The sequence below is a fragment of the Pelophylax lessonae genome (genome assembly GCF_965119305.1).
Source record: "Pelophylax lessonae genome assembly, chromosome: 3".
Taxonomy (NCBI): Eukaryota; Metazoa; Chordata; class Amphibia; order Anura; family Ranidae; genus Pelophylax; species Pelophylax lessonae.
The window spans coordinates 667,950,811-668,022,899 of record NC_138770.1 but is presented as its reverse complement, the minus strand read 5'-3'; the positions used below and the strand labels follow the sequence as shown (position 1 = coordinate 668,022,899).

General features: G+C 45.3%; 1 protein-coding gene across 1 annotated transcript; it reads right to left on the bottom strand.

Moving 5' to 3' along the window:
• Positions 1 to 14,549: 14,549 nt before the first annotated feature.
• On the bottom strand, positions 14,550 to 57,780 carry LOC309551365 (epoxide hydrolase 1-like). Its single transcript, XM_082251932.1, has 9 exons — positions 57,683 to 57,780; positions 55,467 to 55,671; positions 41,676 to 41,856; positions 39,613 to 39,840; positions 39,268 to 39,397; positions 28,479 to 28,693; positions 23,158 to 23,266; positions 22,219 to 22,344; positions 14,550 to 14,783 (listed from the first exon to the last, which is right to left on the bottom strand). Exons 1-9 carry the CDS (start codon positions 57,709 to 57,711, stop codon positions 14,567 to 14,569), a joined length of 1,440 nt encoding a protein of 479 aa, XP_082108058.1. The 5' UTR covers positions 57,712 to 57,780; the 3' UTR covers positions 14,550 to 14,566.
• Positions 57,781 to 72,089: the final 14,309 nt, after the last annotated feature.

Genomic DNA, 72,089 nt, shown 5'->3' with positions numbered 1-72,089 from the left:
CACCTTTCCAAGTTGTTGGGGTTCATCTCATACTTCTGAAGGTTTGAGGGTGCTGCCTGTTCCATACTCCCCCTACTCCTAGCCTTTTAGGGGTACAAACAATAGTAATTGGGGCCTAGTGTGGTTGTGTACGTGTGATATACATACACTTTTTTGGGATCATATTTTCTATTCCGCTATTTAATCAAAAACCTTTGGGGATCAGTTAAATTGGGGGATAGTCTGTGTTGGTACGTGTGAGAGAGATCCACCTTTCCAAGTTGTTGGGGTTCATCTCATACTTCTGAAGGTTTGAGGGTGCTGCCTGTTCCATACTCCCCCTACTCCTAGCCTTTTAGGGGTACAAACAATAGTAATTGGGGCCTAGTGTGGTTGTGTACGTGTGATATACATACACTTTTTTGGGATCATATTTTCTATTCCGCTATTTAATCAAAAACCTTTGGGGATCAGTTAAATTGGGGGATAGTCTGTGTTGGTACGTGTGAGAGAGATCCACCTTTCCAAGTTGTTGGGGTTCATCTCATACTTCTGAAGGTTTGAGGGTGCTGCCTGTTCCATACTCCCCCTACTCCTAGCCTTTTAGGGGTACAAACAATAGTAATTGGGGCCTAGTGTGGTTGTGTACGTGTGATATACATACACTTTTTTGGGATCATATTTTCTATTCCGCTATTTAATCAAAAACCTTTGGGGATCAGTTAAATTGGGGGATAGTCTGTGTTGGTACGTGTGAGAGAGATCCACCTTTCCAAGTTGTTGGGGTTCATCTCATACTTCTGAAGGTTTGAGGGTGCTGCCTGTTCCATACTCCCCCTACTCCTAGCCTTTTAGGGGTACAAACAATAGTAATTGGGGCCTAGTGTGGTTGTGTACGTGTGATATACATACACTTTTTTGGGATCATATTTTCTATTCCGCTATTTAATCAAAAACCTTTGGGGATCAGTTAAATTGGGGGATAGTCTGTGTTGGTACGTGTGAGAGAGATCCACCTTTCCAAGTTGTTGGGGTTCATCTCATACTTCTGAAGGTTTGAGGGTGCTGCCTGTTCCATACTCCCCCTACTCCTAGCCTTTTAGGGGTACAAACAATAGTAATTGGGGCCTAGTGTGGTTGTGTACGTGTGATATACATACACTTTTTTGGGATCATATTTTCTATTCCGCTATTTAATCAAAAACCTTTGGGGATCAGTTAAATTGGGGGATAGTCTGTGTTGGTACGTGTGAGAGAGATCCACCTTTCCAAGTTGTTGGGGTTCATCTCATACTTCTGAAGGTTTGAGGGTGCTGCCTGTTCCATACTCCCCCTACTCCTAGCCTTTTAGGGGTACAAACAATAGTAATTGGGGCCTAGTGTGGTTGTGTACGTGTGATATACATACACTTTTTTGGGATCATATTTTCTATTCCGCTATTTAATCAAAAACCTTTGGGGATCAGTTAAATTGGGGGATAGTCTGTGTTGGTACGTGTGAGAGAGATCCACCTTTCCAAGTTGTTGGGGTTCATCTCATACTTCTGAAGGTTTGAGGGTGCTGCCTGTTCCATACTCCCCCTACTCCTAGCCTTTTAGGGGTACAAACAATAGTAATTGGGGCCTAGTGTGGTTGTGTACGTGTGATATACATACACTTTTTTGGGATCATATTTTCTATTCCGCTATTTAATCAAAAACCTCTGGGGATCAGTTAAATTGGGGGATAGTCTGTGTTGGTACGTGTGAGAGAGATCCACCTTTCCAAGTTGTTGGGGTTCATCTCATACTTCTGAAGGTTTGAGGGTGCTGCCTGTTCCATACTCCCCCTACTCCTAGCCTTTTAGGGGTACAAACAATAGTAATTGGGGCCTAGTGTGGTTGTGTACGTGTGATATACATACACTTTTTTGGGATCATATTTTCTATTCCGCTATTTAATCAAAAACCTTTGGGGATCAGTTAAATTGGGGGATAGTCTGTGTTGGTACGTGTGAGAGAGATCCACCTTTCCAAGTTGTTGGGGTTCATCTCATACTTCTGAAGGTTTGAGGGTGCTGCCTGTTCCATACTCCCCCTACTCCTAGCCTTTTAGGGGTACAAACAATAGTAATTGGGGCCTAGTGTGGTTGTGTACGTGTGATATACATACACTTTTTTGGGATCATATTTTCTATTCCGCTATTTAATCAAAAACCTTTGGGGATCAGTTAAATTGGGGGATAGTCTGTGTTGGTACGTGTGAGAGAGATCCACCTTTCCAAGTTGTTGGGGTTCATCTCATACTTCTGAAGGTTTGAGGGTGCTGCCTGTTCCATACTCCCCCTACTCCTAGCCTTTTAGGGGTACAAACAATAGTAATTGGGGCCTAGTGTGGTTGTGTACGTGTGATATACATACACTTTTTTGGGATCATATTTTCTATTCCGCTATTTAATCAAAAACCTTTGGGGATCAGTTAAATTGGGGGATAGTCTGTGTTGGTACGTGTGAGAGAGATCCACCTTTCCAAGTTGTTGGGGTTCATCTCATACTTCTGAAGGTTTGAGGGTGCTGCCTGTTCCATACTCCCCCTACTCCTAGCCTTTTAGGGGTACAAACAATAGTAATTGGGGCCTAGTGTGGTTGTGTACGTGTGATATACATACACTTTTTTGGGATCATATTTTCTATTCCGCTATTTAATCAAAAACCTCTGGGGATCAGTTAAATTGGGGGATAGTCTGTGTTGGTACGTGTGAGAGAGATCCACCTTTCCAAGTTGTTGGGGTTCATCTCATACTTCTGAAGGTTTGAGGGTGCTGCCTGTTCCATACTCCCCCTACTCCTAGCCTTTTAGGGGTACAAACAATAGTAATTGGGGCCTAGTGTGGTTGTGTACGTGTGATATACATACACTTTTTTGGGATCATATTTTCTATTCCGCTATTTAATCAAAAACCTTTGGGGATCAGTTAAATTGGGGGATAGTCTGTGTTGGTACGTGTGAGAGAGATCCACCTTTCCAAGTTGTTGGGGTTCATCTCATACTTCTGAAGGTTTGAGGGTGCTGCCTGTTCCATACTCCCCCTACTCCTAGCCTTTTAGGGGTACAAACAATAGTAATTGGGGCCTAGTGTGGTTGTGTACGTGTGATATACATACACTTTTTTGGGATCATATTTTCTATTCCGCTATTTAATCAAAAACCTCTGGGGATCAGTTAAATTGGGGGATAGTCTGTGTTGGTACGTGTGAGAGAGATCCACCTTTCCAAGTTGTTGGGGTTCATCTCATACTTCTGAAGGTTTGAGGGTGCTGCCTGTTCCATACTCCCCCTACTCCTAGCCTTTTAGGGGTACAAACAATAGTAATTGGGGCCTAGTGTGGTTGTGTACGTGTGATATACATACACTTTTTTGGGATCATATTTTCTATTCCGCTATTTAATCAAAAACCTTTGGGGATCAGTTAAATTGGGGGATAGTCTGTGTTGGTACGTGTGAGAGAGATCCACCTTTCCAAGTTGTTGGGGTTCATCTCATACTTCTGAAGGTTTGAGGGTGCTGCCTGTTCCATACTCCCCCTACTCCTAGCCTTTTAGGGGTACAAACAATAGTAATTGGGGCCTAGTGTGGTTGTGTACGTGTGATATACATACACTTTTTTGGGATCATATTTTCTATTCCGCTATTTAATCAAAAACCTTTGGGGATCAGTTAAATTGGGGGATAGTCTGTGTTGGTACGTGTGAGAGAGATCCACCTTTCCAAGTTGTTGGGGTTCATCTCATACTTCTGAAGGTTTGAGGGTGCTGCCTGTTCCATACTCCCCCTACTCCTAGCCTTTTAGGGGTACAAACAATAGTAATTGGGGCCTAGTGTGGTTGTGTACGTGTGATATACATACACTTTTTTGGGATCATATTTTCTATTCCGCTATTTAATCAAAAACCTTTGGGGATCAGTTAAATTGGGGGATAGTCTGTGTTGGTACGTGTGAGAGAGATCCACCTTTCCAAGTTGTTGGGGTTCATCTCATACTTCTGAAGGTTTGAGGGTGCTGCCTGTTCCATACTCCCCCTACTCCTAGCCTTTTAGGGGTACAAACAATAGTAATTGGGGCCTAGTGTGGTTGTGTACGTGTGATATACATACACTTTTTTGGGATCATATTTTCTATTCCGCTATTTAATCAAAAACCTTTGGGGATCAGTTAAATTGGGGGATAGTCTGTGTTGGTACGTGTGAGAGAGATCCACCTTTCCAAGTTGTTGGGGTTCATCTCATACTTCTGAAGGTTTGAGGGTGCTGCCTGTTCCATACTCCCCCTACTCCTAGCCTTTTAGGGGTACAAACAATAGTAATTGGGGCCTAGTGTGGTTGTGTACGTGTGATATACATACACTTTTTTGGGATCATATTTTCTATTCCGCTATTTAATCAAAAACCTTTGGGGATCAGTTAAATTGGGGGATAGTCTGTGTTGGTACGTGTGAGAGAGATCCACCTTTCCAAGTTGTTGGGGTTCATCTCATACTTCTGAAGGTTTGAGGGTGCTGCCTGTTCCATACCCCCCCTACTCCTCATCTAGCCTTTTAGGGGTACAAACAATAGTAATTGGGGCCTAGTGTGGTTGTGTACGTGCGAGATACATACACTTTTTTTGATCATATTTCCTATTCCGCTATTCAATAAAAACCTTTGAGGATCAATTGAATTGCGGGATAGTCTGTGTCGGTACGTGTGAGAGAGATCCACCTTTCCAAGTTGTTGGGGTTCATCTCATACTTCTGAAGGTTTGAGGGTGCTGCCTGTTCCATACCCCCCCTACTCCTCATCTAGCCTTTTAGGGGTACAAACAATAGTAATTGGGGCCTAGTGTGGTTGTGTACGTGCGAGATACATACACTTTTTTTGATCATATTTCCTATTCCGCTATTCAATAAAAACCTTTGAGGATCAATTGAATTGCGGGATAGTCTGTGTCGGTACGTGTGAGAGAGATCCACCTTTCCAAGTTGTTGGGGTTCATCTCATACTTCTGAAGGTTTGAGGGTGCTGCCTGTTCCATACCCCCCCTACTCCTCATCTAGCCTTTTAGGGGTACAAACAATAGTAATTGGGGCCTAGTGTGGTTGTGTACGTGCGAGATACATACACTTTTTTTGATCATATTTCCTATTCCGCTATTCAATAAAAACCTTTGAGGATCAATTGAATTGCGGGATAGTCTGTGTCGGTACGTGTGAGAGAGATCCACCTTTCCAAGTTGTTGGGGTTCATCTCATACTTCTGAAGGTTTGAGGGTGCTGCCTGTTCCATACCCCCCCTACTCCTCATCTAGCCTTTTAGGGGTACAAACAATAGTAATTGGGGCCTAGTGTGGTTGTGTACGTGCGAGATACATACACTTTTTTTGATCATATTTCCTATTCCGCTATTCAATAAAAACCTTTGAGGATCAATTGAATTGCGGGATAGTCTGTGTTGGTACGTGTGAGAGAGATCCACCTTTCCAAGTTGTTGGGGTTCATCTCATACTTCTGAAGGTTTGAGGGTGCTGCCTGTTCCATACTCCCCCTACTCCTCATCTAGCCTTTTAGGGGTACAAACAATAGTAATTGGGGCCTAGTGTGGTTGTGTACGTGTGATATACATACACTTTTTTTGGATCATATTTTCTATTCCGCTATTCAATAAAAACCTTTCTAGGGCAAGATCTTAAATTACAGAAATATGAGGAGACCGTCAAATAAGGGCCGTGGCCTGGGTCGTGGTGCTGCTGGTAGAGCTCCTGTTGCAAGGAGAGGACATGGTCGATCTGTGCCAGCTACACGCACAAGTGAAACACCTTCCTCAAGTGTGAGTAGGCGACAGAACCTGCATCAGTATTTGGTAGGGCATCAAACGCCCCTAGAAGTGATGAGGCCAGAACAAGTTGAGGCGATAGTAGATTGGTTTGCTGCTGACAGTGCCTCCAGTTCCTTCACATTGTCTCCCACCCAGTCTACTGCAGAAAGGTCAGAGTTGGCACCTGCAGCCAATGTCCAACCGTCTTTCACCTCACCCCCTTGCAAATCAGGCCAGCAGTCTGAGCCCCAAGCCATACAGCAGTCTCTTATTCTTTTTGAGGACTCTGTCAGCAGGGTTTCCCAGGGCCATCCACCTAGCCCTGCCCCAGAAGTGGAAGAGATTGAGTGCAGCGATGCCCAACCACTTATTTCTCAAGATGAGTACATGCAAGGATCATCGCAGCACGTCTCCGATGATGACGAAACGCAGGTGCCAACTGCTGCGGCGTTCAGCATTGTGGAGACCGACAAGGAGGGCAGGGGTGAAGACTGGGTGGAAGATGATGTGGAGGACGATGAGGTCCTCGACCCCACATGGAATGAACGTCATGCAGGTGACCTGAGTAGTTTGGAGGAAGAGGCGGTGGTCGCACAGAGCCACCAGCACAGCAGAAGAGGGAGCAGGGTGCAGAAGCGGAGCGGCCGTGCCCTAGACACTACGCCCGCTACTGCCCAACGCAGCAAGGGAACGAGCGCACCAAAGTCAGCTCAAAGGAGTTCTCTAGCGTGGAAGTTCTTTAGAAAATGTGCTGATGACAGGACACGAGTGGTTTGCACCCTGTGCAATCAGAGCTTGAAGCGAGGCATGAACCTTCTCAACCTGAGCACAACCTGCATGATCAGGCATCTAAGTGCAAAGCACGAGCTGCAGTGGAGTACACACCTTCAAAACCAAGAAACGTCTCTGGCTCATCCTGCTTCCTCTTCTGCTGCAGTCTCGGCCGCTCCAGCCACATCTGTAGTGATACCGGCACCTGCCACCCCGCAAACAGACGATCTGTCAGCAACACCACCACCTGGGTCACCAACAACCATCTCCACAATGTCCCGTGGAAGCGTTCAGCTTTCCATCTCCCAAACACTTGAGAGGAAGAGGAAGTACCCCCCTACCCACCCGCGATCCCTGGCCCTGAATGCCAGCATTTCAAAATTATTGGCCTTTGAAATGCTGTCATTCCGTCTGGTGGAGACGCACAGTTTTAAAAACCTTATGTCGGTGGCTGTCCCACAGTACGTCGTGCCCAGCCGCCACCACTTTTCCAGGCAAGCCATCCCTTCCCTGCACAACCAAGTGGGGGAAAATATCAGGTGTGCACTGCGCAACGCCATCTGTGCCAAGGTCCACCTAACTACGGATACGTGGACCAGTAAGCACGGTCAGGGGCGTTATATCTCCCTAACGGCACACTGGGTAAATGCAGTGGCGGATGGGCCTGAGGCGGATAGCAATTTGGCGCATGTCCTTCCACCACCGAGGATTGCAGGGCGCTTCAGTTTGCCTCCTGTTCGTAACTCCTCCTACTCCGCTTCCTCATCCTCTACCGCCTCCTCATCCGGACAGCGTAACACCTTCACCACCAACTTCAGCACGGCCAGGGGTAAACGACAGCAGGCAGTTTTACAACTTGCCTGTTTGGGGGACAAACCACACACCGCGCAGGAGTTGTGGAGGAGCATGGAACAGCAGACAAATGAGTGGTTGCTGCCAGCGAGCCTCAAGCCCGGCCTGGTGGTGTGTGATAACGGGCGAAATCTCATAGCAGCTCTGGGCCTAGCCGGTTTGACGCACATCCCTTGCCTGGCGCATGTGCTGAATTTGGTGGTGCAGAGGTTCCTTAAAAACTACCCCGATATGTCAGAGCTGCTGCAGAAAGTGCGGGCCGTTTGTGCGCACTTTCGGCGTTCTCACCCTGCTGCTGCTCGCCTGGCAGCGCTGCAGCGTAACTTCGGCCTTCCCGCTCACCGCCTCATATGTGACGTGCCCACAAGGTGGAACTCCACCTTGCACATGCTGGAAAGACTGTGCGAGCAGCAGCAGGCCATAGTGGAGTTTCAGCTGCAGCACGCACGCGTGAGTCGCTCTGCGGAACAGCACCACTTCACCACCAATAACTGGGCCTCCATGCGAGACCTGTGTGCCTTGTTGCGCTGTTTTGAGTACTCCACCAACATGGCCAGTGGCAATGACGCCGTTCTCAGCTTAACTATCCCACTTCTATGCCTCCTTGAAAAAACAATTCGGGCGATGATGGAAGAGGATGTGGCACAGGATGAGGAGGAGGAGGAGGATGAAGAGGTAACATTTCCAAGGCTTTCAGGGCAGTCATTCGCAAGGGGCTCCGAGGGTGGGTTCCTGCACACGCAAACGCCAGGGACGCAATTGTCCAGCAGGGGCACAGTTCTGGAGGATGAGGAGGATGAGGAGGAGGAGGAGCTGGAGGAGGAGATGGAACCATGTTCACAGCAGGGTGGCACCCAGGCCAGCTCATGGCCATCACTGGTGCGTGGCTGGGGGGATACAGAGGACACGGACGATACACCTCCCACAGAGGACAGCCTTTCGTCGCCTCTGGGCAGCCTGGCACACATGAGCGATTACATGCTGCAGTGTCTCCACAACGACCGCCGAGTTGCCCACATTCTAACTTGTGCTGATTACTGGGTGGCCACGCTGCTGGATCCCCGTTACAAGGACAACGTACCGTCCTTAATTCACTCACTGGAGCGCGATCGCAAGATGCGCGAGTACAAGCGCACGCTGGTAGACGCCATGCTGCTGGCATTCCCATCTGACAGCGGGGCCACAGTGGAAGCACAAGGCAGAGGAGGAGGAGGAGGAGGTCGCCAACGCAACCAGGGCACCGCCAGCACCTCAGAAGGCAGGGTTAGCATGGCCGAAATGTGGAAAAGCTTTGTCAGCACGCCACAACAAACAGCAGCACCAGCAGCTCAGATGGAACGTCTTAGCAGGAGGCAGCATTTTACCAACATGGTGGAGCAGTATGTGTGCACACGCCTACATGTAGTGAATGACGGGTCTGCCCCCTTCAACTTCTGGGTCTCCAAATTGGGCACATGGCCTGAGCTTGCCCTTTACGCCTTGGAGGTGCTGGCGTGCCCTGCAGCCAGTGTATTATCTGAACGGGTATTTAGCACGGCTGGGGGCGTTATAACAGACAAGCGCAGCCGCCTGTCCAGAGACAATGTGGACAAGCTCACGTTCATTAAAATGAACCAGGCATGGATCCCACGGGACTTTTCCGTACCTTATGCAGAATAGCAATGGATACCGACCTTACCCACCCATTGTTCCATTTTTGCTCTTTCTCACTCTTTTGGGGTGTACCCTCATTTAAAATTTTTGAAAAGAAGCAGTGTTGGCTACCTCGTCCTCCTCCTCAGGGCCAGATTAATGTAGGGGCTATTGGAGCTGCAGCTCCAGGCCCCTACCTTTTATATAGGCCCCGGGTTGGCCATATTCACTGTTACCGCTCTTCTGTCACTTGTAAACACAGAAGTCTGGCTTCTATGCTCGCTTCCCCAGGCAGCACCCTCAGAACCTCCCCACACAGCGTGAAGGCCGGACAAGGAGGGACAGTTGGCGATGCATGGATGTGTTTATGGGCTTCAGAGACAGCATCCCATGTTGAATTAGGCATGCATGGCTGCACCCTTCCTCCTCTGGGTGCATGGCAAGGCACGGCCCTTAAGGCCCTTCAAAATCCTCAGCACCAAGCCCATGATGCTGTTAATCCGGCCCTGGTCCTCCTCCACCGCCGCTTCCACCTACACCGCCCATAGGTGTGCGCAGCCTATTGCATTAAGGTGTGCACCCCAAAGTTGAAATACACATGCATGTGTTTGCCAGCAGGGAGAGTAATGTATCGGGGCCATGTACCTGTAGGCAAGGAGAAATAGAGCAGAGCAGGTCCCAGGGAGATCTTTCCCATCTCCTCACTGGCAATGCTATGTGCCCTAGGTGATTAGGGTGTGCCCAGGCACACCCAGCACACCCTGTGCGCACGCCTATGTCACCGCCACATCCACCACCACCTCAACCTCCCTCCTACTCCATATGGGCCTCGTCCTTCAGAGATGAAGAAGAACATTGTTTTATTTTTCTGTTTTTTTTTTGTTGTTTTAAGTTATTTCCCTATCCACATTTGTTTGCAGAGCACTTGCCATGCTCTTAATTACGTTTTGCTGCCATTTGCAGCACTCTAGCCCTTTCCTTTGGTGTTTTAGAGCCATTTTAGTGCCTTAAAGTTCGGGTCCCCATTGACTTCAATGGGGTTCGGTGTCCGGGAAAAGTTCGGTAAAAGTCCGGGACACGGACCCGGACTTTTTTTTAAAGTTCGGCCGAACCCGTCGAACACGGACATCTAGGTGTTCGCTCAACCCTAGTAGCCTGTAATGCACACAGTGCTTTGGACAGCGGTCTGAGGTGGCCTGTAATGCACACGTTGCTCTGAACAGTGGTCTGAGGTGGCCTGTAATGCACACAGTGCTTTGGATGGTGGCCTGTAATGCACACAGTGCACTGGATGGTGATCTGAGGAGGCCTGTGTGGCACATAGTGCTTTAGATGTTGGTCTGAGGAGGCCTGTAATGCACACAGTGCTTTGGACGGTGGTCTGAGGAGGCCTGTATTGCGTACAGTGCTCTGGACAGTGGTCTGAGGTGGCCTGTAATGCACACAGTGCTTTGAACAGTGGTCTGAGGAGGCCTCTAATGCACACAGTGCTCTGGACGGTGGTCTGCGGAGGCTTGTAAAGCACACAGTGCTCTGGAAGGTGGTCTGAGGTGGCCTGTAATGCACACAGTGCACTGGATGGTGATCTGAGGAGGCCTGTATGGCACATAGTGCTTTAGATGTTGGTCTGAGGAGGCCTGTAATGCACACAGCGCTCTGGACGGTGGCCTGATGAGGCCTGTAATGCACAGTGCTCTGGCCGGTGGTCTGAGAAAGCCTTTAATGCACACAGTGCTCTGGACGGTGGTCTGAGGAGGCCTGTAATAGACACAGTTCTCTGGACGGGGGCTCTGAGGTGACCTGTAATGCACACAGTAATGTACACTGCTTTGGATGGTGGCCTGAGGTGGCCTGTAATGCACACAGTGCACTGGATGGTGATCTGAGGAGGCCTCTATTGCACATAGTGCTTTAGACGTTGGTCTGAGGTAATGCATACAGTGCTGCAGACTGTGGTCTGAGGAGGCCTGTAATGCACACAGTGCTTCGGATGGTGGTCTGAGGAGGCCTGTATTGCGTACAGTGCTCTGGACAGTGATCTGAGGAGGTCTGTAATGCACAGCGCTCTGGCCGGTGGTCTGAGAAAGCCTTTAATGCACACAGTGCTCTGGACGGTGGTCTGAGGAGGCCTGTAATAGACACAGTTCTCTGGACGGGGGCTCTGAGGTGACCTGTAATGCACACAGTGATTTAGAGAGTGGTCTGAGGAGTTCTGTAATCCACATGCACACATTGCTCTGGTCTGTGGTCTGAGGAGGCCTGTAATGCACACATTGCTCTGGACGGTGGTCTGAGGTGGTTTGTAATGCACACAGTGTTCTGAATGGTGGTCTGCGGTGGTATGTAATGCACACAGTTCTTTGGACAGTGGTCTGAGGAGGCCTCTAATGCACACACTGCTCAGAACGGTGGTCTTAGGAGGCCTGTAAAGCCTGGCATTGTGGGTGGTTTGCTGGCACCCTGTTGTGGGGTGGCTGGCTGCTGTCACCCTGTTGTGGGTTGGTGGCTGACCCCTGGCAGTGTGGCTGGCTGGCTGGCACCCTGTTGTGGGTCGGTGGCTGACACCTGGCAGTGTGGATGGCTTGCTGGCATCCTATTGTGGGGTGGCTGGCTGACGCCTGGCAGTGTGGGTGGCTGGCTGGCACCCTGTTGTGGGTTGGTGGCTGACGCCTGGCAGTGTGGGTGGTTTGCTGACACCCGGTTGTGGGTCGGTGGCTGACGCCTGGCAGTGTGGTTGGCTTGCTGGCACCCTTTTGAGGGTGGCTGGCTTGGTGTCACCCTGTTGTGGGTGGCTGGCTTGCTGGAACACTGTGGTGGGTGGTTGGCTTGGTGTCACCCTGTTGTGGGTGGCTGGCTTGGTGTCACCCTGTTGTGGATGGCTGGCTTGGTGTCACTCCCCCTGGCCTGTTGTGGGTAGCTTGCTTGCTGGAACACTGTGGTGGGTGGGTGGCTTGCTGGAACCCTGTTGTGGGGTGGGTGGCTGGCTGCTGTCACCCTGTTGTGGGGTAGGTGGCTGGATGCTGGCCTGGCACCCTGTTGTTGGTCGATGGCTGGCGGCTGGCACCCTGCTGTGGCTGGCACCCTGTAGTGGGTGCCTGCTGGCACCCTGTGGTGGGTGGCTGGCTGGCACCGTGACCGGACTGCAGCTGCACACACTGTCCGAGGCTGTCCAAGGCGTGGGAGGCGGTCTTAGAAGGCAAAATGTGTCAAATTATAGGCCCAGTGCGCGGAGACGTGAAGCAACACACGCAATGATGTCACGTGTCACGCACACAATTTTGGCAATATCGGTAACTTCCGGGGCCAATTCCGATAGATCAGGGAAAGTGCATATCGGCCCCTGATATATTGGCCTTGCCGATAATTGCTCCATCCCTAATATACAGTATATGTGATTCTGCACTTCCTTCTGCAGGGGGTGCATGTGTTCCACTGGTGGGCCGCTTCTGCTGTGATTATTTACAGCAGAAGCCAATCTGTGGGCGCCGGGCACTGGTTGTTCATTGGGCAGAGACTCAGAACAGAGCTCTGCCTATGTAAACAAGGCAGAGCTCTGTCCAGGGGGAAGGGATGTATTCTGTGTCCCTGCAAAGCAGGGAATGAAATCAGTAATTTCCCTTAGTAAAAGCAACACACCGTTTACACAAAAACACTGGCTAGGCACACATAGATGTTTAAAGTGATTGTAAAGTTTGTTTGTTTTTTAAATAAAACATGTAAAGCCCCATTCACACTAGTGCGACTTGTCCCACGATTTTGGACCGCAAAATCGCATGACAAGTCGTTTTCCATTATTTTCAATGAGCCCCATTCATATCAGTGCGTTTTGAAGTCGCACCGACTTCAAAGTAGTTCCTGGACTACTTTGCCACGATTTGAGGCATAGAGCCTTGCCATTGCTTTCAAAATCGCGGTAAAATTGCGGCGCATAATTGTGAAAGGGGCCTTATACTTACCTCCTCTGTGCAGTTGGTTTTGCACAGAGCAGCCTGATCCTCCTCTTCTCAGGTCCCTCTTCGCTGCTCCTGGCCCCTCCCTCCTGTTGAGTGCCCCCACAGCAAGCAGCTTGCTATGGGGGCACCCGAGCCGAGTCACAGCTCCCTGTGTCCATTCAGACATGGGGCCGTGACCCGGCCCCACCCCCTCTCTCTCCTGATTGGCTGAGTGACTTCGATTGACAGTCGCACCACGCTGCTGTCTCAGCCAGTGAGGAAGGGAGTCCCAGGCAGCTGAAAAACTCCTGCAACATCACTGGATAAAGACGGGCTCAGGTATTAGAGGGGCTGAGGGGGGCTTCTACACACAGAAGCTTTTACTTATCTTAATACATAGAATGCATTGCTTTGGTTTTACAATCCCTTTAACTCCTTCCCAGCCAGTGTCATTAGTACAGTGACAGTGCATATTTTTAGCACTGATCACTATATTCGTGCCACTGGCTCCCACAAAGCGTCAAAAGTCTCAGTTTCCGATTCCCCACGCAATATCGCAGTCCCGCTATAAGTAAATTTTTTTCTTTTCAAAAATGTCAGTCTTTTTTTGTTTAAAGAGCAAATAATAAAAAAGGCAGAGGTGATCAAATGCTACCAAAAGCAAGTTCTGTTTGTGGGGGGAAACAATGACATAAATGTCATTAATGTACAGCGTCGCACGATCGTGCAATTGTCAGTTGAAATAACACAGTGCCGTAAAGCAAAAAATGGTCTGGTTTTTGAAGGAGGTAAATCTTCCGGATGTCAATTGGTTAATATCACTTTAACTGTCCTTTTTTCTTCATGGAGTTAAAGAGAAAGTAAACTTCCTTTACTGACTTTTACCCATTTTTCAGCGGGAATGCGGGGGAACGCAGTTCCGGCACCTCCAGCACTGAATGTATGCAATGGCAAGGGGTGCTGGGCTTTGCTACGGGTGTCTTTTGATGCTGGCTGGTGGGGGATCTATTGTTGCTGGAGGTGATATATTTTTGCAGGGGGTTTATTGTTGCCAGGGAGGTCTGCTGTTGCTGCCGGGGGGCCTATTGTCTCCGGAAGGTATCTATTTTTACAGAGGGGGGGTCAATTGTTGCTGGGGTTGGTCTTTTGTTGCTGGGGGGATCAGTTGCTGCTGAGAGGGATCTACTGTTGAGGGAACCATTTATTGTAAATGACTGCTGGAGGGTCTATTGATGCTGTTTGTGGGGAGATCTGTGGTTGCTGCTGAGGGACTATTGTTGCTGGGGGTATTCTGTTGTGGGTGGTCCCTTGTTGCTGGTGGGAACAGCTTCGTTTGAGGGTAAGTTTCACATAATGTGCTGGTATGTGGTGCATACTAGCACATTATGACTTTACCTTGCAAGGAAAAAAAAAATGGTCCAATGGTAAACAACCGTTTTAAGATATAACATGTAGACATTTTTTGGCATTTTGTAGACATTTCCACTCAAGATAAGAAGTTGACACAGAGGGATATTTACAAAAAAAAAGTTTATTAAACAGCACATGTGGAGTTACAGGTCCCAGCCTCTATTTCTTACATTTTTTTCCTTTTTCCACTTTAGAAACAAATTTCTGGACATCACGGGCAAGCAGTTCGGGCTCCTCGAAGGCAGCAAAGTGTCCCCCACGGGTCATGTAGCTGTAGGTGACAATGTTCTTGAATTTTCCTTTGGCCCATACTTTGGGGGTGTGTATCAGCTCACATGGGAAGGCAGCGATGCCGGTGGGAACATACACAGGGGTCCTGCAATACAAAGACGTTAGTGTCACATGGTATACTGTAATACCTGAACTCAAGGCCACTGACAGGGTTGTACAGCCATCCCTCCTGTACTGGGCCCAGACCCCATCAGTTCAAAAGGGGGGCCCAGGCATTTGCTGAGCAGGAGAACCAGCCGTACTGTCTTGATGCAGACACGGATCCTCTTTTGCCTCCCCCTGCAGCGCTACCAGTTCCTCCTTCTCTCCCTCCCACCCCCCGGCTGCTCTGCAGAGGTATTGGTCCTGGCACATGCGCTCCTTTCATTTTCTGTCCAGGCCCCCCCTGTTTGCCCCCCCCTGCAGCGCTGAGGACTTCCCTTCACTCCTCTCCTGCCGGGGAAGCTGCTGCAGGCACACAGGGGGATGTTTCAGGATAAAAAGTGGGGGAAGGGGCCAGTAAATATGCAATTTCCTGGCCCTCTTCCTTTCCTGAATGAACACAGTGAGCGATCGGTAAAAAATCACGCCTGTGTCCATTCATCACTGGGGCACAGTAAACTGTTTGTGAATGAGCAGGAAGCCTCAGAGCGCTTCCTATTCATTCATCTGTGCTGCTGAGGCTGATAAATCTTTGTCACTTTTGGCCAGGGGGGGAGGGGCCCTGTCATTTAGGCTGTATGGGGCCTCGTGATTTCTAACAGCAACCCTGCCTGTACGTATTCACCAAACTAGAAAAACCAACAAGGGCTTTAACCGCTTGCCGACCACCGCAAGTACATATACTGCGGCAGTCAGCCCCGGCCAGAAAAAGTGACGTACCAGTACGTCACTAGCCTGTCACTGGCTTGTGAGCCAATAGCGGGCGAGCGCGCGCCCGCCCCGGCTCGTTCCCTAACAAGTCAGCGCATGTGACCGGCGGACCCGATGTCCGCCGGTCACTCACGATCGTTTGCCGGGAAGGGAGAAAGGCAGGCGGCTAATGTAAACAAAGCCGCCTGTCATTCTCCCCTGTGTAAAAATGGAGATCAGACGGTTCTACTATGTAGGACCGTTGATCTCTGTTTTTACACTAGTAGCCATGTCCAATCACAGTTAGAAGCACACCCCTAGGACACACTTAACCCCTCCCTCTCCAATACAGTTAACCCCTTCCCTGGCAGTGTCATTTTTACAGTAACAGTGCATATGTATAGCACTGATTAATGTAGTAATGTCACTGGTACCCCCAAAAGTGTAAAAAATGTCAGTCAAGGGTCAGATCTGTCCGCCGCAATGTCGCAGTCCCAAAAAAAAAAAAAAAAAAAAATCGCAGATCGCCGCCATTACGCGTTAAAAAAAAAAAACAACAAAAATCTTTCCCTTTGTTAGTAAACTCTAACTTTTGTGCAAACCAATCAAAATACTCTTTTTGCGATTTTTTTTTACCAAACATATGAAGCATAAGACAAATTGGCCGAAAATGTTAAAAAATTTTGATTTTTAATTTTTTTGGGGGGGAATTTCATATAAAAAAAAATGTGAAAAATATTGTTATTTTTGCAAAATTGACGCTCTTTTTTTGTTTATAGCGCATGATCAAAAAAAATCGCGCAGGTGATCAAATACCACCAAAAGAAAGCTCTGTTTGTGGGAAAAAAAGGACGTCAAATTCATTTAGGTACAGCGTCGCACGACCGCGCAATTGTCCGTTAAAGTCACGCAGTGCCGAATCGCAAAATACCCCCTGGTCAGGAAGGGGGTAAAATCTTCCAGGGCTTAAGTGGTTAAGCACAGAGCCCAGCAATACAATCTCTAGAAACAAACAATGATGATAGAATATATGCTATTATTATTAAAGACCCGTACCAACATCGGCTGGTCGGCCTGTGTGTAAGGCAGCCGGTCCAACAGAAGTTGGCCTTTTGGCTGGCTTTTGTTGAAGGGTCCTGACCGACTCCTGTTCACCGCCAATGGCCGAGAGCGCTGACCAGAGTGTTTTGGAACGTGGGGGGTGTCCCCCTGTCAGAACACAAAAGAACAGCGGGGGAGGTCGCTGTACTAACGTAGGATCATTAGTACAGCAGCTCTGACCAGAGTTGTCAGTTTTTTTTTTAATTCAACCCAGGCTTTAGTCAATAACCCTTACCTATTGTCATGGCCAAAAACAAGATTCCCAATATAGGCCTCTTTCACACGTTCCGATTGGGTCCGCCGGCCTGTTTTTCTTGCGGACCCGATTGGAACCTCCATTCTTTTCTATAAAGCGGCGGGTGTAAACGGACATGTGTCCGTTTATACCCGACTGCCATCTGATCTGATCCACTGGTGGATCAGATTGGATCTAGGCGGTCTGTTTTCATCCGGGCGCCCGTAGAGGAGATCGGTCTGTGTCCGTTTCCACTCTGTATGAGCAGACATGGACCTGTCTTCTCTGCTGAGCAAGCGGATTGCAGCTGCAGTCCGGCACTTGTGTAAGGGGCCTAAAGGAGATTCTAGAGCTGGGATTATTATTATCTATTTACTTTGTTTCTTAACCCTAAACTCCTAACAAAAAAAAAAAACTTTCATCTAGTTATCCTATCTTTCAGAAATTCATCTGAATGTTGCCTTCCTAATCTTTCCAGACCTTCTGGATCCTCTACCCAACAAGCTCTTCCTGCATTGTGCACCTGGATCCTATAATAAACAAGGCTCTTTCTGGGTTTGTTTGGGTCTTCACCAAAAGATTCCTTTCGGGCCAAGTATTGCTGCCTTCTCCCCCTCGTAATATTTCCAAAAAGACCTGTTTATAACCAATGACAACTCCAAGCTATTACTTAACCACTTTACCACCGGAGGATTTTGCTGTCTTGCGTCCAGGCCACTTTTTGCGATTCGGCACTGTGCGACTTTAACTGACAATTGCGCGGTCATGCAAAATCGTACCCAAACTAAATTTACGTCCTTTTTTTCCCACAAAGGTTTCTTTTGATGGTATTTGATCACCTCTGCGCTTTTTATTTTTTGCGATATTAATAAAAATATGCGAAAATCTTGAAAAAAACAACAATATTTTTCTACTTTGACAGTTAAAAAATATCCAATATATTCAATTTTTGTCATATATTTAGGCCAAATTGTATTTAGCTACATGTCTTTGACAAAAAAATTCTCAATGAGCGTATTTTTAACCGCTTTATGACCGGAAGGTTTTACCCCATTCCTGACCAGGCCATATTTTGCGATTTGGCACTGCGTTACTTTAACAGACAATTGCGCGGTCGTGCAACGCTGTACTCAAATTAAATGTATGTCCTTTTTTTCCCCACAAATAGAGCTTTCTTTTGGTGGTATTTGATCACCTGTGCGATTTTTACTTTTTGCGCTATAAACAAAAAAAAGAGCGACAATTTTGAAAAAATAACAATATTTTTCACATTTTTTTTTATATGAAATTCCCCCCCCCCCCCCCCCAAAAAAAAAAAAATGTAAAAATCAAAATTTTTTATCATTTTAGGCCAATTTGTTTTCTGCTACATATTTTGGGGAAAAAAAATAAAATTGCAATAAGCGTATTTTGATTGGTTTGCACAAAAGTTATTGCGTTTAATAACTAAGGGAAAGATTTCTGTCATTTTTTGCGTTTCTTTTTTTAACGAGTAATGGCGGCGATCTGCGATTTTTTTTTTGCGGGACTGCAACATTACGGCGGACAGATCGGACCCTTGACTGACATTTTTGACACTTTTGGGGGTACCAGTGACATTACTACAGTAATCAGTGCTATAAATATGCACTGTTACTGTAAAAATGACACTGGTAGGGAAGGGGTTAATTTTATTGGAGAGGGAGGGGTTAATGTATGCCTGGTGCTTACTGACGTGTGTGGGGGGAGGTGACTGAGTGACACAGGGACAGATCGCATGTTCAGCTATGCTGAACCCTGCAATCTGACCCTGCCTGTCACTTAGGAGATCCGCCCGTTTTGTTTACACAAGCGGGCGGATCTCCACACTAGATCCCCGACGATCGGGGAAGAGCAGCAGTGATCACCGCCTCTCCTCCCCTGGCCCGACTCCCGCTGTGACTGAATACAGCAGGAGCGCGCCGCCGAGAGAGGGGAATGTCTGGTGACGTAGGTCTACGTCGCCAGACGATAACGAGCCACTTTGCCGCAGTAAAGTCAACGTGACTGGTTGGCTATTGGTTAACGCCCTTGTTATTTCTCACCTCGGCTATTGCAACTCCCTTTTCTTTGGTCTACCTCTGCACTATCTCCCTTCAGTGTATCAGGAATGCTACTGCCAGACCCATCCACCATATAAACCGCTCTGCCACCCCTCTCTGCCACTCTCTCCTCTGGCTTTCTCTTGCCCAACAAATAAAATGAAAATACCAATACAAAACCATCCACAACTCTGCCCTAAACTACATTACCACCCTTCTCTCAAAATACCAGCCAAAACCATCCTCTCGATACTCCACGATCTACAAGATCCACCTCCAGGATTTCTCCAGATCCTACCCCATCCTCTGGAACTTGCTACCTAAAATGTGTATCTCCTGCTATGTCAGCTTTTAGACAGGCCCCGAAAACTCATCTCTTCAGAGAAGGCTATCCCTCCTCTCATTAGAGATGTACCGAACTGTTCGCCGGTGGACAGTTCCCGGCGAACTTAGCATGTTCGCGTTCGCCGCTGCGGGCGAACATATGCGATGTTCGGTCCGCCCCCTATAATACATCATGGAGGCAAACTTTGACCCTGAACTTCACAGTCAGCAGGCACATTTCCAGCCAATCAGCATACCTCCCTCCCACCTCCTATAAATAAGCAAGGGCAGCATCCATCTTAGATCATTCTGAAGCAGTGTGTTAGTGAGAGCAGGGAGAGTGTTGCTGCTGCTGTTAATAGCTAGGGACAGTTGTTAGTCAGTGTTCCTGGTATCTATCTATCTATCTATCTATCTATCTATCTATCTATCTATCTATCTATCTATCTATCTATCTATCGTCCCCAAAAGCCCTTTTAAGGGCTGGTAATTGAGTATTTTATATATATATATATATATATATATATATATATATATATATATATATATATATATATATATATATATATATCTATCTATCTATCTATTGTACACTGCAGTTGCCTGCCTCTGTGTGTGAGAGGCCACAGACCTACCACAGACTGTACTGTGTGCACACCACACTCATTTCGGGTGGCACAGGCACAGTACCTTGCATTTTAAAAAATATTTTTTTTTCCTTCTGTCATAATTGCAGTGAGTGCTGTGTCAGGTCCACAGAGTGCACTGTACCCACTGCAGTGCACTGCCCACCACTGATATATATACGGTGGCACAGCATCTTGTTGCAAATTGAAAAAAAAATATATATTTTTTTTATTATTGCAGTTGCCTGGGCTGCCAGTGACTGTCAGGTCCACAGAGTGTACTGTGCCCACTGTAGTGCCACTGCGTGCCCACCCACCACTGATATATATACGGTGGCACAGCAGCTTGCAAAGTAAAAATATATATATTTTTTTATAATTGCAGTTGCCTGGGTGCCAGTGACTGTCAGGTCCACAGAGTGTACTGTGCCCACTGCAGTGCCACTGCCCACCCACCACTGATATATACGGTGGCAGGCATGACTTTTTTTGGATTAGTGTCTGGGGGGGGGGGGTCTCAAAAGCGTACCTGTGAAGTTTCAGCTCTGTAGCATGTCCAGAACCAGAAAAAAAGATCATATAGGTGTAAAAGGGGTTCCCACCATCCCTGCTCTACTGAAAATGTATCTTTTTTTCTGGTTCCGGACATGCTACAGTGCTGAAACTTCACAGGTACACTTTTTAGATCCCCTAGACACTAAATCACACAAAAAAGTTCTTAAAAATTGTCATTTTTGATAGAAAGCAAATTATTGGAAAAATTAAAAAAAAAAATATATATATATCTCTTTGTATTTATTGTCTGGGGGGTCTAAAAAGCGTACCTGTGAAGTTTCAGCTCTGTAGCATGTCCAGAACCAGAAAAAAAATAGAATTAGGGTTAGGGCTAGGGTTAGGGTCAGGGCTAAGGTTAGGGTTATTTTTAGTGCTTAGGGTTAGAGGGTTAGAGTTAGAGGGGTAGGGGTAGGGCTACTAACTCTAACCCTAAGTATCTCACCGTAACCCTAACCCTAGCCCCTAACACTAAACCTAACCCTAACCCTCTAACCATAACCCTAACCCTCTAACCTTAACCCTAACCCTCTAAGCCTAGCCATAAAAATAACCCTAACCCTAAACCTAACCCTAACCCTAGCCCCAACCCTAACCCTAGCCCTAACCCTAATTCGTATTTTTTTCTGGTTTCGGACATGCTACAGAGCTGAAACTTCACAGGTACACTTTTTAGACCCCCCAGATGCTAAATCCAAAGAATTTTTTTATTTTTATTTTTTTTTAATTTTTCCAATAATTGGCTCTCTATCAAAAAATTACAATTTTTAAGAACTTTTTTTTGTGTGATTCAGTGTCTGGGGGTCTAAAAAGTGTACCTGTGAAGTTTCAGCTCTGTAGCATGTCCAGAACCAGAAAAAAAATAGAATTAGGGTTAGGGCTAGGGTTAGGGCTAGGGTTAGGGCTAGGGCTAGGGTTATTTTTAGTGCTTAGGGTTAGACGGTTAGGGTTAGAGGCGTAGGGGTAGGGTTACTAACTCTAACCCTAAGTATCTCACCGTAACCCTAACCCTAGCTCCTAACACTAAACCTAACCCTAACCCTTAAAGCCCAGTTCCTGTCCCATTTTGGTCGGTTCTGGTCTGTTTGCGGTTGTTTGCGGTGCGTTAAACGGGGAGTTTGGCCTGTCACTGTGAAGCGGGCGTAACCCTTACACTACCTGATCGATACAACATCATACCTGATCGTATACACACACTGGATGTTTTAAAGCACGTTATTCCAAACAATTTAGGAATGTTAGGTGATTTATGCCCTTTATGGAATAAAACCCGACTCTGCGTCAACTACGTAATTTTCCATGGGAGTTTTGCCATGGATCCCCCTCCGGCATGCCACAGTCCAGGTGTTTGTCCCCTTGAAACAACTTTTCCATTACTATTGTGGCCAGAAAGAGTCCCTGTGGGTTTTAAAATTCGCCTGCCTATTAAAGTCTATGGCGGTTCGCAATGTTCGCCGGTTCGCGAACGGCGAATTTTATGTTCGCGACATCACTACCTCTCATCTAACAACTGAACTTTTACATTTTCCATCAGCTCAACTCCACTCAGTTATTACCTTTATATCACTTTCCACTCCCTTTTCGATTTTTATTTAATTGTAAAGTACTACACAAACTATTGCTGTTATATAAAGTGGACATTCAATTTCAAGACTTCCAACCAACCAGTTTTAATCAAGGGTTCTAACTCTTAGGAAGTTAACCTAATTAACTGATTGTTTTTTTTCACTGTTTCTCTCATTGATTGGTTGTTCCTTTGATTGGGTACTGGGGAATCTATTAATTACATACTTTTCAGCTGGGTTATTCTGGAAGTCGCGGGTGAAGTTTTCTTTGTAAAACCTCATGGAAGATGTGATGGATCCTGACACCCAATATATCATCACATTGGTGAGAAGGTCATCCAAAGAGTATTTCCTATAACACAAACATTTATAAATTATTGATCCAGAAGTTTATTTCATTAGTATGAAAGAGCCCTGGGGCCATCATAAAAAAAAATAATTCAAAGATTTCTGAGTTTGAGAATATATATATATATTTTTTTACAGAATTCTGAGTTTGAAAGTCAGAATTCTGAGATTAAAAGTCAGAATTCTGACTTTGCAAGTCAGAATTCTGAGATTACAAGTTTGGACTATGCTAAAATTTACTAAACACAATTCTGAGATTAAAAGTCAGAATTCTGACATTAAAAGTCAGAATTCTGAGATTATTAATACAGTAGTCTCTATTATGATGATTTTAGAACCAATGAGGAATAATGTAGTTACACCCACAGAGCATCTTTCTGCAGACATACATATCTTTTGCTCTGTAAGATTTGTAAATCTATCCTAGTTACAGCACACAGTTCATATAGGGAAGCAGGGCAGTGCTGGGCTCTGTGGTTCCTCTACTGTATTTAAAGCTCCTCATTTCGCTGTCATCCTCCTTCTCTGCCATCTGCTCCATCATAAAGAGCCATGCTGAAAGCGTGTGCGTCTATGGTCATAATGGATCAATCGTAACAGTTACTTGTCCAGACTAATACAGCTCTGTTAATCTCAGAATTCTGACTTTTAATCTCAGAATTCTGTGAAAAAAAAATTTTCAAACTCCGAAATCTATGAATTTTTTTTTTTTTTTTTTATGATGGCCCCAGGGCTCTTCCATACATTAGAAATATTATAGAGTTTTACTTTTTTTTTTTGTTCCAAAGATAATGTAAATTTATGTGATGTTTCTGACCTGTCCAACCCACCATCCTCCAGTTCTCGATAGTCTGGATTGGTCCAAGTGGAGAACTTTTCTAGGATATAGGCAGCCAGTCCAGCAGGTGAGTCATTCAGAGCAGCGCCTAAAGAGAGGGGGAACATATACAGAACATTAGACAAAATGTGAGGACCTATATGACACGCCATGTCAAATATGCCTAGTGTGACAAACTTTATGACCCATCATGTCAATCATAAGTAGTGTGAGGAACTGCATGGGCCATCATGTCAATCATAAGTAGTGTGAGGAACTGCATGGGCCATCATGTCAATCAGAAGTAGTGTGAGGAACTGCATGGGCCATCATGTCAATCATAAGTAGTGTGAGGAACTGCATGGGCCATCATGTCAATCAGAAGTAGTGTGAGGAACTGCATGGGCCATCATGTCAATCATAAGTAGTGTGAGGAACTGCATGGGCCATCATGTCAATCAGAAGTAGTGTGAGAAACTGCATGGGCCATCATGTCAATCATAAGTAGTGTGAGTAACTGCATGGGCCATCATGTCAATCATAAGTAGTGTGAGGAACTGCATGGGCCATCATGTCAATCATAAGTAGTGTCAAGACTGGCATGACCCAGCACATCATTCATAAGTAGTGTGAGGACCAGTTTGACCCATAAAGTCAACTCAAAGTAGTGTGAGGCCTTGTGTGATCCATCAGGTCAACCAGAAGTTGTGCGAGGACCTCTATGACCCATCATGTCAGTCAGAAGTCATGTGAAGACCTCTATGGCCAATCATTTAAACCAGAAGTAGTGTAGGGACCTGCATGACAACCAGGAGTAGTGTGAGGACCTGCATGACCCATCATATCAACCAGGGGTAGGGTGAGGGTCTATATGAGACCATCATCTCAAACAAGAATAGCGTGAGGATCTGTATGACCCATCATGTCAATCAGGAGTAGTGTGAGGTCTGTATGACCCATCGTGTTACCCAGGATAAGTGTGAAGACCTGAATGACCTGAATAGTGTGAGGACCTGCATAACTAATCATGTCAACCATAAGTAGTGTGAGAATCCTATGAGCCCATCATGTCAACCAGGACTAGTGTGAGGACATGTATGACCTATCATGTCAAACAGAAATAGTATGAAGACCTGAATGATCCATCATGTCAATCAGGATTAGCTTGAGGTCTTTATGACCCATCTTGTCAACCAGGAGTAGTGTAAAGACATCTATGACCCATCACATCAACAAGAACTAGAGTGAGGACCTTTAATTACCCATCACGTCAAACAGAAATAGTGTGAAGACCTTTATAATCCATTATGTCAACCAAGAGTAGTGCGAGAACCTTATGAGCCCATCATGTCAACCAGAAATAGTATGAGGACCTTTATGACCCATCACATCAACCAGGACTAGTGAGGACCTACGTGACCCATCATGTCATACAGAAATAGTCCGAGGACCTGTATGAGCCTATCATGTCAACCAGGAGTAGTGCGAGATGCTTATGAGCCCATCATGCCAACCAGGACTAGTGTGGGGACCTGTATGACCCATTATGTCGAATAGGAATAGTGTGAGGGCCTGTATAACCCTTCATGCCAACCAGGAGTAGTGTGAGGACTTGTATGATCCATTATAACAGTATGGTGAAGATCTGTATGATCCATCATGCAAACCAGATGTAGTGTGAAGACCTCTATGACCCCTCATGTGAACCAGGCAAAAATTTGTACATGAAGCACACAACAATGAGCACACCAAGCTTACTGTTTATAGGCACCATTTTGAGGATAAGGCAATGTATGTGTTAACAGCCAAGTGATAAGTAGTACTGAGATTTGAATTTGGGTAAAATTCTAATTCAACCTGAGTTTCCAGACTTCGCATTTGACTTAATTTTTTCAATTTGAATTGCAATAAAGTCAAAAGGTAACTAGGTTGATGGATGCTTGTGGCCCCTTGGCCCTTTGGAGGGCTGCTAGACAAGCTATTGTAGAGCAAATGGCATGGGAATTTCCCAGTGTTCTTTTGTTAGGGTGGAGTTTGCTGTTATACTTTAGGTATTTTTAAGACAACATGGGGTTGATTTATTAAAACTGCAAAATCTGGTGTAACTATGCATGGTAGCCAATCAGCTTCTAACTTCAGCTTTTTAAATTAAGCTCTGCCATAAAAAAAAAAAAAAAAAAGGAAGCTAATGGTAATAGTTCCCCCATGGCTTTTTTAGCAGCAAAATACTGTGAGAACAATTTTTTGTAAAAAAGTTGATATTATTCGGCAATTCATTAAGAATTGTTACACAAAAAGTTAAAAGTATGAGTTCTGGGTCAATTTTGGTACCATTCAATGTGACAGCAAGACAGAAATAAAAAAAATAAAACCGGTACATTTATGGTTGCATTTTCATTACCAATTGGGGATACCAACTATTTGTAATAATAATGCAACCATAAATGTACCTATTTTATATTTTTTTATTTGTGCAGCCCTCTCACTTTCTAATGTGTTTTTCCATTTTCATTGGAAGCCAATTGGTTTCCATGCAGAGCTGTACCAGATTTTACACTCTCCAGTTTTAGTAAACCAACCCCTACATGGGAAAAAGGTATGAAAACAGCACATTGGAAACAGTATAACCATTGAGTGTGTGGTGCAATGGTACAAAAGGAACTAATAATCCCACCTCTAAAGTACTGCGATATAAAAAATTGTCATATAGTAACAAATGGCATTTCCATGTCTTCACTTCCAGCACAAAACCAAAAAAAGTGCTCAGTTTTAGCTTACAGGTAAGTGGGTGGGGTCATGGAAATCACAGTGTTTCTCAACTTTTTTTCTTTCAAGGCACCCTTTAAAATGATGCACAATCTCGAGGCACCCTATTCTAAAATGTAAAAAAAAAAAAAAAAAACTAAACCAATCATTCCCCCCCCCCCCACCTTTTTTATTTCCCTTTCTCCTCTTTTTGGCTCCTTTCATTCGTCAGGTTTTCTTTGTTTTTTCTTAAAGATTAGCAGTATATACCATGTAAAATGTCACGCGGGGTACAGGGACTCTCTATCATCTGGTACTCTAGGTCTCTGTATTACATATTGATCAGCATCCTATGCATGCCATGGTTCTCTTTTTTTTTTTTAAGTGAAAATGTCCAAATTGGGCTCAATTAGCCATTTTCCCTCCCCAGTGTCATGTGACTCGTTAGTGTTACAAGGTCTCAGGGTTGATTTGGTGTCATCACTCTCACTCTCTCTTACTGGTCACTGGAAGTTCAACATGGCACCTCATGGCAAAGAACTCTCTGAGGATCTAAAAAAAGAATTGTTGCTCTACATAAAGATGGCCTAGGCTATCGTCCCAGAAGGAAGCCTCTTCTAAAGATGATGCACAAGAAAGCCCGCAAACAGTTTGCTGAAGACAAACAGACTAAGGACATTACTGGAACCATGTCCTGTGGTCTGATGAGACCAAGATAAACTTATTTGGTTCAGATGGTGTCAAGCGTGTGTGGCGGCAACCAGGTGAGGAGTACAAAGACAAGTGTGTCTTGCCTACAGTCAAGCATGGTGGTGGGAGTGTCATGGTCTGGGGTTGCATAAGTCCTCTAGGCACTGGGAAGCTACAGTTCATTGAGGGAACCATGAATGCCAACATGTACTGTGACATACTGAAGCAGAGCATGATCCCCTCCCTTCAGAGACTGGGCCACAGGGCAGTATTCCAACATGATAACGACCCCAAACACCTCCAAGACGACCACTGCCTTGGTAAAGAAGCTGAGGGTAAATGGTGATGGACTGGCCAAGCATGTCTCCAGACCTAAACCCTATTGAGCATCTGTGGGGCATCCTCAAATAGAAGGTGGAGGAGCGCAAGGTCTCTAACATCCACCAGCTCTGTGATGTCATCATGGAGGAGTGGAAGAGGACTCCAGTGGCAACCTGTGAAGCTCTGGTGAACTCCATGCCCAAGAGGGTTAAGGCAGTGCTGGAAAATAATTGTGGCCACACATAATATTGCACTTTGGGCCCAATTTGGACATTGTCACTTAGGGGTGTACTCACTTTTGTTGCCAGTGGTTTAGACATTAATGGCTGTGTGTTGAGTTATTTTGAGGGGACAGCAAATTTACACTGTTATACAAGCTGTACACTCACTACTTTACATTGTAGCAAAGTGTCATTTCTTCAGTGTAGATATAATAAAATATTTCCAAAAAATGTGAGGGGTGTATAAGATATTTACTGACAGAAAAAAAAAATGTTTTACTATCCAAAGTTAAAACAACAAAGGCAGAGAATTTAATAGATGGAAAGATGAAAAAATGACCAGAGATGTATAGTAACTAAGTAGAACTACTTCACTACTGTACTTAAGTACCGAAAGGCGGTATCTGTACTTTCCTAGAGTAGAATTTTTTTCTCCTACTTCTACTTCACTACATTTTTTCAATGATTTCAATACTTCTACTCCGATATTTTTTTTTTGTGCTGCATAGTTACTCGTTACTATTATAAAAATTACCACTGCCAGAACAGTAGATGGCAGGTTTCATGAAGCTCAAAACATGTGTATTATCAGCGCATACGAAAATAAATGCTACTGTATGTATAAATAAAAGCTGCACTTGAAATAATAAAAAACAATATGATGTTCAAACTTTTGACTTCTTTCTTTAATAACTACATAACACAGTACTGGTACTTTTACTTTCAGTACTTGAGTAGCAAAATTTAAAAAAAACTACTTGCAATACTTAAGTACAAAAAATGTTGAATACTTTAGTACTTCTACTCAAGTCACTTTTTGATCGAGCACTTCCACTTCTACTCAAGTCACTTTTTGATCGAGCACTTGTACTTTTACTCAAGTATGGGTTTTGAGTACTTTATACAACTCTGAAAATGACTGAAGAGCCGCTTTAGGAATTAAACAGTGTTTTTGCTTTGTGGTGCTCAGATGCAGTGAAGATCCACTTTAAGACATCAGAGGCCAGAATGTTGTAATGGTACACAATGAAAACCCATGGCTTTGTGTAACTAAAAGGCAGGCATGATTCCCCCCTAGGCTTGTATACAATTTTTTTAGCCAATTTTTAGGCATTCCTGAAGAAACCCAAAGGGACACCTAAAGAAACCTGAAGGCTGCTATAGAAAGAGCTGCTGTCTAAACAAACAGCTAAGTCGGGTATAAATTGCAGCTGTCCTGCTGATATTGGGCAAATCACTCTACACCTGCAGTTTCGAGGTGGTGATCGGCCTGTACATGGCACACATTGGGTATTCCTCACTTTTTTAATGTAGACTTATATGTAATAATAGAAAGCTCTTTACCTACGGTATCAGGTTTGGTTGCCTGAATGTGGAGGTATCCCGACTCCCTTAGCATGGAGTAAACATTCTTCTCAAAGTACGGGTAGACGCGCTTGACATCTTCTCTCGTCATGCCTACTAACCATGGAAGGTAGTGCCCGAGAAGCAGCGAAATGATCATTCCTAACCCACCTTTATTGATCAACAGCATATTCAGATGGAGTCCTTTGACTGACCTGGAAGAAAAAGAGGAATGCTTCAAACAGTCCTTACTCTATCACACTCCAAGTTCGCTGAAGATAACCTGATGACACAGGAAGTTAAAGCGGAGTTCCAGAATTAAAGAATTAAAGTCAGGACTCAGCAGCTACAAAGAATGTAGCTGGTGACTTATAATATAAGGACACTTACATGTCCAGGGAGCCCACAATGTTGGCCCCCTGAAGCCGATTCCATCAGCTCGGGTGCAGGCACCGCCATTGCAACTAAGGGGAACCGGCAGTGAAGCCTTCAGGCTTCACAGCCAGTTTCCTACTCGTGCTGTGCTTTCTTAATGGCCCCATCGTCTCCTGGGACACACAGGTACCAGAAGGCAGCATGGAGGGGGGGGGGGGGGAGGGGATGTGGAGGAGGGGCCGATCCAGATGCAGAAATGACGTACCTCGCCACGGCAAGGTACAGAGGAGGAAAAAACAATTGTAAACAAGGTAAATCAACATTAAAAAAAAAACAAAATGGCAAATTATGTTTTAACTTACTGCTACGAAGAGGATGGAAATGTGGGTGGATTTCTGCTTTAAAGAGGAAATGCAGTCTGCTCATATAATTTGTAATAAAAACATATTTGCCATTCTGAAGCTTCCCTCCAACCACTTTTGCATAATATTTTATTTATACTGTGATTCTGTATTTGCCAAATATGCTGCAGAAATCTCCCTCCACTAAGTCTGGCTGCAGCCATTTTAACTGTGGGCAGCTGAAGCTGCTGCCTGTTCACTTCCTGGATTTACACAGACACACACACACACACACACGCATACACATATGGTGGGGAAAATAATTTATCCCCCGCAGATTTTGTAAGTTTGCCCACTTACAAAGAAATGAAGGATCTATCATTTTTATCATAGGTGTATTTTAAATGATAGAGACAGAATATCAACCAAAAACTTAGAAAAAACACATGATACAAATGTTATAAATTGAGTTGCAGTTCAGTGAGTAAAATAAGTATTTGATCCCCAAGCAAAACATGACTTCGTAGTTGGTGGAGAAACGCTTGTTGGCAAGCACAGAAGTAAGACGTTTCTTGTAGTTGGTGACCAGGTTTGCACACATCTCAGGAGGGATTTTGGTCCACTCTTTACAGATCTTCTCAAATTCCCTAAAGTGTCTTGGCTGTCTCTTGGCAACTCAAAGTTTCAGCTCCCTCCATAAATTTTCTATAAGTTTAAGGTCTGGAGACTGGCTAGGCCACTCCATGACTTTAATGTGCTTCTTTTTGAGACACTCCTTTGTTGCCTTGGTGGTAGTTTTTGGGTCATTGTCATGCTGGAAGACCCATCCACGACCCATCTTCAGTGTTGTGGGAAGAAGGTTCTTATCCAAGATTTTATAATACATGGCCCCGTCCATTGGCCCCTCAATGCGGCAAAGTCGTCCTGTACCTTTAGCAGAGAAACAACCCCAAAGCATCAGGTTTCCACCTCTGTGCTTGACTGGCGGAATCGTGTTCCTAGGATCATAGTCAGCATTTTTCTTCCTCCAAACACGGCAAGTCGAGTTAATGCCAAAGAGCTCAATTTTGGTCTCATCTGACCACAGCACTTTCTCCCAATCCTTCTCTGAATAGTTTAGATTTTTTTTTTGAATGACTGTACATGTACATCATTTAGAGAAGATCTGTAAAGAAAAGTGGACCAAAATCCCTCCTGAGATGTGAATAAACCTGGTAACCAATTGAAGAGACAAGAACTCACTGCTCAAGGTGGTGTAATTGCCTGATGACTCACACTGGTGCATGCCCCGGCTCGCCTCCGTGGAAACTTGATAAAGGAAAAGGAATTGGCAGCACTCCAGGTTGAGTCAAAATCCAGATTTATTGACTGGACATCCAAATATGACAATCGGGACAAGGTAGACGCGTTTCACACACTGACTGTGTGCTTAATCATTACTGTGATTAAGCACACAGTGTGTGAAACGCGTCTACCTTGTCACGATTGTCATATTTGGATGTCCAGTCAATAAATCTGGATTTTGACTCAACCTGGAGTGCTGCCAATTCCTTTTCCTTTATCAAACCTGGTAACCAGCTACAACAATTGTCTTACCTCTGTGCTTGCCAACAAGGGTTTCTCCACCAAGTATTACGTCATGTTTTGCTTGGGGATCAAATGCTTATTTTACTCACTGAACTGCACCTCAATTTATACCATTTGGATCATGTGTTTTTTTCTGGATTTTTGGTTGATATTCCATCTCTATCATTTCAAATATACCTATGATAAAAACGATAGACCCTTTTTTTCTTTGTAAGTGGGAAAACATTTTGCAGGGGGATCAAAAAAATGATTTTCCCCACTGTACTGTATATACAGACAGACACACTCCCACCACTGCTTGCCTGCACAGTTCTCTCTTGACTCATGGATCTCTGAAGTCTTTGGTTATCTCTGCCCTCATCCAGCTCTGCAGCTCTCCTTGGCTCTCCTATGACTCACCCCTCCTCCCTTGCTGGCAAACTCTCACGTGAGTGAGAAAGAGAGCTGTGCATGATGTCATTAGCCTAGGCTAATTACCAGACAAGGAGGAGGAAGTGGGCTGTATAAGGTATGTACTAGCAGAAAAAAAAGTTTTAGATTTAAATTTTTATTAGAGATTTAATAGATTGAAAAATGAAAACAATGACTGAAGTGAAATGGCTTTAATGTGAACCAGGATCCAGCAGTGTCCTACACATCAAATTTTACTCTGCTTAAATCAGATGTTGGGGAAATATTTTTTTCACTATCTACTGAACAACATCCATGGGGGTTGTAAATGCTTTTGCTGAATCTAAAAGGGAATGGGAAAATAGATAGGCAACCCTCTTTTTGGCCTCTCCAGTTCTTGTGTCTCTATACCATTGTACCAATTTGTTGAGATGGCATCTGTGGTTTTAGTAGAATATAGACACCGACTCTGGTAATGTTTTCTCGCTCTAGGGATAAGCCATCACTCTGTTTACATGGCTTCCCATCACTAATACCTCTTACACACGATCATAAAATCGGACAAAAAATAATGCTTTCGGAATGATCGTTTAATAATCCAATCTTTTGTACACAGCTTTTAAGAGCCGATCACGATAGTTCATGCTAAATTATCGGAAGGGACTGTAAAAGACTCACCCGGGACAGAGGCTTTTGGAGGGGACTGCAGGCTAGCCTCTTGCCTACTGGCTATAGGCCCTGGCTTTTAAAGGAACACTGCTCTTTGCGAGGTGTATTCTGGGGGGACCCTTGGAGTAATGTTACTATGGATTCAACTCCATGTCTCCCCAAGACACACAGACTTTGGGACTCTAGGCCTGGGGTCCCTGTTAGGGCCTAGCTGCCCATTACCAATAGGGACTGCTCCACACAGCCAGACTCATAACAGATGCTAACATTATCAGGCCAACCACCTGTCTTCCACACATTGTTAATTGTGCCAATTAACTCACCTGTTGTCTGCTAAGGGATGTGTTTACACTTGTAATATTGTATATTGTACTTTATGAGCGCGATGCCGGAATGAGACCTCCAGTGTCCAGGGGACTAGTTAATTAATCACTCTTTTCGTTCCTCTCAAAACCTCCTGCTCTCTAGCTCCCATGTCACCTCCTCCCATGCTCGCCTCCAGGACTTTTCCAGAGCCTCTCCATTCCTATGGAACTCCTTACCCCAATCTGACCGATTATCTCCTACTCTATTAGCTTTTAGATGATCCCTGAAAACCCTTCTCTTCAGAGAAGCTTATTCTACGCACACCTAACAAATATACTTCCATTTTCTCCATCAGCCCATCCCCCACAGTTATTGCCTTTTGTTTCATTCGACCCTCCCTTCTAGATTGTAAGCTCTAACGAGCAGGGCCCTCCAATTCCTCCTGTATTGAAATGTATTGTAACTGTATTGTCTTCCCTACATTGTAAAGCACTGCGCAAACTGTTGGCGCTATATAAATCCTGTATAATAATTAGCTCAAGTTAATTAAATCACTGTCAGCTATTAGTTGCTAGTGGGAAAGTATTATAGTGTTTGTGTTGGTTGTTCCTTAGATATGTTAATTATATTTCTGTATACAATTTCATCTGCATACGATAATGTAATCAGGCACCTGACCTGGTGGGGTATATATTCTGTGTGAGTTTGTTCAATAGACAGTTCCAGATTTTCAGCTAAAACACGTTATGCCTAGTTCTTGGTTGCAATATGCGGCTATAATATCTAATATCTATGTTTATGACTGTAGGAAGCGGTGTACTGATGGAAGCACTCAAGCACAGTGTGGGGCGGTTCCGTCACAGGGACAAGTACAAAATTTTCGTATAGTATTCATCCAAAAAAAAAAAAAAAAAAAGAGTGATCAAGACTGTGCATGCTTAGGAACGAAAGAATACATTACAATACAATACAATACATCGCTTCCGAAGTTGTATTCTGTTGTACAGGAATTTTTGGAACTGTAGAAACCTCTTTATATTTGATATAAGACTAGCATGCAAAACATAACGAACGATCATCTGATATTCTCATAAGGCTTAAAGAGGAGTCCCAGTCTCCCCAATTATATTTAAAAGTCAGCAGCTACAAATACTGTAGCTGCTCATTTTTAATATAAGGGCACTTACCTGATTAAGGATCCAGCAATGTCGGCACCCCGAGCCGATTCTTCAGTTGCAGGCACCGGGAATCTTAGATAAGGAAAACTGGAAGTGAAGCCTTCTGGCTTCACAGCCAGTTTCCAACTGCACATGCGCGAGTCGCGCTGCACTTTCCAATTGGTCCTGCAGTCTTCTGGGACCTGTGTGTGTCCCAGAAGGCTGCAGGGGGAAGGAGAAATGGCCAGACATCAATGTAGACAGACGAGGGCTGGGCCTGGGGGGTATTTGCTCCCTGGGCCAGTACTGATGAGATATATTGAGCTGGATACTTCATTATTCAGACATTATTAACCACTTAAGCCCCGGAAGATTTTACCCCCTTCCTGACCAGGGGGTATTTTGCTATTCGGCACTGCATGATTTTAACGGACAATTGCGTGGTCGTGCGATGCTGTACCTAAACGAATTTGACGTCCTTTTTTCCCCACAAACAGAGCTTTCTTTTGGTGGTATTTGATCACCTGTGCGATTTTTTGATCATGCGATATAAACAAAAAAAGAGCGACAATTTAGCAAAAATAACAATATTTTTCAAATTTTTTTTTTTTTATGAAATTCCCCCCCCAAAAAAATGTAAAAATCCCAAAAATTTTTTTTTTAATTTTTGGCCAATTTGTTTTCTGCTACCTATGTTTGGTAAAAAAAAAAAAATCACAATAAGCGTATTTTGATTGGTTTGCGCAAAAGTTATTGCGTTTACTAACTACGGGAAAGATTTTTGTCATTTTTGTTGTTTTTTTTTTTTTAACGCGTAATGGCGGCGATCTGCAATTTTTGCGACATTGCGGCGGACAGATCAGACCCTTGACCTACATTTTTGACACTTTTGGGGGTACCAGTGACATTACTACAGTAATCAGTGCTATATATATGCACTGTTACTGTAAAAATGACACTGGGAGCGAAGGGGTTAACTTTATTGGAGAGGGAGGGGTTAAGTGTGTCCCTAGGGGTGTGTTTCTAACTGTCATTGGATGTGGCTAGTGGTGTAATAGCACAGATCAACGGTCCTACATAGCAGGAGTGATCTGTGTTTTTACACAGGGGAGAGTGACAGGCGGCTTTGTTTACATTAGCCGCCTGCCTTTCTCCCTCTCTGCCCGACGATCGCGAGTGACCGGCAGACATCGGGTCCGCCGGTCACACACGCCGGCTTCCTCTGGTATGAGCGGGGGTGGGAGCGCGCCTCCGGCGGCACGCGCTCGCCCCCTATTCGCTCCCAGGCTAGTGACGTACCAGTACGTCACTTTGCCTGGGAGGGGCTGACCGCCGCCGTATATAGTCGAGCGGCGGTCGGCAAGTGGTTAACATATGCTGGGCATTTTCTACAATGCAATTACCTGCTTCTTACCAGACCTGCAATTACAGCATCTGCCAGAAGGAATCCTTCCAGCACCATCTTCCTTTATGACAAGAAAATGTCATGTGACCAAATGCAGAGAGCTGCAAAGTACACTGATGTTGGGAGATGTGAAGGTGTGTCACAATAAATCATGTCCATTGCAAACACCCGCCTTTTATCATAACCACCTATACCTTTACTTGGTACACAGCAATCTGTTGCTATCATGAAAAGGCTTGTTGGTTGCGTTTGTCACTCGGGTCAAAGATTTCCTCTCTAAATCTGCTAAGATTACTTTAGATTAGTGGCATGACACGTGCAGCATTGATCTCACTCGAGTAACATTACTCTTGTCTTACAACAAGGCACATTTGAAGCTTCAATAACTTTTCACTCCTGTAACATGAAAGAATGTGGGGGGGGGGGGGTGGTCAGGGTACACCATAATAAAATTTTGCACTGGACGCTATATGTAGCACCCAGGGCCAATCCTAGGGTCTGTCGTCCCCACATGGGCATGGTCATCTTACTAACTCTGCTTTACAAATGTTTCTATGGCAACGACTGCAGCCTTCCCAGTGCCCATCAATGCAGCCTCACCAGTGCCCATCAGCACAGCCTCACCAGTATCCATTAGCACAGCCTCACCAGTGCCCATCAATGCAGCCTCCCCAGTGCCCATCAGCGCAGCCTCACCAGTGCCCATCAGCACAGCCTCACCAGTGCCCATCAGCACAGCCTCACCAGTATCCATTAGCACAGCCTCACCAGTGCCCATCAATGCAGCCTCCCCAGTGCCCATCAGAGCAGTCTCACCAGTGCCCATCAGTCATCAGTGCAGCCTCACCAGTGCCCCACAGCACAGCCTCACCAGTGCCCATCAGCACAGCCTCACCAGTGCCCCACAGCACAACCTCACCAGTATCCATTAGCACAGCCTCACCATTGCCCATCAATGCAGCCTCCCCAGTGCCCATCAGCGCAGTCTCACCAGTGCCCATCAGTCATCAGTGCAGCCTCACCAGTGCCCCACAGCACAGCCTCACCGGTATCCATTAGCACAGCCTCATCAGTGCCCATAAATGCAGCCTCACTAGTGCCCATCAATGCAGCCTCACCAGTGCCAATCAATGCCCATCAGCACAGCCTTACCAGTGCCCATCAATGCAGCCTTACTAGTTCCCATCAAAGCAGCCTCACCAGTGCCCATCAATGCAGCCTTACTAGTTCCCATAAATGCAGCCTCACTAGTTCCCATCAATGTCCATAAATGCAGCCTCACTGGTGCCCATCAGCACAGCCTGACCAGTGCCCATAAATGCAGCAACCCCACTGCCTATTAGTGCAGCCTGACAAGTGCAGGGGATCAGAGAGAGGAAAGGAAGAGGAGAGCAAGCTAGATTACACAGAGCGTGAATCGCCCGCTGTGACAGATTTGATTTAAATCGCCCGTTGTTCCTTGCACTCGCAATCACACAAAGTCCCGCCTCCTGGATCAGCTTTTATGATAGACGTCACACATCCCAGCATTGGACCAGTGTGCGGTCTATCAAAGGAGCCGATCCAGAAGGCAGAACTTTGTGTGACTGTCTGCGGGCGCCCGGCAACCCGATTCAAAGCTGTCGCAGTAGGCGACGTCGGCCGCCCCCCCCCCCCAATGTGTTGCACCTGGGGTGAACCGCCCCCAGTTGGTATGCTACTGGCTTCTGCATCCCCCCCTACCTCAGCTCGCGGCACCCACCCAGGATCGGCCCTGGTAGCACCCTTGTCTTAAACTAAGTTTAGCTGTGCTAAGTGATAACTAGCCTGGCTGATTTGTAGTGTTTTCTCCTAAGCCTCGTTTAGCTGTGCTTTCTCCCTTTTGTAGGTGGCACTGCTACCTTTGGCATTAGTATGATGAGCTACAGTGAAGCTGGGTTATGAATATGCATGCTTTTTATTTTATTTATTATGCTTATATTTTGCGATTCGGCACTGCGTTACTTTAACGGATAATTGTGCGGTTGTGCGACACTGCACCCAAATAAAATTGATGTCCTTTGATGAGCTTTCTTTTGGTGGTATTTGATCACCTGTGCGATTTTTATTTTTTGCGCTATAAACAAAAAAAGAGCGACAATTCTGAAAACAAATATATAAAATTTTTCACATTCTGCTATATAACATTCTCAAAAAAAAAAAAAAAAAAAAAATCAAAATTTTTTAACATTTTAGGCCAATTTGTTTTCTACATATTTTTGGTAAAAACAATTTACAATAAGCGTATTTTGATTGGTTTGCACCAAAAGGTATCGTGTCTACTAACTATGGGAAAGATTTATGGCATTTTTTTATTTTTTTTTTTACTAGTAATGGTGGCAATCTGCAATTTTTGCGGCGGACAGATCGGACCCCTAACTGACTTTTTTGACACTTTTGGGGGTGACCAGTGACATTACTACAGTAATCAGTGCTAAAAATATGCATTGTTACTGTAATAATGACACTGGCAGGGAAGGGGTTAACATTGTGGGTGATCAAGGAGTTAAATGTGAGCCTAGGGGAGTGATTCTAACTGTGGGGGGGGGGCGTGGTTTGTGAAATGATCATAGAGACCTGTGATCCTATATAGAAGGATCACAGGGGCTCTGATCATTCCAGGGAGAAGGACGGTCAGCTGTGTTTACAACAGCTGACCGTTCTTCTCTCTCAGCGGGGAACTATCACGGGTGGGGGCGGGAGCACACCGCCGGCAGCGCGCGCCTGATGTAGGTCTACGTCGGTTCGCGCAGGAGAGCCACCCTGTTGCAGTAAAAAGGCGGCGGGTGGTCGGGGAAGTGGTTAATTTGCAGGGATTTCCTCTCGCTTCCTGTTTGGCTATGGGACAGCAAATTAAGGGAAATCTCCCAATGGGACACAAATTATGAAAATAAAAAATGTGACATAGGTTATAACCCTCCCTTGCTCTATCCAAAATGAAAAAAAAAAAAAGTTTTACCTATAGTTCTACTTTAAGAATCTAGATGAAGGATAGCTTTATATTTCACAAGTTCTAAAAAAAGACTCTGATGATGATGGTGATGAACTAAAGACCATATAATCTTCAGCTTTTTATAAGAACACAGATGAAGAGAACTTTATATAACAAGTCCTAGAACTATAAGCAATCACTGAGGATGATGAACTATAAAACATGTAATCTCCAGATTTTTACTGGAACGTATATGAAGAGCTTTATATCTCACAAGTTCCAGATATATAACCAGACACTGTTGATGAAGAACTAAAGAACATATGATCTCCAGGATTATAAAAGAATCTAAATGAAGGAAAGCTTTATATCTCACAAGTTTTATGAATGCTGCTGCCAGACTCATCCACCTTACCAATCGCTCAGTGTCCGCTGCTCCTCTCTGTCAAGCCCTCCACTGGCTTCCACTCACCCAACTAATTAAATTCAAAATACTAACAACATCTTACAAAGCCATCCACAGCTTAGCCCCCAGCTACATCACCAGCCTCGTCTCAAAATACCAACCTAATTTCTCTCTTCGTTCCTCTCAAAACCTCCTGCTCTCTAGCTCCCTCGTCACCTCCTCCCATGCTCACCTCCAGGACTTTACCAGAGCCTCTCCAATCCTATGGAACTCCTTACCCTTATCTGTCCGATTATCTCCTACTCTATTAGCTTTTAGGCAATCTCTGAAACCCTCCTTTTCAGAGAAGCCTATCCTACCCACACCTAACAAATGTACCTCCATTTTATCCATCAACCCATCCCCCACGGTTATTGCCTTTTGTTTCACTTACCCTCCCTTCTAGATTGTAAGCTCTAATGAGCAGGGCCCTCTAGTTCCTCCTGTTTTGAACTGTATTGTAACCGTATTGTCTTACCTCACATTGTAAAGCGCTGCGCAAACTGTTGGCGCTATATAAATCCTGTATAATAATAATCTTGGCTCTGATGATGAAGAACTATACCGTAGAACAAATGATCTCCTGATTTATATAAGAGTCCATGTAAAGAAGAACTTTATATCCCACAAGCTCTAAAACTGTAACTAAGCTCTGATGATTATGAAGAACTACATAGCATACGTATGATCTCCAGATTTATATAGGAACCTAGATCAGGATTTCTCAACCAGGGTTCCATGGTACCCTAGGGTTCCTACAGAGATTGCTAGGGGTTCCTTGAGCATTGAGCAATTTCTGCCTTTCAGATAAGTTCCCACTGACACCATTGATATTTTTAGCTTTCTGTAAAGGGGTTATTTTTCCCAATGTCCACAAGTGTAAGGAGCATTCTTCCCACTGAATATAACACTAACGTATCATGAGTTGTAGATATAGTCATTTTTAGCAAGGCCAGAGTTATTTCAAGGGTTTCTCTGTGTTTAAAAGGTTGAGAAAGGCTGGCATAGATGAAGGAGAGCTTTATAGCTCACAAGTTCTTGAGATATAACCAGGCTCTAAAGGTGAAGAACTATAGAACATATGATCTCCAGATTTATATAAGAACTTAGATAAAGGAGAGCTTTGTATCTCACAAGTTCTTGAACTATAACCAGTGCACTTACTCCGGTTTCATCTGCGATAGGGTGGTGGTGATAAGGCTTCCCCAGTCTCCTCCTTGCAGATAGAACTCACTAAATCCCAGTCTCAGCATCAGCTTGTAGAAGATTCGTGCCGCACCAATGGCGTTAAAACCTGCACAAGGAAATTTAGGATATAAAGTTGTGCTCTCCTGCAACTAATACATTGTAAGCGGAACCCCCAATCACCCTCTACCATTTTATTTAGCAACAAGCTCTAGATAGCTGCACAGATTTGATATCTGGATCAGTCCATTGCCTCAATTTACAATTCCCGATAACAAATTCCCGATAACAAAGACCTCATCTTTACCCAGAGAAGGAACTCACCCTTTTTATGTGGTGCCTCTGAAAAGCCATATCCAGGAATAGAGGGACAGATCACCTCAAATGTGAAGCTGGGGTCCAAGCCATGCTTTCCTGGCTCAGTCAGAAGTGGAATAATCCGATAGAATTCATAAAATGAACCAGGCCAGCCATGAACCATCAGTAAAGGGATGGCTTTCTGTCCAGCGGGGAGGTTTGGAGGCTTGACATGGATGAAATGAATGTTCAGTCCTGCAGGGGACATAAAACTGCATTAAACAGAGGTGCAACCAGGGAAAATAATTTTTGAAAACACTAGAGCATGAGGTCACCGGAATCCCTAAACGCAGACTTAGCCTATTTGTGCACTTTATTATTTATCATCTGTGTAAATTTTTGATTTAAGTAAAAGATTTACCTTCATTTTTGCAATGAGTTGCAAATTCTGAGCTCCATCATGTGATGTACAGTAAAGGCAAGGATGACATTGTCTAAGGATAGCAGGAGCATTGTGGGTGGTTTCCATTATTAGAATCAATTGCTTTCTTTTAACAGAGAGGAAACCTATTTCTACACTGTTTCTAACAAAGGGGTTGATTTACTAAAGGCAAACGCACTGCGCACTGCTGCAGTCGCTGTAGATATGAGGGGAAGATCTGATATGAGGGGAAGATCTGCTGATTTCCATCATCCAAACATGCGCAAGTAAAAATGCAGTTTTTTTATTGTCCTTGCATGTTCCCCTCAGATCTACAGCGAATGCACTTCCAAGTGCACTTGCAGTGCACAGTGGATTTGCCTTTAGTAAATAAACCCCATAGTTACATAGATAGTGAGGTTGAAAAAAAAAAATACACCAGTCTATCCAGTTCAACCTCTGTTGAGTGTGTGCATAAGTGTTATATCAATAGTACATTGTATACCCCTGTATGTTGTGGTCATTAAGGTGGCCATCTAATAGTTTTTTAAACTATTGATGATCCCCGCTGACACCACTGCTTGTGGAAGAGAACTCCACATCCTTACCGCTCTGACGATATAGAACCCTTTACACAATTTGAGGTTAAACTGCGTTTCTTCGGAATTTTAGCGAATGGCTGTGATTCCTTTTTTTCCTTTTGCTGAATAGTTTGTTCCCTATGCTAGGGTCACCAGTACAGTATTTGTACATTGATATCATATCCCCTCTCAAGGACCGGTGCACAGAACTAGACAGCATACTCAAGATGTGGCTGGGCCAGAGTTTTGTAGAGTGGGAGAATCCTAGTTTTATCTCTGGAGTGAATCCCCTTTTTAATACATGCCAATTTTCTGTTGGCTTTGCTTGCAGCAGCTTGACATTGCATGCCATTGCTGAGCTTGTCGTCTACTAGGACCCCCAGGTCCTTTTCCATCTTCGATTCCCCCAAAGGCTCTCCCCCTAGTGAGTAAATTGCGTTCATATTTCTGGCACCCAAATGCATTACCTTACATTTTCCAACATTAAACCTCATTTGCCATGTCGATGCCCACCCCATTATTTTGTTCAGGTCTTCTTGTAAGGTTTCCACATTCTGTGTAGATGTGATACCTTGGAGGTCCAACTCCTTAATTTTGCTCCTAAGTTCCTGAAAATGTTTTTTAGGACTCTCCATCTCGCTCTAAGTTTGTCATTGGTACCCACGTGTACCATGACAGCTGGGTCCTCCCCAGCCCCACCCAATAATTTGTCCACCAGACCTGTGATGTGCCAAATCCAAGTGCCTGGTAAACAACAAACAATTTACTTACAAATGGACATATCACCCAACAAGTGTTACAGAGCGAATAAGCCCAAGGAGCCGTAACCATAGAATAAGTAATCTCTCCACCAGGAGGGGGGCAACGCAGGAAAGGTGGGGGGTAAGGCGCAAAAAGGAATAGGCAAGCACAGTATAGGTCCTTCTTTATTAACTCCTACGTATTAACCTTTTTTTAGTGAGCCCATGGCTCTTCCATTTATATTTCACAAAAGGTAGAAGACTTCATATTTTCTGCCGCATTTCTAATTTCTTTTTCTCACATTATTAGAAGAATATGTCCTCGAATATTAAAAAATAATAACACACCTTCAATGTTGGTGGTGTAGTGGGGGTATCTGTTAATAATTTCCACCTGCTTGCCCCAATCAAACTTATTCCTCCAGTAGGAGACCACCTTCTTCAATGTTTCGCTATTCATCCCATAATGGAACTGGGAGTCCTCCAAAGGCGAGAAGTAGCGGGTGCGATCCAGACGATCATGAAAGTCCTGGAATAAGAAAATAACAAATACATCTATATTTACATACCACCCAACTTTTTGAGATGGGAATGAGGGACACCTATTAACAAAAGTATGTAGGCATAGGACACACCCTCTGCCACACCCCCTTAAAAGGATAATTATACACAAAAATATTTAGTCAAACCCACAAGTGCTTTTTTTACCACTACTATTCCTTTAGATTGGCTTTTGACATTTACAAATGCAGCAATTTAGAAATTGGGTGAAAGGATTAACACTGGAAAGATAAACACTGGAACACTTGAAAGAAAAAGAGTTCATTTTGTTTACAACTATATACAGGTTTTTTTTTTTTTCACAGAGAATAGATGCAGGAACTCTCCCGTTTCGAATCACCTCTTGTCTTTGCCTCCTACCCACCTTTAAGCACCGTTCCTTGGTTCCACCCCACTACCCACTGTCAGGTCACCTGTGGCCAGGTGACGACTGCACCCTGTTGGAGGCAGGGGTGCACTGCAAGGTAGTGAACCCAGTAGCTGACTGCTGCGGATGGACAAAAACGTGAGCCCAAGATTCCCCAGGACGCGGAGTCTAAGACCCAGCAGGTGTTCACCAGAGCCTCTAGTGGTGAGGATAAACATGGCTGCAGCTGGGCCCAGGTCACGGCCCCTGGGTTCCCCCGGGTCACGCTCTGTAGGGAAAGAGGGGAAGCAGCCACTCAGGGTACAATGGATAGTGAAGAGACAAGAACTCACTGCTCAAGGTGGTGCAATTGCCCGATGACTCACACCAGTGCATGCCCCGGCTCGCCTCTGTGGAAACTTGATAAAGGAAAAGGAATTGGCAGCACTCCAGGTTGAGTCAAAATCCAGATTTATTGATTGGACATCCAAATAGGACAATCGTGACAAGGTAGACGCGTTTCACACACTGACTGTGTACTTAATCATTAATCAATGATTAAGCACACAGTCAGTGTGTGAAACGCATCTACCTTGTCACGATTGTCATATTTGGATGTCCAGTCAATAAATCTGGATTTTGACTCAACCTGGAGTTCTGCCAATTCCTTTTCCTGTACAATGGATAGTGATGGGCATGCCGAGGTCGGGACAACAGGCAGACGAGGGTAACCAAGGAACACGCCAAAGGTCAGGGTATCAGGCAAACAGGAGTAGCCAGAGACAAGCCAAAGTCAGTACACAGAAAGGTAGATAAAGCACACGGCAGACAGGAACAGAACTAACAAACACTGTTGAACAGCAAAGCAGACCTGCATTGTACTGGTTAATATAGGCTTCCTGAAATGGCCTGGCTTGGAGCCAAACAGGGAGGAGAGATGATAAAAAGCAGCCAGAAGTAGAGTCTGGCCTCTAATGCAGACAAGGAGGAAGAGGTAAGCTGCAGACACTATTGTATGTCCATAACCAAACCCCCCCCGTTACGAGGCCTCCCACTACCCTGCCTGGGCCCGGGTTTAGAGGGAAACTTCAGATGAAACCTTTAAACAGACGAGGTGCAAAGACCTCTGATGCAGGGACCCAAGACCTCTCCTCAGGACCAAAGCCTTTCCAATGAACAAGGTACTGATTCCCGCCTCTACAGAGTCGGGAATCCAGAACTTGACTGACCTTGTATTCCTGATTATCCTCAGAGACTGGTGCCATGGTAGAGAGGACGAGAGAACTTATTGAGGACTTAAGGCTTCAGAAGGGAAACATGGAAGGAGTTAGCGATTCTGAGGCTTTTGGGGATCTGAAGTTTGAAACAAACCGGATTCAGTTTAGAAGTTATAGTGTATGGACCAATGAATCTTGGAGCAAACTTCAGGGAAGGCACTCAAAGCTTGAGGTTCCTGGTGGAGAGGCAAACTTTGTCCCCTGGCTGAAGAGAAGGCGGTTTACGCCTGCGGCGGTAAATGCCCGGAAGGGAATCATGAACGTCACTCCAGATAGAATTAAAGGACTCCTGAGCTGAAGCCAAAGCTGGGATATCCGGAGAACAGGTCATGGGAAGCGGAAGTTGGGACGATCGACTCAGGTTCAGGAGTGGACTCCTTGTCCAAAGTGTCAAAGGACCTTGAAAGTGCATCAGCCCGACCGTTGCAGGAACAAGGTTTGTACGGAATTGTGAAATTAAAAACGGGAAAAGAAGAGACTCCACCTGGCCTGTCTGGGATTCAAACGTTTAGCATTCTGTAGGTACTGTAAATTCTTGTGATCCGTGAAGATCGTTATGGGGTGAGGAGAACCCTCCAAAAGATAAACGCCACTCTTCTAGCGCCAATTTGATAGCGAGAAGTTTCCGGTCGCCGATTGCATAATTTCTCTCTGCCGGAGAATTTTTTTTGGAAAAGAACGCACATGGTTGACGTTTCTTCTCAAAGAGTTGAAGAAGAACAGCTCCCACCCACACTGAAGAAGCATCCACTTCAATAAAGAATGCATCCCCAGGATTAGGTCTCCTCAACAGAGGTTCAGAAACAAAGGCCTGTTTCAGATTGTGAAACGCAGCGACAGCTTCGGGGGGCCAGACTTTGGCATTAGCACCCTTCTTGGTCAAAGCGATAATAGGCTAGGCGCGGCAATGGAAGAATAATTCCTTATGAACTGTCTATAATAATTTGTGAAGCCAAGAAATCGCTGTGTGGCCTTAAGGCTAGCAGGAAGAGGCCAGTTGGTAATGGCTAAGACCTTCCCAGGATCCATACGAAGGCCTAAACAAAGCATCCTAGAAATAGGACCTCAGAACATTTAAAGGAACATTTCTCCAGCTTGGCATAGAGATTATTCTCTCTAAGGCGCTGGAGTACAGTGCGGACATGGTTTCTGTGGACATGTAGATTTTCCAAAAAGATAAGAATGTCATCCAGATGGATGACAACAAATTGGTACAGCAGGTCCCTGAAGATTTCATTGACAAAGTTTTGAAACACAGCTGGGGCATTACACAGCCCAAAAGGCATGACCAGGTATTCGTAGTGACCGTCTCGGGTGTTAAACGCAGTCTTCCATTTATCACCTTCTCGAATTCGAATGAGTTTGCACGCCCTGTAATGGTGTCGTGCGCTGGGACACCATGTTGTCATCATGGGCATCCATGTTGTCCAGTGACACAGGCGATCATTTCCTTTAAAGCTGTAGCCAGCAGATGTGTACTCAGAGATTTTCCTTCCCCCTCTCTTTCCCTCGAGCTAAATTGGCCCCCCACCTTATCCTAATCAGTATGCAAGCTTCAAAGAAGCCTTATCTTAACAGACCCTGGCAGATGTCGGGGCATAAAGGAAGCAAACCTTGTCTCAGCAGGCTGGGTTGTAAATTCCACAAGCCCAGTTGTTAATTAAAATGTAACACCTACATGCAACAATTTATACCCAATTTATAAATGCAGATAGGAACATAACATATTAACAAAAAGTATATATTTGAATGCCAAATAAAATACCGATCAAATTAAGATCAAACATGATCACGTTCACTCCTAGGGAAGACAAGCTAGCGGTCAGATGCCTTACGGGTCAGAGGTTATTACGAGATAACCTGTGTTTGGTGTCCATGGATGTGAAATTCTATGCCGTACAATAAAATATCAGTTTCAAGAGTGTAACCATTACATATTTCGAGATATGAATTCTGTTTTAAATCTGACTAAGCGGGAGGTTCTTTGCCAGGGTCTGAGCCTAGGGCCGCCCAGGGCCACTGTGTTTATTGGTCAAGGATCTCTGGTGACACCCCCTGCGGTCTCAGAGAAAAGGCAAGAAGCAGATGTTTTTGTGCAGTTCTCATTCTACCATCAAAGCAGAAACCTCAAGCTGGAGGACCGATCACACATGTTCAGCTTCTGAAACTAAGATAATACCAGGACTTTTGAATGAAAGTATTTCAATTTCTAATTCTTTATCTATTCTTCTAAATTGTCTCTATTTCTTTGTAACCCATTTTTCTGTAAATATTTTTATTTGCACCAATTTTAACCTTTTTTATAATTAAAACTTATTTTGAAAAGTGTTAACTTTGTCTCCAAGCTCTTAACACAAGCTAACCAAAAAACCGGCCTCTTGGAAGAGCGCTACTGTATAGGATAAACCCTCTGAACATTCCTGTCTGAGGTGACAGTGTATGTTACAGATGATTCTAAAGTCATAATTGGTATTTCAAAAATTACGAGCGTCCGCTGGGCTCATTCTAACGTAGCGGTGGTGGCAGAGAAAGGGTTAATTGCTTAATTAGCCCAGTGACAATCGCTTTCAGCCTGCTGGCATCTAGATTGTGGTCCCGTAAACTGGACAATCTGTGTGACGGGTGCAGCTGAGAGTGGCATTGTTACGCAAGTGACGGCAGGGTGTGAGATTGCCTGGTCTTTGGTCACGAGTTGGATGAGAAGGCCAGGGGTCTGATACCCGCCACCGTCACACGCCCCTCTAAGATCCAACTTGGTGAAAATGGAGGCATCCTTCAAACTATCGAATAGTTCAAATATTAAGGGTAACGGGTATTGGTTCTTAATAGTAACAGCGTTTAAACCTCGATAATCAATGCAGGGTCTCAAGGTACAATCCTTCTTGGCGACAAAAAAGAACCCTGCTCCTGCAGGCGAAGAGGATTTCCGGATGAAACCTTTCTCAATATTCTCTGCGACATACTCAGACATGGCCTGGGTCTCAGGGATGGACTATGGGTAGGTACGACCCCCGGGCAGAGTTGGTCGGGGAACAAGGTCAATGGCACAGTCAAAAGACCTATAGGGAGGAAGCACTTCAGCTGATTTCTTGCAGAACACATCTCGGTAATCGCTGTATGCAGCGGGAAGGTCAGAAGATACCGATGTGGTAGCAACCGGAAGTCTCTCCTTTGAGGTCACCTTGGAAAGACATGACGAGAAACATGAGGGGCCCCAAGCCAGGATCTGCCCAGAGACCCAGTCCACATGGGGAGAGTGGAGCTGTAGCCAAGGAAGGCCCAATACAATGGGGGTAGAGGCTTTGGGTAGGATGAGAAAGGATATCCACTCCTGGTGGAGAATCCCTACCGACATCCTAATAGGTAGTGTCTGGAAGCGAATAGGGCCCCCTGGAAGAACAGTGCCATCAATAGCCGAGACTACCAACGGCGTAGCAAGGGGTGAAAGGGTGAGCTTCATAGAAGAAGCAGTTCTCCAGTCCATAAAGTTTCCGGCAGCCCCGAATCCAGATATGCAAGGGTCGATTGGGGAGAAGTGCTTACATGAAGGGACACCGGAAGAAGAAGATGGGAAGGTGATGTTTCTGGGTCCAATACTCCACCTTCCAAATGTATTAGACCCGGGCGTTTCCCGGACGAAGCGAGCAGGAGTCATGAAAATGGCCCTTGCCTCCACAATAGAGGCACAAGCCCAAAGTCCTGCGCCTAGCACTTTCCTCGGGGGTTAGTCTGGTCCAGCCCAGCTGCATGGGTTCCTCAGCAGGCAGAGGATGCTCCACGGGACGAAGTGAGGGAGCTCAGACTGGCTAGGACCTAGGGAGTGTTGGCGTCTTTTTTCTATGGACCTCTCCTGAAAATGAATATGGATCTGGTTGCATAAGGAGATGACATCGTCCAGACCGACGGGGATGGTTCTTCCTGCTAATTCGTCCTTCACTCGGTCAGAGTGACCCTGCAAAAAGGTAGCGACCAGGGCCTCATTGTTCCAGCTCAACTCAGCCGAGAGGATACGGAACTGAAGAGCATATAGTCCCCACTGAACGGGATGCTTGGCGGAGATGTAAAAGAGCACTTGCCGCTGAAGAGACCCGAACCGGCTCCTCGAAGAGGTTACGAAAGAGCTTCAGGAAGTCGGACAGGTTGGAGACTACCGGATCATTCCTCTCCCATAGGGGGGCAGCCCAGGGAGAGCTTCACCGGAAAGGAGGGAAATAATATTGGCTACCTTTGCCCGATCAGACCAGTTTGGCGGCTGAAGCTCAAAATGGATGGTGCATTGACTAAGAAACCCCCTGCAGGCCTTGGAGTCTCCAGAAAAGCAGATTGGAGGAGGTAGTTCAGCGAATGCGAATCTGACTGGCGCGACAGGCCCAGCCACTGGTTGCTCTTGGGGTTGCGGATTAAGGGTTCCCAACGAGGTCTGAAGCTGTTCAAAGCTCCTGTAGGAATCGCATCACCTGAGTCTGATTCACTTCCTGCGCCTCGAGTTTGCAAACTAAGCCCTGTAATGGATGGTCTGGAGGGTGCAACACGTCGACCGCATTCATGGCTGTTCAAACTGTTAGGTCACCTGTGGCCAGGTGACGACTGCACCCTGTTGGAGGCAGGGGTGCACTACAAGGTAGTGAACCCAGTAGCTGACTGCTGCGGATGGACAGAAACATGAGCCCAAGATTCCCCAGGACGCGGAGTCTAAGACCCAGCGGGTGTTCACCAGAGCCTCTAGTGGTGAGGATGGACTTGGCTGCAGCTGGGCCCAGGTCACGGTCCCTGGAGTCCCCCGGGTCACGCTCCGTAGGGAAAGAGGGGAAGCAGCCACTCAGGACAGAATGGATAGTGATGGGTAAGCCGAGGTCGGGACAACAGGCAGAGGAGGGTAACCAAGGAACAGGCCAAAAAGGTCAGGGTAACAGGCAAACAGGAGTAGCCAGAGACAAGCCAAAGTCGGTACACAGAAAGGTAGATAAAGCACACGGCAGACAGAAACAGAACCAACAAACACTTTTGAACAGCAAAGCAGACCTGCATTGTACTGGTTAATATAGGCTTCCTGGAATGGCCTGGGGTGGAGCCAAACAGGGAGGAGAGATGATAAAAAGCAGCCAGAAGTAGAGTCTGGCCTCTAATGCAGACAAGAAGGAAAAGGTAAGCTGCAGACACTATTGCATGTCCATGACACCCACCTCTCAGTATTGCCCCTTTTTAGAGAATACAGAACCAAGTACCATTATGTGGTGCTAAGTAATTTGTATGAAATTGTGAATAACAACAAGAAATAACATAAAATAGATCCCCTGTAGCCAGTAACAATAGACCCCTATCCACAACAATAGACTCCCGAAGCAACAATAGACTTCCAACAGCAAGCATCAGTAGGCTCTCCAGCAGCCAGCAACCAAAGACCCCTCCCTCAACAGTAGATCCCTTTCAGCAACAATTTTCTCCTAGCAACAATAGATCCCCCACTAGCAACAATAGACCCCCCCAAAACATAGATCCCCTCCAGCAAAAGTAGATTCCCCAGAAGCCGGTATCAATAGACCCTCCAGCACTCCCCAGCACCCCTTGTCATTACATACATTCAATGCTTGAGGTGTCTGCGTTCCCACTTTTAAAAAAAGCCCTGACTATATACACATCAGACCAAAATGAGGGACAAATGAGGAGCAAAGAGGGACAGAGGGACTTTTTTCCCAAATCAGGGACAGTCCCTGGAAATCAGGGACACTTGGGAGCTATGTGTATTCATGCAATTCAATTTTTTTTACATGAAATCTGTCTCACCTCCCTGAGATTCTCCTAGCTAAATCTGAACTCCGTACTTACTCTCCAGCCCTATAATACTTAGATTTCATATTATGATCAGTTCCAGGGACACTTTGTTTTTAAGCCTTGGCTAGATTTCCAGCATTAAGAGTTTAATAGGATAGTGGTACACTGCCGTATCAGAGCACCCTCTAATAGGCTGGATTTTCTATTATAATGGATTCCTCGGCACCAGGTTTCCAACCATTGGAAACCTGTCTATAAACAACAACCCATGATTACATGCTTGCTTTATGTATTCAAAAGAGCACGCTGATTGTCAGATGTTTCCTCTCTCTCTGTACCTTAGGCTCCATTCACACTTGTACGACTTGTTATGCAACTTTGGACATTAAAGTGGCATGACAAGTCATTCCCCATGTTATCCAGTGATAACTATTCATGTATGCACGACTTAAAGTTGCAGCAACTTCAAAGTAGTCTATGCACTACTTTGGTCCAACCTTCATGCAACTTGAGGGCCATAGACTTCAGTATTAACCCTCATGAAAGTCATACAATGCAACTTGTGTGCAAAAGTTGTCCATTATCACTGGTCAAAGCCAAAGTCGTATCCAAATTGCACCCATCTAAAAGTTACGTCAAAGTTGCACTCCAAAGTCGGCGCAACTTTGGAGCCCCACAAGTGTGAATGGAGCCTTGCAGTAAATAGTTTGCCCAGAATGTTTGGACTCAACATTTAATCCAGAGCCATTTTTGTGTTTTTACACACAAGTTAAAAAAAATCATTTTAGCCCTGAAGATTACTTAATACACCCAAAACATTATATATTGTGTGAAAACACCCTGCAGAATAAAAGGATGGTAGTTCCAATTTTTTTATGTCTAAAAATATTAGCGCAACAGTTTACCGAGAGCAAATTCTTATTAAAAAATACACTACAGTTAGCTTTAGGGCACACAAACGCAATATATTACTCCAATATTTGGTAAAATATAAAAGATGAGGTTGCACTGAGTAAATGGATACATAACATGTCAAGCCTAAATTTTCCATAGGTGATGCTTTAAAAGCCCCTACAGGTAATTGGTTTAGAGGTAACCATGAATAATAGGTCTACACATTAATAGGTGTCCAAATATCCGCGTTAAAATAGGATTTTACGGTGAGCACAAAAACCCTACTTATCCATTGAGGGACAAAGCTGTAGTCATGTACTGTTGGGACATCCAAAACCAGTCCAACCAGCCCAACTCCAAGAGCTGCCTCAGGGATAGTGTCAAAATCTGACACCAAATGAGGCCAAACCCCCTGCCTGATAGGGGAACCTGTCAACATGACCAGAAGGAGAACATGGAGAATCAACCTTCTGCCCAGCGTCAAGTAGATTAAAGTATTGACTCAACACAGGAGGGAGCGCCAACCAAAGAGGTGGAGCAATACGAATTTACTGTTGGAAAAGGACAAAGCCAGCATGGTTAACAACGTAGAAATCAAAGAAAAAAAAGGTAGAAGAAGCTTGTAAGACTTTTCTCTTGCAAAGCTGAAGAAAAAAATACATCCATCTGTCTAGGACACTAGCAACTAACTGAGGCATGCTGGGTAGAGAAGGGGTTATCCTGGGCTGGCCTACATATTGTTTGTTTGCCAGTGTCCAATTCTTTTCTTGGAGTCCATTGAAGGACACATGAAGCCATACACTATTGGGATATGCTGCCACCTACAGGAGAATTTCACGCTGCGAAACAAAAAATCTGTAGGCCAGCCTGTGACGGACCGCTTGGCACCCAGCCTGGGTGCCTCCACCAATATACAGCGACCTCCACTCTGGAACCAGGAACCAAGTTTTTTAGCTCAGCATTGCACACAAAAACTAGACGACACTAGCTTAGGTGCAAACTGGAACTGACTTTATTGTAAATTCACATTCACATTGTCAGGGTTCAGCAGCAGCTAGGGAGACCAGACACATGTAGCTACACATCAAAACGGAGACCAAACAATATAGATAACCTTAAAGTGAGATTTATTACAGTGAACCACATAAACAAGCATACACAGCAATAGTGAACAAAGGAAATGCCAGCAAACAAAACCCAACCCCAAAGACAAATAACTAAAAGAACCAACTATCTACAAGTATATACAATATAAGGGACAAGGGTAACAGGGAAGCAAGGAAGAGGGCAGGCAAGACTGGATACAAGGCAGAGAGCAGGAACAAGGCAAAGGGGGTACAGGATGAATCAGGATCACACACACTCGGTTTAGGCAGCAAGGAGGCAATCAAAATAGTGACGTGCCTGGGAAAGGGAGGAGCAGCTTTAAATAGCCACCTGGCAGCTGAACACAGTTTAAGTGATCATAGAAGCCTGCTGGCTTCTGAGAGACACCTGCTGGTGGACACTGGAAGTGCAGCATTCAGCCCAGGGCAACACAGTGCCACCAGCAGGGGAACTCAGTCCTTACACACATATACCACACAAAATAAGGTAAGAGTTTGATCACATTATCCTAAACGATGCAAACTGTAAACAGTAATATTGTCAGCATATCTAAGGAACAGCCAAAAGCTAACAGTGATATAATTAACAGTTAACATAAACAGTAAGCTAATTAAACAGTAAGCACATTTCCACTTAGTAACCTAGACAAGCCTAGGTGTCCGTGCCCACCCAAGCAGTTCGGCACCAGTATTCAAGGAGACCCAGGGCTGTCCAAATCTCATTAACCAGCGTTCTTTTCACATACCTCTTCTCACTGACTTTCAAGTTGGCAGAGACCATCCTGGCTTCCTTGACTTAAATGTGAAAATTTCATTATGCATTCTATAACAGGACATCTTCCTGTATTCTTATAGCTCCCTCAGATACCAGGGTCTATTGTCAGAAGGCAAGAGGATTCCATGCAGTGCCCTCAAAAAGGCCCAGTCCTGGTTGGGTCTGTCACACAGTCCAAGATCACACCTTCTCTGCCCAACATTCCTCACTTTGTAGCAAGCGGTACCAAGAACATATTCATAAGCACAGAATGGTGGCACCTATGTTCCTCAATAGACTCCAAGAAAAAGGAATTTACAGTGAGTACAAAAATCATACCTCTTCCTCATTCCTTGAGGGACACAGGTAGTCATTTACTGCCGGGACATCCAAAAAGCAGTCCAACTGAGAGGATACTGGGGACTGCCTGCAGCCCAAGAGCTGCCTGAAAATTTAGCATCCGAAACTGACACCAGAAGAAGATGAACCCCTGGCCTGCCTGATAGGGGAACCTGCAAAGATTATTAGGAGGATGATACGGAATGGAGAATCAACCTGATGCTCAACACCAAGGAAAATATTTGGTCACCAACCAAGATGAATAGCTCAACTCAGAAGGAATCACTAACCAAAGCCCAAGCAAAAAGCTGGGCAACATGAACCCACCAAGAGGTGGAGCAATAAAAATTTCCCTGCAGAGATTGACAAAAACTAATTAAGCCCCAGAAGATTTTACCCCCTTCCTGACCAGGGCCTATTTTGCGATTCGGCACTGCGTGACTTTAACGGAAAATTGCGCGGTCGTGCGACGTTGTACCTAAACAAATTTTTTTGCCCACAAACATAGCTTTCTTTTGGTGGTATTTGATCACCTGTGCGATTTTTTGATCATGCGCTATAAACAAAAAAAGTGTGTCAATTTTGCGAAAATAACAATATTTTTCCCATTTTTTATATGAAAATTCCCAAAAAAAAAATAAATGTAAAAATCTAAATTTTTTAACATTTTAGGCCAATTTGTTTTATGCTACATATGTTTGGTAAAAAAAAAAAAAAAAATTCGCAAAAAGCGTATTTTGATTGGTTTGCGCAAAAGTTATTGCGTTCACTAACTAAGGGAAAGATTTTTGTCATTTTTGTTGTTTTTTTTTTTAACGCGTAATGGCGGCAATCTGTGATTTTTTTTGCGGTACTGCGACATTGCGGCGTACAGATTGGACCCTTGACTGACATTTTTGACACTTTTGGGGGTACCAGTGACATTACTGCAGTAATCAGTGCTATACATATGCACGGTTACTGTAAAATGACACTGGCAGTGAAGGGGTTAACTTTTTTGAGAGGGAGGGGTTATGTGTGTCCCTAGGGGCGTGATTCTAACTGTGATTGGCTGTGGCTTGAGGTGTAGGAACAGTGATCAACGGTCCTACATAGTAGAACCGTATGATCACCATTCTTACACAGGGGAGAATGACGACAGGCGGCTTGTTTACATTAGCCGCCTGCCTTTCTCCTGCTGTAACGGACGATCGCGAGTGACAGGCGGACATCGGGTCCGCCGGGCACACGCGCAGGGGGGGTCCGTGACCGCGCGGGAGCGCGCACTCGCTCCCTAGACCCTCACAGGCTAGCGACGTAGCCCTACCTCGCTTTGCCTGTGAGGGGCTGACTGCCGACGTAAATAGTCGTGCGGCGGTCGGCAAGCGGTTAACATAACAATGAAGAAATCAAAGAAGGAAGATAAGCAACAACTGGATTTTTTGAGTGCAGCAGAAGAAAAAAAGTCCATCAATCTAGGACACCAGCAACAAACTGAGACATGCTGGGTAGAGGCGGGGTTATGTTTGGCTAATATTCCTTTCTTTGCCAGTGTCCAATCTTTCGGTAGGCAGCAATATAAGCCAGTAGTATATGACTTCCGGTGTCCCTCAGGAAATTAATTATTATTTGGGCATTTATTTTTGCTGCAACGTTCTGCAAGCCCATTTGGCTTTAAAGGCACAAAGTTTTATGCAGTCATAATGTTATGCTTTCATTTACCTTTCTTTCACAGGCGCAATAAAAACAATAGAGTGAGTATGACTGTGTAGGCAGTGCCCATCCCCCAGAGGCAGACAGACTTTTTTAGGTGCCCATGGATGGGGTGTGGACAGATCACACCCAGCACAGCTCAGTCTGCATTTAATACACATCCGGGACGCTGATGGAGAAATAAGTCCTTAGCTTATTCCTGTGTCCCACATCAGCAGTCGTTACTAGGTCAAGCAAAGGTGTCATCCCCTCCCCCACCAGTGATAATTCGCACTGCTAACGCGGCAACCCGCATTGCATGAAACATATCGCCCAAAAGTAGCTCCTGAATTTTTGACAGAGACACAAACTACTGCAGGGAATCTCACCATTGTGGGAGGGGCAAAGACACATTTTTGCAGGGAAATCTCATCACTGAAGAAGGGGCAGAGACACAAACTCCTGCAGGAAATCTCACAATTGTGGGAGGGGCAGAGACACAAACTACTGCAGGAACGCTCACCACTGAGGGAGGGGCAGAGACACAAACTACTGCAGGGAAATCTCACCACTGAGGGAGGGGCAGAGACAAACTGCTGTGGGGAAATTTCATCATTTGGGGGGGGGGGGCAGAGGCACAAACTACTGAATGAAATTTCACTATAGTGGGAGGGGCAGGAACACAAATTACTGCGGGAAATGTCACCATTGTGGGAGGGGCAGAGACACAAATTATTGCAGGGAAGTCTCACCACTGAGGGAGGGGTAGAGACACAATCTACTGCAGGAAATCTCACGAGTGTGGGGAGGGGATGAGACACAAACTACTGCAGGGAAATCTCACTATTGTGGGAGGGGCAGAGACACAAACTACTGCTGGAAATCTCGCCACTGAGGTAAGGGGGGGCAGAGACACAAACTACGCCGGGAAATCTCACCACTGAGGGGGGAGCAGAGACACAAACTAATCTGGGAAAGCTCATCACTGAGGGGGGGCAGAGACACAAACTACTCCAGAAAATCTCACCACTGAGGGAGGGGCAGAGACACAAACTACTCCAGGAATTCTCAATGCTGGGGGGGGGGGGGCAGAGACACAAACTACTCCGGGAAATCTCACCACTAAGGGGGGCAGAGACACAAACTACTCCGGGAAATCTCACCACTAAGGGGGGCAGAGACACAAACTACTCCGGGAAATCTCACCACTAAGGGGGGCAGAGACACAAACTACTCCGGGAAATCTCACCACTGAGGGGGGCAGAGGCACAAACTACTGATACAATCTGAGCTTTCTTCCAGCAGCCAGAACAATGAAAAACCTTTTGCCTGGTTTTCTTGGATTAAAATATTTTGCACTGACTTCATGTCTTATAAAGGCTAATAAAGCCATTTTCTGTTAGGTGTTTAATTTTTTACCTTTATAACATCTTCGGATACCTCCACCTGGAATGGACTGATTCTGGGGTTCTCCTTCTCGGTTGGTTTCTCTCCTTGTCCCCACCATCCATCCCCCATCTCTATAGTCTTCTTTTGATTCCTGCATAACAGCCAGCAAAGTGTGGCACCACCGATCCCAGCTGGAACCAGAGCGCTGTATGGCCAGTGCTCATTGAAGGCCGACCTATAAAAAGGAGCAGAGTGACATCATTTATCTAATATATTTGTATGAACATTAATCCAGTTGGCATTAACCATTATTGAGGGAGAAGCGGACAGTTTAGACTGACATGGAGAATTTTATGTAAAACTTTTTATGAATTTTAAGGAAGAGTACCAGCAGGGACGAGTTCCACGTTGCACAAATGTATGAAGAATAAGAGTGTCAAATATTTAATATAAGTCCAGTAAATCTTTGTTTTTGCCAATATATTTAGAGGGCTCACTCTCAATTCATTAGGGCTTAAATGCTGACAGTACATAGGGTGAATACTTGACAACATATTGCTTTGCTAGTCTACCTGCTTGACCAGCAACCAGAACGAGCACTACATTACATTATCCTTTTTTGTTTTTTTAACTTGTTTTAATAAAAAAAATAAAAAAATACAGATGCATACATACTATGCTCAATTAAAAGCATATAAAAATAGTATCTCACAAAAGTGAGTACACCCCTCACATTTTTGTAAATATTTTATTCTATCTTTTCATGTGACAACACGGAAGAAATGACACTTTGCTACAATGTAAAGTAGTGAGTGTACAGCTTGCATAACAGTGTAAATTTTCTGTCCCCTCAAAATAACTCAACACACAGCCATTAATGTCTAAACCGCTGGCAACAAAAGTGAGTACACCACTAAGTCACAATGTCCAAATTGCGCCTAAATTGTCAATATTTTGTGTGGCCACCATTATTTGTTAGCACTGCCTTAACCCTCTTGGGCATGGAGTTCACCAGAGCTTCACAGTTTGCCACTGGAGTCCTCTTCCACTCCTCCATGACGACATCACGGAGCTGGTGGATGTTAGAGACCTTGCGCTCCTCCATCTTCCGTTTGAGGATGTCCCACAGATGCTCACTAGGGGGGGACAGCAAATTTACACTGTTAGTCCCCGTTCACACTAACGCCTCACAGGTCGCCTTCCATAGGGAAGCTGCGGACCCGTTCTAATAGGAGCGACACAAGTCGCTCCGACTTAGAAAAAGGGTCCGGAGCTTCTTTGGGGCGACCAGGAGGCGACCGCCATAGACTTCAATGTTATGAAGTCCGTGCCGGCCGCACGCTGCTCGCACCGCGACCTCGGAGGTCGCCCCTGGAAGTAGCGCCGCTCGTATGTGAACGGGGCCTTATACAAGCTGTACACTACTTTACATTGTAGCAAAGTGTCATTTCTTCAGTGTTGTCACATGAAAAGATAGAATAAAATATTTACAAAATGTGAGGGGTGTATATACAGTATACATTATATATACTGTATTATATAAATACATTTTATGGTTCTTCATGAACCCACTATGGGAATATTTTGATGTAGGAAATTAATTTGTTCTAGTGGCTTTCCCCCCACAAGGTCATCCTACATATAAATGCGTAGGGGGAAAGATGGTTTGTACTCTTCTTCTCCAGAAATGATGGAGATTGGGAGAGGTTGAACCTGATGGAGAACTGTTCTCCTCCAGAACCATGAACTGTACAATGTACAGCTCCAGGAGATATAATTATGGATTTACATAAATCCATACGTAACCACTACACCACTATGGGTGGCACAGTGGTGTAGTGGTTAGCACTTTCACCTAGCAAGAAGAGGGTCGCTGGTTCAAATCCCAACCACTACACTACCTGCCTGGAGTTTGCATGTTCTTCCTGTGCCTGCGTGGGTTTCCTTCGGGTGCTCCGGTTTTCTCCCACACTCCAAAGACATGCTGGCAGCAGGTTAATTGGATCCTGTATAAAATTGGCCCTACTGTGTATGTATGAATGTGAGTTAGGGACCTTAGATTGTACGCTCCTTGAGGGCAGGGACTGATGTGAATGTACAATGTATATGTAAAGCGCTGCGTAAATTGACAGCGCTATATAAGAACCTGAAATTAATAAATAAAATAAATAAATAAGAAGAAATCTACAGACTACAATGTAACAAGCGGATCTTCCTATAGATTGTTACATTGTCTTTCCCCTTACCTGCCGTTCTCAAGGACTTGTCTCCACATGTCGTCTTCCTGATCTGATGAGACTTTAGCCCGTGGATCTCTAATTATTAGAGTGTCAGCCTCCCGTCTCTCCGCAAGACAAAGGTGAAAAAGAATAAACTGAAAATAATGACAACCCCGAGAGAGAGATCACATTACAGAAATACAGAGGAAGTATGATATACAACTTAAAACAGACACTTCTCTTCTGTTATGGGTTAAATGCTACACGCATGTTGCTGCCTCCCCGTCCCTCCTCCGGGATAACACCCAGCCATGTGACAGCACTTGGCAATAGCAGGGGTTAACGCCTTCCTAGTCAATAGAATAAAAACATGGTAGCTTATTTAAAGGGCCAGTCCACCTAAAAAGATGCTGGATAGTTAAAGTGAAACTAAACAGCGAAGTGTTAGATTTCATAATTCATATATTATGCCACTGGGTTTTCCTTTTTTTTTTTTTTTTAAAACGACCTTATTCCTGCAGCACTGTAGTATAGTCACATGATCTTTCCCTGTTATTTGGCATTTGCAGGGAGGGGCTTCTATTACTCTGCTGATGTACGCTCTACTATACAGTGTGAGTCTGTGTCTGGCCAGCCTTGATTGGTGCTGTGCTGGTCACATGACTAAAAAAAAGCGTTTCATAAGAGCAATTCAAAATTAAATTATAAATCTATTTATAAAAAAAAAAAAAAACAGGTTTTACATCTCCCTATAAATCTTTACTGAACATAAATGTGTATTCTTACTTAATCAACCACTTCTGGAGCAGAAGGATTTGCCCCCTTAATGACCAGGCCATTTTTCGCGATTCGGCACTGCGTTACTTTAACGGTCATGCGACGCTGTACCCAAATAAAATTAATGTTTTTTTCCACACATATAGAGCTTTCTCTCTCTATCTCCCCCCCCCCCCCCAAAAAAAAAAAATAACAAAATCAATTTTCTTTTCATAATTTTAGGCCAATTTTTCTCTGCAACATTTTTTTTTTTTTTTTAACCAAAATCACAGTAAGCGTATTTTGATTGGTTTGCACAAAAGTTATCGCGTCTACAAACTACGGGAAAGATTTATGTCCTTTTTATTATTCTTTTTTTTTTTTTCTAGTAATGGCGACGATCTGCAATTTTTAGCAGAACTGTGACATTGCGGCAGACAGATCAGATCCCTAACTGACCTTTTTGGGTGGACCAGTGACATTACTACAGTAATCAGTGCTAAAAATATGCACTGTTACTGTAATAATGACACTGGCATGAAAGGGGTTAACCTAGTGGGTGATCAAGGGGTTAAATGTGACTGATGTGAATGTACAATGTATATGTAAAGCGCTGCGTAAATTGACAGCGCTATATAAGTGCCTGAAATAAATAAAAATAAATCCTAAGGGAGTGTTTCCTAACTGTGGGGGGGGGCGTGGCTTGTGAAATGACCATAGAAACCTGTGATCAGTGGCGGCCCGTGCATAGGGGGTGCCGGAGCGCCGCCACCCCTAAAAAAAAAAAAAAAAAAAAAAAAAAAAAATCGTGTTCGCAGGCCTATGCGCTCGGCCTGGTGGATATGGGGGGGGTGGGGTTTACGACCCCAGAAGAGGCGCCGATTGGCTGCCTTCTGGGGGCGTAACCTGGGCGCCGGAAAAAGCGCTGAGCCACCCCCACCTTCGTGATATCCTGGCTGTGATTGGTCCAGTCTCCAGCCTGGACCAATCATCATCCAGGACATCGCTGACTCACAATGGGGGCTGTGCCGGTGCGTGCGTCAGTCATGCACCGTCACCGCCCGATCTCCTTCTCGCCGCCCGGACCGGAAGACAGAAGACTGAAGAGGAGGACGTCCACGGGGCTGCTCGTCTCGGTTCCCAGAATCCCGCCGTCAGAAGGTAAGTGATTGAAGCCGACCTGTGCCATCACCTGTGCCATGCCTATGCCATCACCTGTGCCATGCCTATGCCATCACCTGTGCCATCACCTGTGCCATGCCTATGCCATCACCTGTGCCATGCCTATGCCATCACATGTGCCATGCCTATGCCATCACCTGTGCCATCACCTGTGCCATGCCTATGCCATCACCTGTGCCATGCCTATGCCATCACCTGTGCCACCACCTGTGCCATGCCTATGCCATCACCTGTGCCATGCCTATGCCATCACATGTGCCATGCCTATGACATCACATGTGCCATGCCATCACCTGTGCCATGCCTATGCCATCACCTGTGCCATCACCTGTGCCATGCCTATGCCATCACCTGTGCCATGCCTATGCCATCACCTGTGCCATGCCTATACCATGACCTCAAAGTCATGCAATTTTTTTACCGCGAAGCAATACCTATTACATTTTTCTTTTTGCGCCCCCCCCCCCCAAATTTTGAGCACCAGCCGCCACTGCCTGTGATCCTATACAGAAGGATCATAGGGCGCTCTGTGATCATTTCAGAGAGAAGAACGGTCAGCTGTATTTATAGCAGACCGTCCTCTCTCAGAGGGGAGCGATCGTGGGTGCCTGGCGGCAATCGAGGGCGACCTTAAAATATGTTTTTTGTGAGTTTTTTTAGTGAATATAATCAATCAGCATACTATATCCCGTCCCCATATAGTGTTTAAAAATAGGAGAACATGGAGGGAGGGAGGGATGTGTTTTACCACTGTGTATACCCACATGTGTGATAGTCATGTGGGCTGCACAGATAAGAAAAAGGAAACAAATGAAACAAATGAAGAAAGAAATTGAAACTGGAGCATGCTCAGTAGATGACAACAGCTGATCTTCAAAATTCCAGGTTGCAGTGGGGACACAGATAAGGAGGGAGGGACAGCTGTAAGCAGGATAATCCAGGGACATTTCACTCTACACAAAATGGCACAAAATGGCTTTGTAAATATGCACACTCTGTTATAAAGCATGCATAGAGAGTTTTTCATAGTCTGGGTTTGATGACACTTTGATTTGTGAGATCTTTGCATTGTGTTTGTAGGGTTGCACACCCACCATTTCCAGGCTAAAGGGCTACCACTGTCCCTGCACTGAGTCCAAGTCTGCACACCTGCTGTGCCTTTGAGGGGTTCCGACCATCCCTGTGCTGAGTTTCTGGATTTGTACGCCTGCTGTGCCCATTATGAGGGGTTCCCACTGTACACCTACGGTGCTCATTATGAGGGCTTCCCACCATCCCTGTGCTGAGTTTCCAGGTCTTTACACCCGCGGTGCTCAAATTTGAGGGGTTCCCACCATCCCTGTACTGAGTTTCCAGGTCTTTACACCCACTGTGCTCAATATGAGGGGTTCATTTTGTTTATTGAAAAATCTTACAATCAACAACTTCTATACAATAAAAACACAAATAAATGAATAAATAAAACATATTTACAAAGTAATTGAATATAACTATACAAAACATAATAAATGGTGAAAAAACTGAATTGCGCACAGCATAAACCCTTCGAGAGAGCCAGACTAAGGAACATCACCGTCACCATGCATGTAGCATTTTATCAAAAATATATTTTATTTGAAAATCTAGGGTTGTGAAGCAAGGACAGAAAGAAAAGCCGCACACCCCGAGATCAACAGGCAGCAGCTACAGAGTCCTGATATTCCTCCACGCCTTTATCCAGGCCTGCTGCTGCTACCTGTCTTTCTCATGACCCCGAATCTTCCCAACTTCACCCAGAATGTCCTGCATCACCACCTCAACAGGGAGGATTTTACTCCTTAAGTATACCTGGCACTGTGCATTCCACGTGAAATTATGGACTACTAGACTAACTAAAAAAAGGGTTTCCAAATCATAATCCCGGCGAGTCTGGAATTCCCCTATACACCCACTCTGCATAGCTCATATGGGGGAGGAAGGGCACAGTCAGAGCCCACCCTACCCTCTTGTACACCTCTATATTAAAAGGGCACTGAAGCAGAAAATGATCGATGGACTCCACCACTCCTTCACACTCTACTCTGCGGCAGCCCCGATCATTCATAGAAAGAAGTTGCCCTTCACATAGTTTTCCATAGAAAGCGAGCCAAGCCTGATCCTTAAACTTCATTGGGATTCTCTCCAAATTAATCAATCACAAACCCTCCCCCAAAAATCAGGCTTGGGCAATCCCTAAGGCCAGTGGTTCGCAAAAAAACAGAGCTCCTGATCCACTTCTCGAGAAGTTTCCTTGGAAGAGATCTGACCTCCCCTGCCGAAGTATTTTCAAACACGGAGCAACATAAGCCGGGAGCTTATCATGCTTGACCCTCAGGCTTTTCACTGGCCCACCATTTTCCCAGTTTCGCAGGAAGGGCCTAAACCAGGACTGGAAAATATCCACCCACCCAGGCGGTCTCTCTGCAAACATGTTACCCAGGTTGTACTTTGCAAACATCAGAGAGAAAAAGACTACAGGGTTGATCATTCCTAGACCACCCTCCCACCTAGGAAGATAGGTCACACTCCTTTTTCAACAGGTTCATTCTGTTCCCCCAGAACAGCTGGAAGAAACAACTATAGATCCTGGTATAGAGAGACATTGGCAAAACGCAAACAAAACTGACATACAGAAAAATCTGAATCAGGTAACCTTTGATCAGATCAACCTTTTCCCTTAAGGAAAACTGCCTTTCCAGCTCGCAACCTTGGCATCGGCATTATCCAGCCTGTTCACCCAATTTGCATGACCATAGTCACCTGGGCCAAATTCAATGCCTAGAACTCTAGGAACAAAGCTCTCACCTTCCACGCCCATCAAGAAAGCTTCACATTTGTCCTGGTTGACCTTTGAACCCGATGCCTCTGTATACTGGCTTATCACTGAGACCACCTCTTGTGCCTCCCCAGTCCCAGAGATAAAAACAGAAACGTCATCAGCATAAGCCACAACCTTCAAAAGGAGCCTCACCAGCGATGCCCAAAAGGTACCCCACACAATGGTCCACTCTCTAGACTTCTAATGAAGGGGTTGATTGCAAACACATATAGCAGAGAGTTCAAAGGACACCCCTGACACACACCTGAGCCAACCACAAAGGGCTGCCCAACCCAACCATTAACCAGAGGAAAACTTTCAGCACCTTTGTACAAAATCTTGAGCCAATCAATGAAACCCCCCTCCAGGCCATACTTGCCAAGAAGGAGCCATAGGTACTCATGATTAACCCTATCAAAGGCCTTAGTCTGATCCAATGTCAGCAGAAATGTACCCAACCAGCAGCCCTACAACGCTCCAAGGCCTCCCGGACAGCCAACACAGCTGAGAAAGTGCTTCTACCCTGAATTGAGCAGTGCTGGTGATGGGATAACAAACCGCCTGCCACTGATGATAATTGCCAGAAAAAGATCTTTACCAGTATCTTTCTATCAACATTAAGAAGGCTAATGGGGCGCCAATTCCCAATCATTGAAGGATCTTTACCCTTTGACAGAAGAATTATTGCAGATTGCCTCATGGAAGAAGGTAAGAGAATCCTCATGCAAACCGCCATTAAAACCTCTGCAATGTATGAAGCCAGGATCGTCTTAAAACATTTATAAAATTTGGCTGTCAAACCATCTGGCCCTGGCGTTTTCCTGATGGCTAGTTTATCAATAGCTCAGATCACCTCATCTGCAGTGATTTCATCTGTCAAATTCATCAAAGGAACATTATTTTCCAGACCTGGTGTAGAGTCCAAAAAAACAAACATCCTTGCCCGATCAAGGTTCCTTCCTCCCAGGAGATTCGTATAGTAGGACCTGACAACCTCCAGGATCCCCGACCTAGACTTCGTCAGAGAGCCCGTACTGTCCTTCAGGCCATTGGTCGTCTTAACTGCTACTCTCCGTTTACAGTTCTGGTAAGGGTCAGGCGAATGGCGTTTCCCATAGTCCCTTTCCTGAACCAAAGAGGCGTGCCGGTCATATTGATGTCTCCTCAGGAGTAGCTTCACCTCAAGAGATCACTCCAGAATCTCCTCCATTCGAAACAAGGCGGTCAAGTTTCCCCCGCAAACGCTGGTAGGTGATATACCTATCTTGCTGTCTCTTTCTCCCTATGGCCTTGAAAAGCCTAACAGTCTGCTTTTTTATAAGCTCCCACCATTCTGACTTACTGTTGCAAAAGTCTAGGATAGTTGCCTGCGCCTGAAAAAATTCCTCAAAGGATTGCCTTACTTCCTCGTCATCCAGGAGGGCCAAATTCAATCTCCAGATGCCTTTCCTTCTAGATGGCATGCCTGAGGCCTTCAGAGTCACAGATGATCAGAAAACTCCACTGCCCGACACACAGGTGCCGGACAAGTAGAGTACCCCTCGCTCTTAAATTTCTCCTTAAAAGCTCTGCTTCTCTCCTTCAGAGAGCTCACCAGTTCTTTCCACTTCTTAAAAGCTTGCTCCAAGTCCTTCAACTCAGGCCTCAGAGCCGGTCTCTTCTTGCTGTAGAGTTTGGCACAAAACAACTTTTTCTTTTTAAATACAGCTTTCAAAGCTGCCAATTTCTCCTCCTCTTGCTCAATCCGTGTTAGCTTGTCCACAATCATCCGTCTAAAGGCAGACAGGGACTCATCTCTCTTTGGGCCATGCCTAATGTCTTCCAAAGACTGAGGTCTAGTCACAGGCCTATCTAGGGGGCCCCCGCTGGGGTCCTCCCCAGGATCCAGCATCCCTCCTGGGGTAGAGAAGCTACTCAAGCCCCTGGCTCCTGGAAGCACACGAGCTAAGGAACCAGCAACCTCACTGTTGAGGAGTAGAATGGCAGTTTCCCACCATCCCTGTGCTGAGTTCCCAGGTCTTTACACTCACAGTGCTCAATATGAGGGGTTTCCACCATCCCTGTGCTGAGTCCCGAGGTCTGCACACCGGAAGCCCATTATGAAGGGTTACCACCAACCCTGTGCTGAGTTCCTGGGTCTGAACACTTGCTGTGCTTATTATGAGGGGTTCCCACCATCCCTGTGCTGAGTCACGGGGTGTGCACACCGGAAGCCCATTATGAGGGGTCCCACCATCCCTGTGCTGGTTTTCCAGATCTGTACACCTGCTGTGCTCATTATTAAAGGTTCCAACCATCCCTGTGCTGAGTTCCTGGGTCTGTACACATGCTGTGCTCATTATGAGGAGTTCCCACCACCCCTGTGCCGAGTTCCTGGGTCTGTACACCTGCTGTGCCCATTATTGGAGGTTCCCACCATCCCTGTGCTTAGTTCCCAGGTTTGTACAGCTGCTGTGCTCATTATGAGAGGTTGCCACCATCCCTGTGCTGAGTTCCTGGGTCTGCACACCTTAAGCCCATTATAAGGAGTGTCTCCCATCCTTGCACTATATTCCTGTATCTTTACACCTGCTGTGCCCATTGTGATAAGCTCACTCTGTCCCTGCTAGAATTTGTTTCCATATTATGGAGAACATAACAGAATTTGCTGGGACACACAAAGGAAAAAAGTGTAAGCTGATGATATGCGGGAACTGAAAAAATAGCTATGGGGGGAGATTGCACCCCTGGAGCCACCAGAAAATATAATATGCCAGGCAGATTCCATTCTACAACTATCGCATTTGCAAGAACTGAGACAATAATTAATAAAAGGATCCAGCATGCCGTAACTCATACCAGCCAAACAACTTCCAATGTCTATAATTACTTTTTAAGTTTGATACTTTGTAAAACAATGTAGAATATTAAAGTTTCATATTAATACAGCTGTATTCAAAAATACATAGAAACATTTTTTTTTTTTTTTTTTAAATACAATCGGTGAGTGTCTGAATGTGACCTGCTATCAGCCTCTAGCAGTCTCTGTATAGCAGAACCCAGATTTGGGAAGGGAGAAGCAGCACAAGGAGCCAATCAGTTGTGCTGCAGTACTCATGCATTATTAGGGGAACATGCTGATAGGAGGAGAGAGCAAAGTGACAGAGAGATGAGCTCATTGGTGTTCGGTTTCGTCTTTCACTGTTCAGTCACAGACTGGAGGAGGGACAAGACCTATGAGTAGTAAAAAATTGAAGCAGATAAACAAATCTGGTCCCCTACCAGGTAAGGCTGTGCTGTGTGGCAGAGCTGTGTAAATCTCAGGATTGGATGAAAAGAAATGCAAATCCTTTGGCAGGTAAAACAGCTCCAATATTTGTATTTTATCTGTGTATTTAGCTGTTTGCCTGGAGTTCAGCTTTAATGCTGATTTTGTATTTTACATCCTTAGTGTAACACCCTCATAGATATTTTAATTTAATTTAGAATTTAATTCTGGATCACTGTAACCAGTGTGGCTGTGTTTGATTGTTCAGGTCTGTTCTGTGTTTCAGTGGCTGCTTCCCCCTGTTTATCCAGAAATGTTCTGGAAGATAGTGGGTGTTAGAAATTCTGTATATAGCCCTACAGAACAGACAGCGTAAAGTCCACATGGGCTTTGCCGTTTAACTGCAGACAAGAAAACAGTAACTTTATTCAGGGGAAATTACGTAGAGCATACAATAAATGCAGCTACAAACGTAAAAATACTGCCATCTACTGGTTAAAGAATGTATCTCTACTAATACTAATGTACAGTAGTTGTTGCACAAAATACAATTCCGTATTCCAACAGTGGGCAGGAAGAGTCTAAATCGGCAGTTGAATATTTATGCAGCCCTAGTCAATCCTTGAAGAGAGGTGCCCAGATGGTGACTGGGAGTCTGTATAAATACTCTGAAACTTGGAGCAGCCTGGTCTTTTTTTCTTGAGAAGAGTTCACAACCTAGGGGGGCTGTTGGCCCCTGGGCAATTCTTCTATGCGCTTGCCGGTTGTTGATGCCTCAGTGGAGCTAACAGGGGGCCCATTTTGCTGAGAGTTGAAGCAGAAGCTGACCGAGAGGCTGTTGCCTGAGGATCTAGTCTGGTACCATGGGGTGAAAGTGTCTGGAGGATATTAGAAGGAGGCAACCAAATTTCCAAGGACATTTGTGAGTACAGACTGGTGAGATAGAGCTGCTGCCATCCCAATTATGCTAGATTCAGCGAGTTTAACCTCTTCACGACCATGCTATAGCCAAATGATGGCTACAGCGCGGTCAAACATGATCAGGAGGGCATCTATTGACGTTCTCCCTTAATGGCGCTTCCTGTGTGCCCCCTGCGCTGTGCATCAGCAGGGATCTGTGATTGCTGTGTCTTTTGGGGTAAAGAGCCAATCACAGGCTGCGTGATGGGGGACAGGCTGGATGACGGCGGGGAACACAGGCTGTGTTATGGTACCACAAAGTGGAGATTGCTGGGTACCATATTATTCCCCATAGTCTTAGCTATCCATGAAGCGGGGCTTTGCATTACCTATGTTCTGCAGGATTTGGCCAAAGTCGATCCCCATGCCAGCCCATGTAAAAATTAAGCATTGGCCACAAAAAATTTGTGTGGCTCCTAGAAGTCCTGTAGTATTAGTTTTCCAAGTATGGTGCCCTTAACCCCCGTGATTTGGGTACCGCAGCGCCCTAAATTTATAGTAGTTTGACCTGCTATGTTAAACTTTGGCACAGTCGTAGTCTGGACATTTGAGGGACTGCAGCTCAAGCCCCAAATGAGTCTGGGGGACCATATTTGGCACAGAGGTAGGGGAGGTCTTCTTTTACCAAAAATTTTGGAGTCACTAGCCCAAAATTTCCTGACCAACTATTTCCAGGGCCACTTGAGAGTTTGTGACCTTCGGCCCGTACTGCGGAGCAGGGGAGTGCTGGGTACCGCAGGAATCCCTGGACTCTTAGCTATTCAACAGTACCTGCAGAGCAGGCCTCTGCAGTTCCTATATTCCATAGTGGTTAGCCAAATCGACCCCTATGCAGGTCCCTGTAACAATTAGGCATCAGCCCTGAAAAATGCATGTGGCCCCTGAGTATCCTATAGTACTATGATGGTGAACCTTGGTACCCCAGATGTTTTAGAATTGCATTTCCCATGATGCTCAACTACACTGCAGAGTGCATGGGCAATGTAGTTCCAAAACATCTGGGGTACCAAGGTTCGCCAGCACTGCTATAGTATATCTGAGCCAAGTTTGAGGCCCCTAGCCACCAGGGTTTAGGTACCACCAGGCCCATAATTTAAGTCAGCTTGGTGCTGTATGGCAATCTTCGTGGGCACAATTGCAGGGCCCCAACTCGGGCACCAAACAAGTCCAGGGGCCGTTATTTGGCACAGAGGTAGGGGAGATCTTCCTTTACCACTCTTAAAATATTGGAGTAGCTAGCCTTAAGTTTTATGGTTAACTTTTTCAGAGGCCCCTTTGGAGTGTGTGGCCCTCGGGCAGTACTGTGGAGCAGGGACTGCTGGGTACCATATTAATCTCCATATTCTTAGCTATCCAATGGTACCTGCGGAACAGTATGTTCCACAGTATTCATGCAAATGCAACCCCCATGCAAGTCCTCGTAAAAATTAGGCATCAGCCACAAAAAAAATGTCTGTGGCCCCCTGGGGGTCATCTAGTATCCCTGTACCAAGTTTGGTGCCCATAACCCCCGTGATTCGGGTACCACAGGGCCCTAAATTTATGGTAGATTGGCCCGCTATGTTAATCTATGGCTCGGTCGCAGTTGGGAATTTGAGGGGCCACAGCTCTCAAATTTGACACCTCTGTGCCAAATTTGGGCCCCTGCATTGGGGTACACTTTAGCTGACCACCACAGAATAGTCAAGGGATTCCTGCGGTATCCAGCACTCCCTGCTGTGCCGTACAGCCCGGGGCCACATACTCTCAAGGGGCTCTAGAAAAAATTGACCAGGAAACTTTGGGTTAAACCCCAAAATGTTTGGGGTGGTAAAGGAAGGCTTCCCCTACTTCTGTGACAAAATGGGCCCCCCGGACTCATTTGGGCTTCAAGATGTAGCCCCTCAAATTTCCAGACTACGACCCTGCCAAAGATGAACAAAGCAGGCCAAGCTACTATAAATGTAGGGCCCAAACCACGGGGGTTCAGGGCACCATACTTGGCAAACTTATACTAAAGGACCTCCAGTAGCCACAAAATTTATTGGGAGAAATGCCTTATTTTCACAGGGACTGGTATGGTGATCGTCTTTGGCCAAATACTGCGGGAAACATAGGTAACGCAAAGCCCCGCTTCACAGGTCCTATCGGATAGCTAAGACTATGGGGATTAACTACTTGCCCAATGAAGGCTACAGCGCGGTCAGCCTATTCTGGGAGGGAGTACAGGGATGTCCTCCCAGAATCGTGCTTCCCGCGGATTGTGGTAAAGGGCCAATGACACGGGCTCTTTACCACGTGATCGCTTCATCCAATGACAGCCCGATCATTTGTCAACAACCCGCGGCAGTTCGGCTCTCTCCTCACACGCCGTACACACCGATTGGCACCACCCCTGCCTCATGCATGCCCATCTCTGCCTCATTCATGTTCACCCTTGCCTCATTCATGTCCATGTGTGCCTCATCAGTGCCTCATCTGTGCAATATCAGTGTGTGTCCCCCATCACGCAGCCTGCGCTGTTCACAATTGTGTTTGTTTTTTTTTTAGGGGAACTTTAAATCCCAGCATGTACTTTCAGGCTCAGCTTCACAATTTCTTTTTTTTTTTTGTAGAAGAACTAGACATCCCAGCATGTCCTTTCAGGCTCAGCTACATATTGCCTGTGTCTTTGCACTGTTCACAATTGTGTTTTTTTTTTTTTTGGAGAGGAACTATAAATCTCAGCATGTACTTTCAAGCTCACATTCACAATTTTTTTTTTTGAGGAACTATAAATCCCAGCATTCCCAAATAGCGCGTAGGAATGCTCACAAGTGTACAAGTTACTGTGGGGGATAGCACTGTGCAGGGGTTTTTATTAGCCAAAAGCTCCAACTGTAAGTCCCGGTTCACATTTGCGATGCGGGAACGCTGCGAATATACAGCGTGTTTCCCGCATCGCATCCGCACCCCTGGCAGTTCACACTGCCATATGCGATACACAGGGGGTGTCAATTAAAAGTTAACGACACCCCCAGTTGAGATCGCATGTCGCAGTGCGATCTGCAAGTTCGCACAGAATCGGATCACACTAGTGTGAACCACCATGCGATCCGATTCTGCTGCGGATTAAAAAAAAGGGTCATGTGCGTGTTTAGTGCGATTGCGGTGCAAATTCAGCAATACAATCAGTATGGCTGAATTTGAACCGCACAGAGATCGCATGTAATTTAGGAGCGATCTTTGTGATCGCACTAATGTGAACCGGCACTAAGGCACTGTCCGTGATCGCATGTGCAGTAGTTAACCACTTTACCCCCGGCCACTGTGCCTCTACTGCGGCACAGTGGCTCGTTATCGTGGCTCGTAGGTCTACGTCGCTGGACTCCTCCCCCGGAGGCGCGCTCCCGCTGTTTTCATTCACATCGGGAGTCGGGCCAGGGGAGGAGCGGCGATCGCTGCTGCTCTTCCCCGATCGTCGGGGAATCTAGTTTGGAGATCCGCCCGCCTGTGTAAACAGAGCGGGCGGATCTCCTAAGTGACAGGGAGTGACAGATCGGAGTGTTCAGCATAGCTGAACATCCGATCTGTCCTTGTGTCACACAGTCACCTCCCCCCCCACACGTCAGTAAGCACCAGGCATACATTAACCCCTCCCTCTCCAATAAAATTAACCCCTTCCCTGCCAGTGTCATTTTTACAGTAACAGTGCATATATATAGCACTGATTAATGTAGTAATGTCACTGGTACCCCCAAAAGTGTCAAAAATGTCAGTCAAGGGTCTGATCTGTCCGCCGCAATGTCTTAGTCCAGGAAAAAAAAAAAAAAAAAAAAAAAAAAAAAAAAAAAAAAAAATCGCAGATCGCCGCCATTACTCGTAAAAAAAAAAAAAACACCAAAAATGACAGAAATCTTTCCCGTAGTTAGTAAACGCAATAACTTTTGCGCAAACCAATCAAAATACGCTTATTGTGATTTTTTTTATCAAACATAGGTAGCAGAAAACAAATTGGCCATTTGATTTTTACATTTTTTGGGAGGAATTTCATATAAAAAAATGTTAAAAATATTGTTATTTTTTTCAAAATAAACGCTCTTTTTTTGTTTATATCGCAAAAAGTAAAAATCGCACAGGTGATCAAATACCACCAAAAGAAAACTCTGTTTGTGGGAAAAAAAGGACGTAAATTTTGTTTGGGTACGGTGTCGCACGATTGCGCAATTGTCAGTTAAATTCGCACAGCGCCGAATCGCAAAAAGTGGCCTGGACGTAAGACAGGAAAATCCTCCGGTGGTAAAGTGGTTAAATAGAAAATAAATAAATAAAAAAGAAAGAAGCTGCGCTATAGGTGACCAAATACAAATAAATGTATCAAAAAGCATAAAACATGAAAGTATTCAAACTGATGAATAATGTGCACAATAGTGATGTGACCAATATATGTGACAAAGGAATGATAAATACATGAATAAAACCCACGATATTACAGGGTAAAAAAAGACTACTATTGAAGTCCCAAAAAAAAAAAAAATAAGTGACAAAAAATGTGTAAGACCCCATTCACACTGGGGAGACCCAACTTGGTGGGGCAACCTGTGAAGTCGCGGTGCACAGCGTGCACCGTGACCTCGGCGCGACTTGCACAGAATGCATATAATTGAAGTCAATGCAAGTCGCCTCCAGGTCGCCCCAAAGTAGTACAGGACCCTTTTTCTAAGTCGGAGCGACTATTAGAACGGGTCCTGTACTATTCAATGGCGAGCGACCCACTGCGACTTTTCAGGCGACCAAGTCGCACTAGTGTGAATGGACCCTAAAAGGAATGTGAAGTCCTCCACCACAACACAGCAAGTGTTCTCCTCCACGTTGTGTCTATCAGTAAAGCATGCCTATGAGCTTACCGGATGGTGGTAAGTGATATGCCAACCAAACTATCACTGATGGGTCCAGATGGAGATACCGACAGTAGGTGGGGATTGCTAGAAACCATCAATACAGCCGATGTCGCACCATACAACGGATGGCAGACTCAGAGCACATAAGCAGCACCCATCGGAGAAGATTGCTGGGATGGAGGCGCTGTGTCTCCCTGGACTGGGGCTCAGCTGACGTACAATGAAACACCCACCCAGCCGTGCATGCGCAGTAGTACTGAATCGTTCGACGGACTACCGTGTGTGAAAGGGGCCTTAAGGATGTCAGCACTGTCAGTTTCTTCCTTTCATATGTAACACACCTGATGGCTTGAGGAGGAGTGGAAGTATACGGAGGATCCTCACCTGGCAGCATTAAGGAAGGAGGCTAATTTTCCCTGCATATGACCTGTATCTGAAAGCTTGTGGAAGGAGCCAATCTATGTAAAAAGCATACTTTATAATTATTTATAATTATCTCCTAATTGCTTTTAAAGGATCCTTGTCTAGGAGCAATTAGGAGATCCCACTAAGGGCTCTTTCACACGGGCGGTCCGATCAGATCTGCCTGTCAGT

Excerpts from the sequence above, each read along its gene's own strand:
- LOC309551365 (XM_082251932.1), bottom strand. The coding sequence starts at position 57,711 with ATGTGGAGACAAGTCCTTGAGAACGGCAG. Across the intron at positions 55,672-57,682 it reads CAAGTCCTTGAGAACGGCAG|GTCGGCCTTCAATGAGCACT; the intron begins GTAAGGGGAAAG and ends TCCTTTTTATAG. Across the intron at positions 23,267-28,478 it reads AACCAAACCTGATACCGTAG|GCGCTGCTCTGAATGACTCA; the intron begins GTAAAGAGCTTT and ends CCCTCTCTTTAG.